Below are 69,146 nucleotides of genomic sequence, written 5' to 3' on the forward strand. Positions count from 1 at the left end.
TGCTAATGATATAATAAATAGCGCGAATGACAACACCCTGCCGTGTCCCCTGCACCTGTCTCCAAGGAGCTCAAAGCTCTCGTCAAATCCAAGTTCCCCTCCAGACGGAAGAGGGCTTTTCTCTCCTCCAGTGAGGATCTGAATATAAGAAAGGAGCTTGAGTTCCAGCCTGAGAGAGGCCAGGTAGATAGAAGGAAGAACTTCCCAACAAGGTCATTTTAGCTTGACGTGCTAGGCTGACCCTGCCAGGGGCGGTGAAGGCGTGGTGGGTGGCAAGTCCCCATCTCTGAGGGTCTCTATGGAAGCAGAGTCACCACCGCCCCAGGCTGCCTTTCCCCAGCCCCGCACTGCTCGGTCACTCCACAGCCTTCCCGGGGCCCTGGCCCGCGGAGCAGACGGTCGGGGCTGCCAGCCACCTTCCACAACATGTTTGCCTCTTTGCCTTCATTCTGTGGCTTGGCTCAGCCAGGCCTCAAAATTCCCCACACCTGGGGTGGGCCAAGCTGGGCCGCTCCGTTCCTGGCATAACTGTTTCCAGCCCCGAAGCCGGCTCTGTCCTCAGAGCAGCCTCATGGGAGGGCATGGCCGGCCCTGGGGCCCTGGCGTTGGCAAGGGGCAGCTTCCAGGGACCAGCTGGGGAGAGGGCATCAGGGTGCCCTGGGGTGGAGGGTCTGGTCTTGCTGCCCTGACCCCAGTCCCATCCCCTAGTGCCTCCTGAGAGAGGGCCCCAGGATGGCCTTCGGAGGCTTGGCTGGGGGTGGCTGAGTGAGCTCACTGCAGAGGTGACTGCATGGAGGGGCAGCATTTGTGCCCAGCGAGCGATGCCCCCAGCGTGCGGCCCTCGGCCCAGAACTCTCTTGGCTGAGCTCACTGTTGATCGACGCCAAGACCAGCATAAACACTGCAGAGGAAACACAGTGTCTCTTGGCAAGGACACCTCATGACAATGCTCTGGATCCCTCTACGATGCTGTTTCATGAGGCATAAAAAGTCCTTATCCTTTACTGTGTACCTTTGGGCAGACAGTCACCGCGGGTCTTGGTGTCCTCAGATTGTCCTGTCTGCATCTGTGCTGCCCGTCTGAGGCTGGGCTGGCGTTTAGAGTCTCCTCACTTGCTCCATGGAGCACTTTGAACAGACCCCCGAGCCCCTGTCCCCCTCCCTGGGCACTGACGAGGAGGAAGAACAAGGACAAAGCCAAGAGTGGCTCCTCTTTCCCATGCGGGGAGATGCCAGGCTGACCTGGGAGACACGGCCCCTCTGCCGGGGGCACGCTCAGGCCATTTGAAACGTGGACGTGGGAGTCCGGGGACAATCTAAGTCCCTCGTGTGCGAGTGAGGGGAGGAGGGGAGGGGTCTGCTGAGGTGGCCGCCGGCCCTGGAGGAGGGGCACTGTGCCAGGGCTCCAGGTGGGCTGGTGGCTCCACCCTCTGGAGAACCAAGCCTGGGCACGGGCAGGCGTGACAGCTGCGAAATGGCTGTGGTCTGTGTCCCTCTCCCTCGGCCTATGTCACCAGCCTCAGGAGGCAACAGGGCCCCAGGCGGTGGACGGGAATACGTGCCTTTCAAGGCAGGGACACTGCTGAGCCCATGCTGCGGCAGCGGCTCCGAGCCGGGAGGCTGGGGAGGGAGAAACGGCCGCGTGTTCTTGGTTTCTGTCTTTGCCTCTGGCTGCGTCCTTTCCTCCTGGGGGGGCCGGAGTCGGGAGGCTCACGGACCCAGATGGGAGCCACGGGTGGGCAGACACGTGGCGCGGCCCCTGAGCCCTGTGATTTGGCTCTGAACAAGGCCAGGACTGTGCGCGCGGGTTAGAAGGAGGGGCCGGAGGGGGCCAAGAGGGAGACCAGGCACCACTCCCCGCGCTGCAGGCCAACCAGCCATTTTTCCAGCCTGGGCCGCAGAGCGACACACGGGGAAACACAGACGGGAGGCTGGGGCTCGTGAGAGTGACGGGAGGAGGGCGCGAGGGCCAGGGACACCTGCTAGAAGAGGTGACAGTTCTGTTATTGCAGTGAAAGCCACAGGCCAGGCCTCGGGAGAACAGGGTCCAGCCCAGCTGGACACCAGGGTTAGGATAGGCAGGGAACAAGTCACACATGTTTATCGACACACACACACATACGTACACACACGCACTAGCTTGGAGCCTGCGATCCCCATTCATTCTGCAAGCATTTATCACCATCATGTCCACAGCTCGGACCCTGGAGCCAGGCTTCCTGGGTTCCAGTCCTTCCCTCGGCACTTACCGACCGCGTAATACCCTGTGCTGTAGTTTCCCCATCGGTACAACGGGGCTGTTGATAGTGGTACCAACTCCTGAGGTTGTTACGAGGATTACATGAGCCAGCGCCCTGTAAAATATATGCCTGGCACATAGTAAGTGCTCAGCAAGTGTTAGCTATTCTGATTGTTTGTTTTCCAGGAGCTGGGTTTCTGCCTTGGAGACCCTCCGATCACCCAGAGGAGGTAGACGTGGAAACAAGCAGTGAGTACACTGTGCGGTGAGTGCAGTCACAAAGCTGTGGCCCAGGGAAGTACGGTCAAGAGCAGGTTCATTCTGCCTGTGGGAACCTAGGAGAGCTTCACACAGGAGGGAACATTTGAGTTGGGCCTTGCAGGGTGTATAGGAGTTCCCCAAATGGAGAATAGGAGGAAAGAGGACATCTGAACCCAGATTGGGCAAAGGCCTAGAAACATGAAAACCCAGGGAACCATGATCCCATGAGTCTGGTTCTCAGGTTCTGCAGGAACCATGGAGGCAAATGAGAATAGCAGGAAAGCTGGATCAGACTGCAGGGGCCTCAGATGTCATGTTAAGGCATTTGGAATTTATTCTATAAACACCTGTGAGACAGTGCAGAATTTTAAGCAAGGGAATTACATGATCAGGTTTGTGTTTTGGGAAATAACACACTTGCTGGGTCATGGAAAATAGATTAAAAAGTAAGAAGGCTGTAGGGAAAAAAAAAACGAAACAAAACAGGAAGATTTTGCAATGACTCAGGCAAACATACAAGAGGATAAACTATTCTAGTGCTTCTAGGCTCGCTGCCCAGTTACCACTGGGGCCAGAGAGCAGGATACTGAGTGCTACGCACGGAGCCTGGGGCGCCAAAGGGGAATCAGGTTTGGCACCGGCCCAAGGGAGCTGGTGGGAGACTCAGACAGGAGAAGAGAGGAGGGCAGGGAAGTGGGACAGGTCTGGGACGGTCATTCACGAGGGGACTGCTGGAGCACACAGGTGGAGCCAGGGGTTAAGGAGGACAGTGCTGTTGGGGGAGCATCCTGGAAGATGGGGGAAGAAGGGCTTTCTAGACAAAAGGACAGTGAGCAAAGATGGAACTGTGAAATGGCTTAGAGGACTCTGGCTGCTGTAAGGCAGTCACGTGTTTGGAGCCCAGAGTTTGAGAAATAGGGCTGGAAAGGTAAGCAAGGTGACAGAGCATGGATCTCGAGCTATAACTCTCAGCCAAGGGTACAGATCAGAATCACTCATGGTGACAGCCTATAAACACGGATATTACGCGAACCAGCATCTCTAGGGCTGGGGCCTCAGGCGCTTTTAAAAATACTCCAGTGAGTGGCCTGGCACAGTGGTGCGTGCCTGTAGTCCCAGCTGAGGCTGAGGAGGGAGGGTTGCTTGAGCTCAGGAGTTCGGGACCAGCCTTGGCAACATAGTGAGACCCTCTCTCTAAAAAAGTAAAATAAAGAAATCAGCTGGGTGTGTGGGCATGAACCTGTAGTCTCAGTGACTAGGGAGGCTGAGGCAGGAGGATCACTTGTGCCCAGGAGTTTGAGGTTGCTGTGAGCTATGATGATGCCACTCTACTCCAGCCTGGGCAACAGAGCGAGACTGTCTCAAAAAAAAAAGAAAAAAAATTCAGGTGAATCCAGCATACGCTCTGGGCTAAGGACAATGGTCATGGGACACGGAGCCACTGTAAGGTGACCTGGTCAGATCCATGCCTTAGGAAGAACAAGGTGGAGGGTAGAGAGCAGGGAGACCCATCAGGAAACCACAGCGGTGCCCAGGGTCTGGAGGAAAACACTGCCCGGCGAGAGGGAGGGGCAGCTTTGAAATAGAACTGACAGGACTCGAGCGTCCACGCAGGAGTAAGAAAGCAAGAGAAGTTGAAAGGAACTCCCGCTTTTAAGCATGAGAAACTGAAACCTACATCAGCAGTTCTTCACACTTTCAAGTGGGAAGGTTTCTTTTCAACATTACTGAAAAAGCATGTGATGATAGTTGGACCTGCGTGAATACCTGACAACAGAAAGTTACATGAATTTAGAGGTGATTTTAAAGAATTTGCATTCATTCGTCACAACATAGATATACACAAACAAGAGCACCGCCGGTAGACAACCAGGGTTCAGATCCTACCTCTGCCACGACTGGGTGTGTGGCCTTGGGCATGTGAATGGTTTGTGCCTCAGTCTCTTACCTGTAAAATGGGTTTTATAACAGTACCTGCCTCATGGAGTTATGTGAGGACCAAAGCATTGGTGCACATAAAGCACTTAGAAGGGCTTTGCATATAGTAATTCTCAACAGGCTTCAGCTATTTTTGTTACTGTTATTCAGTGTAAAGATGTTGTTTGGTGCACATGTGGATGTAGGGACTGCCAAGGTCATGTGTGGTATCCTCAGCAGGGCTGCCTTGTTCCTGCCCTCCTAGAGCCTGTGACGTAGGTGTAAGTGACCATGCACATCCACAGACTGGTCATCACCACATGGCTGCAGAGAGACTGAGCCTGCACGGGCAGTGTCATTGCCCAATAGTCCAGCACCTGGAGCACATGTGTGGGAAGTTCACTCAGAATGACACCTGCAACCTGCATATTCGATCCAGGTGCTTGTGACTTGCTGTGACTTGAGACTTCTACAGCTCAAAATTAAGTTAGGCTGGAGTTTCAGGATGATGTGATTGGGGGCATCCCAGAACCTAGGAGGACCCCAACTTGGAAGGCAAAATGCCATCACCCCACATCTGAGCCTGGCTTCTTAAAGACCTGGGAAGCCCCGAAGCAGCGCTCACTGGGCACCCCGAGGCCAGTGCTGTCAGTCACACAGCCGGCGGCTGACGGTGCAGCCTGTGTGCTCGGCCGTGTTCGTAGAACTTATTTACAGCATGGTCATTTTTTCGAGGCGTCCAACCCAGCCCTCTCTCTGCGGGACTGCTCAGGTGGTCTGCAAGCTGACAACCCCTGAACACGGTGGTGGGCAATCGGCAGGAAGGGATTTGGGGTCCTCCTGTCCGCCTGTGCTCACCGTGTGACCAACAGAGAAGTCTCATTTCTCCCTTCCCTGCCTTTGCCCCCACCCCTCACCGGACGGCGGCCGGCTCATGGAGAGGCAGGAAACGAAGCAGCTGACAAGGGCTTTGGCTTCAATTTCCACAAGCCTAAGCTTTCGGGGGCTTCTGGTCATAGCTACAGTGTCTTGGCCAGAAGTAAGGGGAACAAGGACCTTCTTCCCCAGAGAAGAAAGGGCCCTGGGCTGGGGCCAGGTTGGGGGAGAATGAGGGGCCTGAGAGAGGAAACCAGGGGCCCCTTGGCAGTGCCAGGCAGCCGGCATGTCTCCAGAGAGGAAATGACAGCCCTGCACAAAGTTTCACCTACACGTGGCCTACAGAGTGTCAGAGGGCTGCGGGCCACAAGAGGCCTCAGAGGACGAAGGGCGTGGCCAGGAGCATCGGTCACCAGGAGTCGTACGCACGCCCTCTCCATGGGCATCTCTCACCCCACCGGCCCTGGCACCGCCTGAACCTTCTCAAGCTGCTGTACAAGCCCCGGGGGACAGGGCACACCAAGAAGGACTGAGATGGAGTTTTCCACCGTCCCAGTGAAATGAGCATCAGATCCAGACGTTATAGCAGAAGGTTAAACGACAGAATGAACTTGCATTTCTTTCACTACTGAGCTGATGGACCACAGTTAATATGTGGCACGCACGAGTGAGGAAACTGAGGCCCAGAGAAGGCGTATGAGCTGCCCAAGGCCGCCTGGTCAGCGTGCAGAGGTGGCAGAGCCAGGGCTGGAAGCAAGTTTGCGAGACTCCAAGTCCAGCCCCACCTACCTTAAAAATGAGGAGCTCAAATGTCCATCGAGAGAAGCAGGTCAAATAAACACGGTGGGGCAGAGAAAGAGAGAGTGTCTGCAGTCCGGCATGGTGACCTTCAGCATCGACCCGCACCACTAAGTGAAAATGAAAGCGCGTGGTTGTTTATCTATTGCTCGTATTTGCATTGAATACGTCTGGCAGACACGAGACCCTGGCCCACGGATCGATGGCTGGAGGAGACTGGGTGATGGGAGGCGGCAGGGCAGGAACAGTTTTCCCTGTGTAGCCTTCTATACCTTTTGGATGCCGATCAAGAGCATGTATTACCTATTCAAAAAATAATGACATGTTTCAGAAGGAGAGTGACACAGGATCTCTTGTTTCAACGCTCTTAAAGTCAATGAAACAGACCCCTACTGAGCACCCAGGGCGTGCCAAGCCCTCAGTGGGTGCTGTGGGTTGTACCATGATGCGCAGGATGCTGGCTCTGCCCGCCGGGAGCCCACTCACCCCGGGCAACCCAGGCCCCCCAGGCTGGGCGGCGGGGTGAGTGACCACAGGACTCCCACAGCGCCTCCCCTGTTACGCACTCGCCCAGACCCCAGCCACCCCGGACTGGGAGCCTCAACTGACGAGGGCTGAGGGTCCGTCCAGGACCCTGTGGAGCCTGATGACCACCAGGCAGCCAGACTCCTCAGGCCCCCACTGCTCCTTCCCGGCAGAGTCTCAGGACAGGGCACTGGGGGGCTGGGACGCCTGTGCCACCTCCCATTTCTATGGAAAGGGTATGACACAGTCGCGCCCTTTCTTCTCTTGCTGCAAGCACTCGCTGCTTGTAACTACGGCAGCCGTGACTGTGAGGGTCAGACACAGGGAGCCCCAGATGGGTTTCAGTCTGGGTGGGAAGTGCAGGCAGGTCCAGACTCTGCAAACGCAGCGGAAATCCACCGCGCTGGGGCACACCTCCCGCCCCTGGTGGCCCTCCCTGCATTTGCGCTCTGCCCTGATCACACCACCCGGCCACCTCCCAGCAGCAGCAGCAGCAGCAACGTGGACGTGTGGCCTCCCCACCGTTTGCCCCAGCACTCACGTCATGCGTCTGCGAGTGTCTTCTAGCCACACTAGGAAGCATAAATGCCTCCCCTGGGTGAAGCCACACCCCTGGTGTCCCCAGACCCTAGGACAGTGGAGGGGCTCTTTCTGGAGCAGCTACACAGTCTTAGTGTCTGGCTGTGTGAAGCCAGAGAGTCACAAAGTGCTCTCCCAGCCGCTGCTTCCGGTGATCCTCATGTTGTCTTGGGGGTACCCTGGCAGGGGTTCAGATGAGGAAACCGCGGCTCGGACATGTTGTGAGACCTGCTCACCAGGTAGCCAGAGAGGAGCAGAGCTGACATTTCGATCCAGTGTCCCGACTCCAAATCTCAGACTTTCTTCACAATGTTGTTGGAAGAGTGCTTACAGGTCACTTAGTACAACCTCATGTTTTACAAATGATAAACTGAGGCCAGAGAGGGAGAGGGGCGTCTCCAAGGTCACACAGCATGCAAGAAGCAAAGCCAGGTCTCAAGAACCCAGCCCTCTGTGTCCTGTCTAGAGGCTGTTTCATCCTCTGACAAGGGCTTGAGAAGGGCAGGTTGGCTGAGATGGCCTGACACCCTCTCCCTTCTAGTGTCCGCGATTTGTCCCAACTCTCTCCCGCAGCTGCCTCTAGACCAGTCGCTGTGAACTCCAGTGTCTTCAAGGACGGGCAGGAAATGAGCGGGGCGGCCTAGGCCTGCACTCCAGGGTCCGACAGTAGAGACGGGTGACGACCGTGATGAACTGCAAAGTGCTTTCCCCGCCTAAAGGTGCTCAAACCCAATTAGAAAAACAAACAAACAATGCTTCAAAATATACCAGTAGGTTTGGGAAGTGGGGAGGCACGGGAGAAACAAGATTGGCCACGAGTTGGTCGTTGTTGAAGCTAGGTCTTAGGTCATGGGGTTATTAATACTATCCTGTGTAAATGTGTATGTGCTTTAAATTTTCCATGATAAAATTTTTTTTAAAAAATTAATGTACTGTCAAAAAAAAATTAGGTCCTTATGCCATATAGGTCCACAGGCCACTGGTTAGAAAATCTACTCCGAACATTCCCAAATATCCTGCTGCTCATGTCTAGCCTTCTTTCCAGTTTCCTCTTCACAGCCTGGGATGGGGGAGAGAAAAGGGAGGAAGGAATCGTGCAGGTGTGGGGGGAGTGTGGAAGTTGGTCAACCACGCCCAAGAGCACAGACCCAGGATGGATCCCATACGGATGGATACAGGGGACAGCCCCTGCCAGCCATACCCCTTGCAGCCTGTCCGTCTCCCTGCACCTGGCTGTGCCTTGCTCACCTTCCTTGCACGGTCCCTAGCACCCCCCAACGCCAAGGGGAACGAGCACACACAGGGGCTGAGGTTCTCAGTGTGCAGAGTAGGCCACACTCATCTGGGTGACAACACTGTGCCCACGTGGCTGGCACACTCGCGGTCAATGTGAACTGGAGGGGACCTTGCTGACTTCCAGGGTGTGGGAGACATGTGATTTGGGGGGAAAGAAGTTGTGTGTTTTGTCTCTCCTCCTCTTTTTCTTAGGCTGATTACTATTCACCATAATCCCTTTCCCAAACCCTAATATCATCCCAGTTTACAAAGTGCTGTCCCATTTATGATATCATTTAATTTTCCCAACGCCGTGAGGTAGATATTATCCACATTTTATAAATGAGGAAACTGAGGCTCCCCATGATCGAGTGACTTGCCCAAGATCACAGAGCTTGTGAGTGGTGGAGCTGAAGGCTCAAAGTCTTCTCCTCTACCCCACTTTGGGGAGCAGTCAGGGGAGTCCCCTGTCATTGAGTCCTGCAGCTCTCACAGACCGACGACCCAGAAGCAAATTTCACTGAGTTTTCTAAGCAGTCAGCTAAGATGGCAGGAAGTTTTGATGGGCTGCTGCAAGGTTTCTTAACTGAGGCGCGTCGTTAGATGTAACGATGTTACTTGCATGGGTCTTCTGGGATGGTGACTGGCACAGGGGAAATCTGGACTTTCCATCACTTTGTGTAACGACCATACGGTCCCCAAATCTTACCTGAGTGTGACACGGAGGAGCTGAAAGAAAATACTACATTGTCTACATGAGCTAGAGACAGTGACTTTAGGTCTTACTTCAAATCTTGGTTCTGCCTTAACTTTGCTGTGCAACCCAGGCCAGATTTTTCCCTCTCTGGTCCTCAGAACAGCCCTCTGGTGGCCGAACCAAAGCTATCTCCCATGCCAGCTCAACGCACAGTGAAACTCCACTCCCTTGCTACACTCCACTCCTCCTGCAGAAGATGACTTAGGGAAGGGTTGTCACCGCTCGGAGAAGCATCCCCAACCCCTCACTGGCTTGGGAATTTAACACCAAAGGAGGGACAAGCATGAGAAGAAGGCGATTGCTGGGAGGAATTAAACAGGCTAGTGCTAGATCCCGCCACCCAGCCCCAGCCCGTACAGAGGTTGCTTTTCATGCCTTTTTCCTCTGTTAATTTGGCTTGTTTTCCAAACATGGGTCAAACAATCCATCTCCAGAAGCAGCAGAAGGAAATGTTATTAAAAATGAGTCCGTTAGTGGGCATGGTGTGTGGATGAAGTCTTTGGGAGTTTTGGCTGCCAAATAAAGACTTTATTGTTGTCATTTCTCCTTTCCCAAGCTCCCTCCCTCTCTCCTCTCCTCCCTCCCTCTCTGCTCTCTTTCCCTCTTCCCCTCCCTCCCTAGAATCTGCCCCTCCCTCCCCCTAACCTACCCTCCCCACCCCAATAGGATCTGGTGGAAGAAAACTCAGGCAAACACAAGCACGCACGCACCACTGGGAGATCAGAGCCTCTAGCTGGCTCTTTGCTGCTGCAGCTCCGAGGACGGGTGGGGGAGGAAGAGGAAGACTAAACCCAGAGCGCCGAGGAGAGGCAGGTGTGTGCAGGTAAGCCCAGTCGGGAGATGGGCAGGAGACTGGGAAAAATCCTTCCTCCAGCGAGAGTCCTGCTCTGTCCAGCCCAGCTTTTGGTCTAGTCTGTATCGTCTCACTCCTTCCTTCCTCCCACATTTTTCTCCTCTCAAATGAGCTCAAGTTTAGCCTTCCTCCTTTCTTTCCTTTATAGTCTCTCTCTTCCTTCTTTTTTCATCACTCTGTACCCCTACATCTGCCAGCTGCCAAAGTTAAACTTTTTTGCTGCAGATGTTTGTTGTAGCACAGAGAGCCATGTCACACACAGTACTTCTATAGACCAGGTTTCCATAGAAACTGGACTCTAGAACTCATTTCTTTGCGCCTTTCACATACTGTCACACGTTGTCAAAGACACACACACTCACACCCCCATCCATAGAGCCTGGACTTTCACGACCACCACCGCACACACACAAAATAAAGACACCCTGTCCCTTCACCTCCACTCTCCGCCTGCATCTGACACCCAGGCACAGTGATCAGATACCAGCACACACACACACACACACACACACACACCCTCTGCATTTTGTCTCTGGCCCTCTCACACGCCTCCCCAGCTGTAACAGCAAGGAGAAAGTGTGTCTTCCCACTGAGGTGGCAGAGCCAAAAGAAAATCCTGTGTCCCAAGTGAGGCCAAGCAGGGAGGAGATGAGCTAAGCAGGAGCTGGAAGGATTTCTTCGTTATTTAGAGCTTAATTGGGTGGGAGGGAGAAAAAAGTGGCCTTCCAGCCTGCACAGTATTTCAGCAGCTCTGAATTTCTGTCTCACTGGTCTAAACCACTTGGCTTTTAGAAAGAAAGAGAAGAAGGCGACCCAGTTTCCAATCCTTGAAGGTCCTAATTCCTAGTTCTGGGGGTAGTTCGTTTTTTTCCTGCAGGCAGGCAGCCAGAAAAATATTTTTCTTTGAAGCCATTCTGAAATTTTTCCAACCATTGGCAAGGGGTCCTTGTGGCAGAGAAGAAAAAAGACAGTAGTTTCTTAAGCAGTCAGGGAGGGGAACACGGAAGGGCAGCCCCTCTCAGCTCCCCAGCTCGTTCCTCTCCAACAACAGAGAGGGTCTGCCTCCAGGCGGGCAGGTGTGGGCTACATCGGCACAATCACCTGGGGGCAGGGGAAGGAGCAGTGTGCAGCACTTTCTAAAAGTACAGACGTCTTGACCCTCAGTGCAGACCTTTTGAATCAAGACCCAGGAATCTGCAGTTGTGTTAATACTTTAAGGGACCCTGGTGACACATCAGAGCTTGAGAACCTGAATCGGGGGCCTGAGAGAGACCTTTGCCATAACATACGAGCCCAGGACTCCTGGTGGCATCAGCTAGGCAGAAGGACTGTGTTCTTTCCTGGAAAAGGAGCTCTGGAGGGTCCCAAATAGGTCATCCCATTTGGGGGGAGTGGGCGTGAACACCTGAGGGGACAGGGAAGATCTCCCGTGGGCTGTCTGCCCCCTCCTCCTTGCAAGCACAGGCAGCCATATATATCACAGAGGAACATTCCCGAAGGAAAGTTCCCCCAAGATAGCTCCAAAGAGCTTCTGTCTCCTCTCACCTGCTAATCTGCCTGCCCCAGGACCCCAGGAGCATGGTGCTGGACCCCTCCCATGACCCTTCTAGATCCCCTGCCCTCCTGCCCTGCTGCTGTCTGTCGTGCGGCTTTTACAGTAGAGGAGCTGAACGGTAAGTTCACCTCCCTGGTCGGCGGCCTCAGTCACTGGGCATGTGGGCGAAGCATTTCAAGGCTGGAAGGGGCGAGAAAAGCCAGGTGCAGAAGGTTGGGAGGAGAAGTCACGGGTTACTCCACAGCCAGCCGAGCAAGGGAAGACTCGCACCTTCTCTGGCCAGCGTCCCCTCACCGCAGCAGGAAAGCACCGGACGGGTTGGTGACCTGGAGGGACAGAGTGAGTTTTCCCCATTGGCCGGGGGCCTCTAGGATCTCTCCAATTAGTAGATTCTGAGACCCAGGGGTGGTCTCTCCAGCCACAGAGGGGAGGAGCTTGCTCTGTGAGGAAGAGCCAGCACCCACCTGCAAGGATTCCTGCCTCAGAGCGGCAGGTGGGCCTACCCAGCCAGGCTGAAGGGAAAGAGACCCCATTACTTTAAAATAATTTCAATAATCCCTTAACATTCATTGAGCACTACTTTGCACACATTAACTCATTTAACCCTCAAAACAATCTGTTAAGAAGGTGTCAGGATGCCCATTTTACAGATGAGGAAACCGAGCCCTTGCCCACGGGTACCCAGCTAAGCAGCTGAAGAGTTGCAGGGTTCAGGCCTAGATCTATGACCACCCCAAGGCATCAGATTCTTCTAGGTTTTCTTCTGGGGTTGGAGATGCTGGGGGAGGGAGCCAGAGAAGGACGTGGTGGGCAGCAGGCTGTCGGGGGAGAAGAGCCATCTCAGCCTGGCTTCTTCCCCATCCCTCAGAATGGAAAACTTGCTCTTCTGGGCTAATGGCCTCAGGCCAGAAAATCTTCATTCTGTTTACGCTTTGCCTTGTGGTAGACACTGGGGAGACAGATGGTCTCTCCATAATGGTGTTATATTTATTTTTAGCTCTTTTGATCTGTAGTGCATTTTAAAGCTGTTTATCACACTTGCTTTTGACAACTGGGTAAAGAACATAGGGGTAGGGAAGATTTGGTTATTCCCATTTTATAGATAAGGAAACTGAGGCACAGAACAGGATCACATCACTAGGTATCGGAGGAGGGGCTGAGGATCCTGGTCTCTAACCAGCGTGCTCCAGGATGCTCTGTCCCCACCGCCCCAGGCAGGCTCACCTTCAAACCACTGCAGCCCCCACCCCAGGAAAGGGCGGCTGCCTCAGTGCTGTGGTGAACTCATCCTGCCCCTACTGCCCCTTTGCTGTCCCTAGACCACACCAGCCCTCATGGGGCAATTGAGAGGGTCTCAGGCAGCCTGCGTGGGCCTGGCTCGATCCTCTGTAACAAATGGGCAGAGACCACCTGATTCTCCCTGTTCCAACTTCCTTGCAGGCTACAGGGAGAGATAAAGGGAGTGGGGTGGCTTTCGAAGTCTGGGTTTAGAACAGAGAGAAGGGGAGGAGGAGAGAGGGGCATCCACAGGCAAGGAAGGCTCTTAGGCAGGGGCAGCCCGTTCTCCGCAGCAGGGCCGCTATCTGGGTCAAGCCATGGAGGCTGAGGGGTGACCAGCTAGACAGGAAATCTGACAAGAGGGAAGAACGCCAGGGCACAGTATGGAGTAACCCCAGTGCTAACCCTGCCTAGCGCTGGGAAACAAACTCAGCCTCACTCCCGGCCCAACCCCAGCCTCTCCGTACAGGGCCAGGTATCCTTAAATAATACCTGCTCCTAATGACCTGACAAACCCATCTGGACCTCAGCCCAGGCCCGCCCTGAGCATAAACATTCCCCCAGTCCTGGGTTCTAATCTTAAATGAATACGGTAAATAGGGAAAAGGGCTATCTCACTTTAAAAATCAAGGAGTCTCTCTAGAGAATCCACTCTTTTAAAAACAAAAAAATGAGTAAATAAAGTCTCTTCTACTTGTAGAGATTGTACACTCTATAACTGCCATTCCCAAGCCCTGGGCTGCAGAGCAGTGCTGGCTCTGTGGCCTGTTAGGAACCGGGCTGCACAGCAGGAGGCGAGAAGCAGGCCAGCGAATGAAGCTTCCTCTGTATTTCCAGCCGCTCCCCATCGCTCGCATCACCGCGGAAGCTCCGCCTCCTGTCAGATCGGCAGCGCATTAGATTCTCACAGGAGCACGAACCCTACATAAACCGCACATGTGAGGGATCTAGGTTGCTCACGCCTTATGGGAATCTAATGCCTGATGATCTGAGGTGGAGCTGAGGGGCTGATGCTAGCGCTGGGGAGCGGCTGCAAATACAGATTATCGTTAGCAGAGAGGTTTGACTGCACGATGAACATAATGCCCTTGAATCATCCCAAAACCATTCCCTGTGTCCCCTGTCCATGGAAAAACTGTCTTCCATGAAACCGGTCCCTGGTGCCAAAAAGGTTGGGGACCACTGCTCTGTAACATGCCTTCACATGCATGACCTCACTGGATCCTGACACAGAGGAGGAGTCTGGGGCAGAGAGTCAAAGCCAGGAGTCAAGCCCAGATCTGCGATAGTTGGAACTGGAATTTGAACTTAAAACTCTTAGGAAATGTTTTTAATAAGAAATGCAGGGAGTGAATTTGGGGTTGGGCAGAGCAACTGCCTCTCCCTTCCATGAAGCAGCAGCTTTTTGAGAGCCAGGCTGGAGAACAGGCTGCACGAAGCTGGTTGTTGTAGGTGGGCAACCAGCATTCACTGACAGAGCAGCGGCCAGAGCCAGGAGGAAGCTGGGCGTGGGAAGTGTGCTTGCAAACGCATAGACATTTTTGAAACACACACATAGGACCTGCCCTGAGACCTTATGATTGGACAGAAGGTTCTGGAAGGCAGGAGCATAGCAAGTGTGGCTTTGTGGCTTTGTGGCTTTGTGGGAGGGACTATGACTCCCCTTGGAGTCCAGGTATCTTCAGTCTGTCACACGGATTCTGGTTCGGAGACATAGGTCATCACGAAGCATTGCCAGAGAGAGGCTGCGCTGTCAGAGCCTCCTGCCCGCCCAGACAGCCAAGCTCCAGCAGGAAGGGGCGTTACCCCATGAGAAAAGCCTTAGAAATGAACGCTATTTCCTTGAGGGAAGGGCTGGTGCTCACAGAACGGTTCTGATCCACCCTGGGGCTGAGGGAAGGGGAGCAGAAGAGATCTGGTTTCCCCGCGGAGCACACACGCCCAGGGAGCATTTCCTGGGGAACCTCCCTTAGGCTCTGGGAGGAGCCTGGCTAGCCCTGAGGTTTGGAATGCAAAAGGGTCAGAAGGACTAGCGGGAAGATAAGATCTCAAATGGCCTGGCGGGGATCATGCGGATGAGGAAGGCCTGTGTGGACAGAACGGGCGGGCAGTCAGCCTGCCCAGTGGAGCCGTGACCGACCTGCCCACTGTCATCCCTGACAATGGAGACCAGGTCGTCCACGCACTGAGCCCCGCTGAGTAAACCCACCCCCTGCAGAGGCCAGAGTCACTGTGCCTCACCGAGCAGGCTTTTGCCCGAAGCTCCAGGGAAGCTTCGCTTGCTTAACTTGGTGCCCAGTACATGCTTTTGGTAACCAGTGCAATGAAGGGAAACAGGGAAACCCTGGCCGTGCTGGGAGCCTCCTTGGCGCAGGGCTTCTCACGGTATGAAACATTCATTGCTTATTTCCAGGCTTCTGGGTGATTAGAAAACAAAGAAATTTTTTAAAAATAAATAATCAAGGTCACAAAAAGTGTGGCTTTCAAAATGTTTGTTTTTAGGATACTAATGCTTTAACTACCCCTTAATTTACATGCAACATGACTGCTCTTTCTCCGAGAAAATTACAAGACTTATAAAATGTTAATTCATAGTTCAGCAAGTGGGGTCCCGCCAACAAGGGTCAAATTTAAAGTTTTACAATGAACGTCTTTTCTTTTTAATCCTTTCGGTGTATCCCCGAGACTCTTATATCCTCCACTGGAGATAAAGCCACGAATCTAACTGCAAGGCCCTTTGTGACAGGAGGCCGGGGTGGGGGGGGGGAGGTGGAAATGGCCTTGCAGACCCCCCGGGAGAGGCCTGCCTGGGAAGAAATCACCTTAGAGGGAGCCGGCCGAGGCTGCAGGGCGGTCTCTGCCCCTCCCACCTCCTCCCCATGCTCAGTGTACTGCAGGAGGGCTCTCACTCACACTCACACACACACACACACACACACACACACACACACACACACACACACACACACACACACACACACACACACACACACGGGACCGGGAGAGAACGCCGCGTGTGCGAGAGTGGGCACGCTGGGGGACAAGCGGGTGTGTGTGTAAAGGCTGTGCTGCGATGCCCTCCACCCATCCAGGCCTGAGTTCTGCCTCTTTCCTGTTTCCATTCACATTCAGCAACTCCTGAGCATCCGGCCCAGGACTCGGCAGCTGGTGAGGGGCTTCTGTTGTCGTTCTTCGGTCAAAGCTGAGCCTTATGTCAAACAAGGAGAGAGTCTAAGCTGATGTGGCTCAAAGAAGGGACAGAACAGGGGCCTGACGCAGAGGCAGGGATCACAGGGCTCAGATGGCAGCTGGGGACACACTCCAGCCTGCTCTATCTCGGAGAGCCCCAAGTGGCCTGCATCCCCAGTGTGTCCAGACCTGGGGCAGGGGGACAATGGTGAGGAAGAGGCAAGGAAGGCCAGATGAAGCAATGTGGGAACAGGAACCCTGGCTGGAGACCACAGGGCATGTCACAGGGATGATGTCCCTGGAGAGGGGAAGGTACAGGGCACCCCTCCCTCCACCCTTCCCAGCCCGGCCCAGGGGCGGAAGCCTGAGGAGCTGCCATTGGCCGTCTGCAGCCCTGGCCCCACTGATATTCCTCCACCTTCAGTCAACTCAGGCCACACGGCCCCATCTCAGGGGTCATCAGGGCCAATGGGAAGGGCAGCCCCAGAACATTCTTCAGCTCCTCATCACTGAAGTGAGCAGGAAGTTCTCCTTGATATCCCCCCTCAATAGCACCAACTCCAAAGGATAGGGGGAGCAGCAATACCAGGTCAAAAGAAACGAAAGTGTTTTTTCCACATCTTTCTGTTCCTCCCCCGTTTGTTTTCCTGGGAGCCTTCACATCTGGGGAGAAATTCTTGGCATATCTCCTGATGGCAAAGACCAGTGTTCCCTGAGCCAAGCGCAGGGGTGCGGGGAGGGGAGGCCCAGGGCATGTGTGGGCAGGAGTGGAGGCAAGGGAGTCTGCAGCACTTCACTTCCTTCCCCAGATGTCCACGAGCTCTACTCGGAAGGCAGGAGGCCTTGCTCCTCTCTCTGGGGTCTGCTGTTCAGTAGCTTCTTGGCCTTGACAGACCACGTCTTCCCTCCAGTCCTCGGTCTTGGTAAACAGCAGGGTCTGGACTTGATGGGTAGATTTCAAACCATTTTTAGCAATACAACATTTTTTCAAATAAATGCTTAGCTAAACCTCAATATATAAGATTTAAAAACAAAAAACAGAGCTGCTCAGTTTGGCCCAGGAGTGGGTTGAGGTTACACCAGGGCCATCTCCTCTGTCTCCCCACTATGGGGGGCTCCACAGAAATGAAGGCACCCCTTGGAAGGCACTGCGGTTTGGGATCTCTAAGGACCGATCCAGATTTAACACCCCAGGACTCCATGGCTCATGTATCCTAACATCCCTCTTACAAAGACAGAGGTGATATTCTCACGCTACGCATGGGAAGACTGAGGACCAGAGAGGTTAAGGGTCTTCTCCAACAAGCCCCAGGACTCCTGATTCACAGCCCAGTGTGCTTTCTACCAGGATGGCCCACCCTCATCAGAGCAGGCTTAGCACACTGAGTGGTTCAGCCTCTGGGCAGGGAATCCAGAGCCTCAAGCCCTTGTTACTCCCTCACTTGCTGGGTGCAGGCGAACAAGAAGATGCTTCTACAAGTTCCCGAGCTCCACCCGTCTCCCCTGGAGCTAGTCCTGGCAACTCTAGCTGCAAAGACATGACATCCAGTTCCTGAGGGTCAGAAGGCTAATGACCTCCGGTGTTTCCTCCCTGCAGGTGCATCACCTAGATCATGAGGTCATCCCTCTGCTGGCTCCTCCCACTTCTCATCTTGGCCTCAGAGGCCCAGGGCCAGGCCACAAGACGACCGAGACCCGGCACTGGGCCCAGGCGCAGGCCCAGGCCCAGGCCCACACCTGCCTTTCCTCAGCCCCATGAACCAGCAGAGCCCACAGACCTGCCTCCGCCACTCCCTCCGGGCCCTCCATCAGTCTTCCCTGACTGTCCTCGCGAATGCTTCTGCCCTCCTGATTTCCCGTCTGCCCTCTACTGTGACAGCCGCAACCTGCGCAAGGTCCCCGTCATCCCATCCCGCATCCATTACCTCTATCTCCAAAACAACTTCATCACCGAGCTCCCAATAGAGTCCTTCAGGAATGCCACGGGCTTGCGATGGATCAACCTGGACAACAACCGAATCCGCAAGATAGACCAGAGGGTGCTGGAGAAACTACCCAGCCTGGTGTTCCTCTACATGGAGAAGAACCAGCTCCAGGAGGTCCCCTCGGCCCTGCCCCGGAACCTGGAGCAGCTGAGGCTGAGCCAAAACCAGATATCCAGGATCCCCCCCGGCGTGTTCAGCAAGCTGGAGAACCTCGTGCTCCTGGACCTGCAGCACAACAAGCTGAGTGACGGTGTCTTCAAGCCCGACACCTTCCACGGCCTCAAGAACCTCATGCAGCTCAACCTGGCCCACAACATCCTGCGAAAGATGCCACCCAAGGTCCCCGCAGCCATTCACCAGCTCTACCTGGACAGCAACAAGATCGATACCATCCCTAATGGATACTTCAAGGGCTTCCCCAACCTTGCCTTCATTCGGCTCAACTACAACCAGCTGTCAGACAGGGGCATCCCCAAGAACTCCTTCAACATCTCCAACCTGCTCGTGCTCCACCTGTCACACAACAAGATCAGCAGTGTGCCTGCCATCAGCAACAACCTGGAGCACCTGTACCTCAACAACAACAGCATCGAGAGTGAGTGGGGTGGGCCTGGGGGAGGGGCGCCACGAGGGAGGTGGGAGGTCTCACTGCCCCACCCTTTTATAGAAGCCTGGACAAGGGGAGGTGCAAAACCATCCGCTTTGGCACCGGACTTCAAATCTTGGCGTTACTACTTGCTATCTGTGTGACCTCTTTGGAAAGTTTCCTCATCTGTAAAATGAAAATGGTAATAATATCTTCTACCACAAAGTTGGTATGAGGATGTAATAGTTTAATATGGATAAAGCGCCCAGAATACCACACTTGGAGGGTAATAGGTTTTCCTTCTCCGTCCCTTCTCATTAGCCCCAGCTTCTTTGGCCTCTGGATCCGTAGGTAGGGTAGACATAGAATATATTCCTGGACATTCTCCTAAAAGCAGAACAGAGACATTTAGATGTCCATCTTGAAATGCCCTGGGCCTGCCCACTGCAGAAGCCCACAGCTATGGGAGGACGCTTCTTCCCAAGCCTGAGCCTCGGTTTTGAAGAGTCTCTAAAAGCTGTAGCCAGAAAAACGGCTATAAACTCAGGGTAGACAACTGGTAAACATGTGGCAGCCAGGGGGAAAAAAAAACTGTCTGTATGCTAGTGCTTTCTGGATCTGCCTGGAAGGTTGCAATGGTTAGTTGCATTGAAGGGAGAATTTGCCTAAGTTACAGTTACAGGGTCCTGGGCTTGGAGTATCGATTGCTACCCAGGAAAGGAGGCTGGGAGTCGCAGTTTCACTCCAAACAAAAGTGTCAGCTCTGAGCAGGCCATCAGCAGAAAAGTTTAGAAATGAAATAATATTATCTGGTCCTTGGAAAAAAAATCAGGCTATATTCACACAAGGAATGCAGCAGCTGAAGGGATGAAAGGGATCCAGGGAAGAGAGAAGAATCCCTTAGAACGATATTAGAGGCTCGTTAGATTCCAAGCCAAAGAATGAGAAGAAAGATTGTTGAATTTTCTACGATTTTGAAACAAATGGATGAGAGAACAGGCCTGTTCACTCATCTGGGATAATTACAAGAAGTGGGGGAGAGATTTTTAAAATCTTGTAAGAAACAAATTCAGGAAAAGGGAAAAACTATCTAATTTTACCCCGCAGGTAGCACATTAAAATGGAACACATTACCGCCAGGAAGCTGTGTAGGCTGAAAATACAGACAGGAAATGTACCTCCATTGATAGATGGCTGACAGGTCTCTGCCAGGCTGTGGAAGCACAGATTGCTCAGGGGTCTCCCAGCCTTCTGAGGTTGAAGTCACAACAATCATGCCCTGCCCACATGTGTCCACCCCCCATCCAGCCTGTCTCCTGTGTCCTTGACACACAGAACAGGCTGAGTGGGACTGAGGTCAGTGTGATGATTAAGTTCTTAGCAATGACCATAATGCCGTCACCTGTACTGTCCTTTACATTTTGCAAAATGCCTTTCCCAACATTCTCTCATCTGACGCACAGGGCAGGCACCACTCTCACCATCTCACAGATTGGGAAACTGAGCGTTAGGGAGGTCAGTCGGCAGCTCAAAGTCACAAAGCCACAGGGGAAAATTCACCTATGTCAGTGATGGCAGAGGAGGAAGACAATAACAACAATGAAGATGACTCCTCCCCCCCTTCCTCCTCCTTCTCCAAAGATGATAAATGAGGCAAGGGATAGAGAGAATTAAAAAATCCATTTAGAAGCTGACAAGCCTGATGCCATCCAACAAGGGGTGAAAGAGAAAATAGAATCTCAGGCCCTGGATGCTTTAGAATCAATAGGCTCATCATGTCCCTGGGGCCCCTGAGTTCTCCCCGGGCCCCCTTTCCTCTTCCTGTCATCCCTGTTGCATTAACCACCTTCGTCCATCCTGACGCCCTCACATCCAGTTCCCAGGAACACCTGCAGAGTAATTCTCACGTCCACCTGCTGGCTTCAGAGCTCGCCTAACTCCAGTGCTTCCCCACACTGTAGCTGGATTCTTCTTCCACAGTACACACCTGATCATAGGGGTCTCTAAGGACCCTTCCAGATTTAACGCCCCAGGACGCTATGGTTCATATAATCTAACATCACCCTCACAAAGGCAGTGCTGCTCAATGCCATTCCTCAGACCGCAGATCGAAGCCCTGATGTTTAGCTAAATAGTATTTGAAAACCTACCACAATTTGGCCATAACTTACCTTCCAAGCTTACTCTTCTCCATACATTATATTGCACTATTACTATTCCCACATTCTGCCATGAGCAGAATTTTGGCCTCCACAACTTCATTTAAACCAGTCTATCAGAACACCATCCCCCAGGTTACCTGTGGTAACACTACCTAGTCTTAAAGCCCCAGCTCAAAGTTCACGTCTGAGTCTCCAGAGTAAATGTACAATAGCAATTGTTGATCGATTCCAACTTTTTTTTTTCTTTTTAAGTCGGGGGTCTCACTGTTGCTCAGGCTGGTCTCGAACTCCTGTGCTCAAGCGATCCTCCCACCTGGGCCTCCCAGAGTGCTAGGATTACAGGCGTGAGCCACTGCGCCCGGCCCAACTCCAACTTAATTCATGTTGCAAATAGGTAAACCAAGCCTGGAGGTCAGGGCAGCTCATCTACGGTCACACATTCCCAAAGTCAGCCAGTTCCAGAGAGGGGAAGTCTGCAGTCCTTACGCTTGGTTGTCCCCCCGCCCCGCCCCCGTTCTCCTTTCTCATCTTCGCCTCCAGCCGACTCCTCTCCTGTCTCCATAGAAATCAACGGGACCCAGATCTGCCCCAACAACTTAGTCGCCTTCCACGACTTCTCCTCGGAGCTGGAGAACGTGCCACACCTGCGCTACCTGCGGCTGGACGGGAACTACTTGAAGCCGCCCATCCCACTGGACCTCATGATGTGCTTCCGCCTGCTGCAGTCCGTGGTCATCTAGGCCGCCGTCTGCGCCTGGATCTCCTCCGACCGCACTTGAAGTTGGGGCCCGTGCCCGCCGTTCGTTTTCTCTGTCTCCTGTCCCTGCTCCCAGCTTTGCCTCTCTTATCCCACCTTTCTGAGGCAGGGAAAAGCCATATACTCCGTTGCAGCCTTTGGAGCGAGACTCCCCAGGGCTCGGTTTGGTCCCACCCGAGTCAAAGACACCCAGTGCACACCCAAACTCCTGGCTCCCTGTGGTCTCCCTTTGCTCCAGAAACACAGATGTGTGTCTAAAGACCCCCTGTCCCGGTCTCCCTCCTCCACCCGCCGCCCCTGGGTAAACCGGGCCACGCGCTGGCATCAGATCGTGGTCCTGGCCAACAACAGAAGACGGTCAGGGCCGCCCAGAAGCGGCTTGGCAAGTCCGGCTGGAGACTCCTCCATCCCGGGCAGCTCTGGCTCACCAGGCCGAGACACCCAGGTCTCCCCGGCCAAGGATCCCTCCTTCCAATGCTGCGGCTCCACCGCCCCGTCCCCGGCACCAGACGTCGCCCCGGCTCTCCAGGAAGGAAGCGCGGGGGTGGGGGCGGAGGTCAGGGCTCCCCGCAGAGGGCTGCATCATCTGGCGGCTCTTCACTGGGGTGAGCCGCCCCCGGCCCCGGGGGGACACGGCACATGCCCTCCTGGCTGGGCCTCGGCGAGAGCAGCCAAGGGGGACAAGAGTGGCGCAAGGACCCGGGAATCGGCGGGAGGGCCCAGAGTCCCGGGATGGGGACGGGTGGGTGGAGACGGGTCCCCGCCCCGGCCCAGCCTCGGCTGGGCCTGAGGCCACCGGGGAGGTCGCGAGGCGCCAGCCCCGCCCCTTGGCTGTCCCCCGGCCGCGCGGACGGCCTAGTCATCCCAGCCCGGGACGAGGCCCCTGGGGAACCGGGAGGGGGGCGGAGCACCCGGAAATCTCCCGGAGCCTCCTCCACGGCTGAACTCGGCCCCCGCCTCTCACACAGCCCCGTCAGCGACGCCTGGTGGCCGGTGGGGGTGACGGTCCAGTCTTACTCTCCCCCTGGGTTCCAACTGGGACAAGCGTCTCTCTCCTCCGGGTCTAAAGGGCAGAACGGCGCAGAGGCTGGGGCGCATCCCCGCGGGCGGGAGCACACGTGGGGCGGCCGTGGGAACCCAGGTGAGGGTCCGGTTTGTGCCCATTCCCTGTGTCCTTGCCGGGTCCCTTCTGCTCTCGGCCCCCACATCCGCTCACAAAGGGGGCGGTCGCGATGCTCCGCCGAGGTCCCTCCGGCGCTCCTGTTCTGAGTCTGCGGCCCCGCACTTGAAATCACACTCTAATGCAGGACAAGTCCTAAATGGCAGCCCCTTCCCTTGCAGTAATTTATTCCCTGTATGGACTGTCCCTGCTCCAGAGGCTTCCCCACCCTGGTGGCCTGGCCCAGGTGAGCGGTTTGGCGGGTCTCCAAACAGTGGCTGGCTGGGCAGTGATGCCTCGCTTTCACCTTCCCCCCAACTTCCTGCAAGGGATGCTGTTCCTCCTCAGCCCCCCGAATGTGTGGTTTGGTGGGAGGCGTAGCGGGGTGGATGTTCTAGAAATGAGTAAGATAGAGCGCAACCCCGAGTTGGGATGAGAAAAGTTCCAGGGGTGTTTGAGAAATTGGGTTAAGCTGGGTTCCTAACTCCAGGAAATTCCCATTATACTTTGTCTCACTTTTCTCTTTTGCTAATTATAGAAAGCAGGGCCCATTTCATTACAGCCTCCTTCCCCGGTGCTCCACTACAACCGCCTCATTCTTCCCAGCTGCCTGGGTTTCTCCAAGCCTCCTGCTTAAAGTCAGCCCGCTGTTTTGGCTGAGGGCAACCTGGTGCTAAGGCCTGGCTATGCTCCCCTTCGGCACCTTAGTCACACCTGGCAACCTCAGTCAGCCCCTGTAATGTGCCCCCCTCCCCCGGAACATGGCTTCTGCGGCTCTCCAGAGGGGAGGGGTCATTCCCCTGATCCTGCAAACCCAGCTGTTTTGTTTTCGGGGCAACACAATCACCACCATCCCATTGCCCCATCTAGAATATGTCTGCTCCCTCCACTGCTCTCTGCAGCTGTAAGCCAGAGGGGATTAGAGGTAAATTCGCTTCACAGGCACACCCCCCCACAACACACTCACAACGTGCCATTTTCCCTTGGGTTTAAGAAAGCCCCCTCCCCTACACAAGTTCATTCCCGCAGTGCTGTTGGCATCTGCATGCACAGGTGTGTGAGCAGGTATGCATGCGTACTCTGTACACGTATCTGTGCTCTCTTGAAGACCATGTTACCTTTGTGGAACAACTTCCACATTTCAACACGCTTCACAGCAGAGTAAATAAAGTAATATGAAAAACACCCTGCTTGAACTTGACATTGTGAACAGGTCAAGAATAACACCTTAAAGTCATCTTGCCACCCACCTCCGTGTCCCCCACCTCTCATTTGCTCTGAGAAGATGAGTGGAGAAAATACCCTATTCTTAACAAGTTCCTAGGAAAACTACAACAAAGCCTTTTCTTAGAGAATTTCTCCAAAAGTAACAACCCTCATGAGAAATTATTCCTAAAGTCAGACCAGAAATCAGACAGTTACATTTGAAGCCCAAAGTCCCAAGTTCTTTCAACCCACAGATACTAAATGGTCAAGGGGCTCCCAGATGCTCAGTACTGAGACACACATGGACCCAAAAGAGTTGTCTTTCCCAACCCAGCAAAGCTTGCAGACTAATTGGGGAGATGCAGTGTGCACACGAAACACTGGAAGAGCTGTATTGAGGGCAGAGAACAAAGGACCAAACCATCTGGAATGGCTCACAGGGCATGCAGAAGTTCACAGAAGGTCTAGAGCCGGGTAACCCAGAATCTCTCTTCAGAGGGAAGATTAGTTCTGTAAGTGGGTTCATGATCCTCCCAGCCTACGCCACCTTCTTTAGGATGAAAACTGCCAGGGGATGCCCTCACCCCTCCCACCTGCCTACCAAACACCTGCTCCGGTTGAACTCAGCAAGTGTTCGGTGGGCATTGACTGTATGCCCAGTTCCCAGCTAAGATTCAAGGTTTGGTTGTATACACCCCGTGCCCTTGAGGAATTCATAACTTGGCAAAGGGGGAAAAATACATGCATTGATACTTCAGCGTCTTAAGTGTTTGTAATAATGCTGTGTACAAACAGCATTGAGGAGAGGGCTTCTACCTCTGCCCCGGGGAAAACCAGGAAGGCTCCTGTCATGTGAGCTGTCACTTAAGGGATGAATCATATTTTGCCAGGTGGGAGAAGGAAAAAAACAAGCACGTAACCAGGAGGGGAAACTGCATGAACAAAAAGGTAGGAGGGTATGGAATCTACTCTGTAGAGGGGGGTGTGTCTGAAAAAGAGGAGAGGGTCGTGTTCCGGTCATGGAGTTATGTGGCTACAAACCCTCAGCAGGGACTATGCCCATGTCGTCCAAAAAGCAGAAGGGTTCCTGAACTTCCCTGCGCCTTTCTCCCCGCTCTTCATGAGAGGGGCAGCAACAGGGTGGGCTGGCCAGACTTCTGTCCACACTGCCTGCCACCTCCAATCCATCAACATGCCTTGTGCCTCTCCTAATGAGAGATTGGGATTAGGATGCCTCCCCCACCTGCTGCCTCCCTCGCCAGGTTCTGGGGAACTGAGCTGCCGGGAACAGCAGCCTGCGGGTGAGGCATTTTCCCGCAGGTCACACGTACACATCCATGGACGCTCCCTGAAACCCATGGGAACCAGACTGTGTGACCTGCGAGCTTGGGAAAGTGAGAGTGGAAATTGGGAGAGGGTCTAGGACAAGAGCCTGTGTCCTGGCAGGAGTGCGGGGAGCAGGCACAGGTATGTTGGGGAGGCCCATTGCAGGGTGGGGTGGGCACGGCAGCAGAGCAGGGGTGGCAGGACTGTGTGTGGCCCTGCGAGTGTGGGGATTGCATTTGTACTTGGCACAGTAATGAGTGCTGTGGGGTCAGAGAGGGGGATGCGCCCAGGCTGCTGTAGTGGGGGGAGCACAGCCTGCCAAACGGGCCGTCTGCCTCCCGGGCGCCCTCCAGGCTCCAGGGTTATCTCTCCTCCCACGCAGCAGACCCCCGATGCTGTCTCTCCCCAGAAGGGGGCTGCCAGAAGCGCAGGGCCATGTCTTGCTCCGGGAATCAGGCTTTTGGGCTGGGGAAGCCCCCGCACACACCAGCTGGCGCCCTGGAAGACCGCAGGCCAAGCGCTGCCATCTTCTGCCAGGCTATTAGATCTGCCCCCTCACCCAGCCTGCCCGGGCAGAGATGAGTCCTGCCAGGCCATCTGCTCTGGAGGCCGGGAGACACATGGACTCAGGACTCCCGGGGATGAGGCTGAAAGGGGGGAGGGGCATATGCACAAAAGAAAACCCTCTGGCCTGACAGCAGATCTGGGTGCTGGCCCTGGCTCTGAGTGACCTTGAGCAAGTCACCTCACCTCTCTGGGCCTCAGTCTCTTCACCTATTCAATCAGGGGTTTGGAGTAGCTGATCTTTGGGGGGCCTTGAGGCTGGGATTCAGTGTCTGGTCAGTGGGAAGGAGTGGGGAGCAACGAGCGTCACTGAAGAACCTGGGCAGATGTGGGGTGCAGGCTGGCAGAATCTGGGGAGACATCTTAGCCACCCTCCCCCTGCCTTCAGCAAGGACCTGCCCTGCTTCCTGCCCGAGGCACCAAGGAAGGGGGAGTCTCTCTGTTGGCCTCTGTCTCTGCGGGTTCCATATCCATGGATTCAACCAACCGCAGATAAAAAATATTCAGAAAAAAATTCTGCAAAGTTCCCAAAAGCAAAACTTGAATTTGCCGCACGCCAAGTATTGTGTTGAATCCACACGAGCAAAGTGAGGTGCAGGCATCGCGTCAGGCATTGTAAGTGATCTAGAGAGGATCTAAAGTATATAGGAGGATGTGGGGTAGGCCATATACAAATACTACGCCATTTTCTATAACAGACTCAGGCATCCACAGACTTGGGGGTCCAGGGGGTGACTGCACAGCTGAAGGTGAGAGAAGGGACATTCCCCAGCCCCCTGAGGACCCCACACTGTCTTCCAGTGTTTATGCTCAGGAAGTCCCTTTCCTTTCCTCCCCCCTTTATCCTCCTCGTTATCTCGTCTGTGAACTTGAAGTTGGCTTTGGAATCCTACCTCCTCCCCCATTCACCTTCCCCTTGAACCACCCAGGCCTTCAGACCCTCCCCGCCCCCCCGTGATTTTGCTCAATTATGGTCCCTGGGCTGGGGCTCTGGTTGGGAGGGGGGGGTCACTGGGGTGCCTGACCTCAGCCTCTTTTTATCTTTGGATTCCAGCTATGAAGCCCAAGCCTCATCGCTCTCTGGCTGGAGAATAGTGCTAGAAGGGCAAGCTCCGTCCCTCCACAAACCCCCCTGCAGGCTTCTCTGAGTGCTCAGAATCTGAGGGTGGGGTCCCTCCCTTGGGGTGGGCGCTGCCTGGCCTCAGAGATGTGGCCTTCTCTGGCGGGTGGGCCAGGAAAAGAAAGAAGCAGCTGACAGAGTAAGAGGAGAGCCCAGCAGGGAGGTGGGGGGCGCAGTGGGTGGAGGAAGAGAGCAGGAATGGGGTAGGGGACCTCCCCCCTGCCCCCCCCCGAGGGAGGAGGAGGGGAAACAGCAGCCTTCAGGAAGAATGAGCAGTCTGATTGGCCGCATGCCTCACCCTCCCCAGCACCCACTGCCTAACCCAGGCCCCAGTTCAGACCACGTTTCCACCGGAGTCCGAGCATCTCTGGAAGCTGCCGGGCTCCATTCAGGAACCAAAAGCCTTAAGGAGGTAAGGTCCACGGTTTGAGGCCTTGGGCCCATCGGGACGCAAATAAGGGGAAAGAGTTGAGGGCTGAGCAGGGAGAATGAAGAGAGCTTAGGCCTCTGGCCAGAGAAGCTGGAGGAGTCTTCTGGGTGGGCAGTAAACTCTGTGCTAGGGATTTTTTTAAGATTATGTCATTTTGGAGTGAGGCATGGGAGCGGGAGGCTAGGTGAACAGACACCTCACCTCTCACCACTGCTGGGGCTTGTCCCCCTGCCCAGCTGGAATTAAGAGAGGGGAAGAAGCTACTGGAAACTTGGGCTCTGGGGAGAGCTGCGTTCCCAGACAGACGCTGGGTGTGACGGGGCACACGCTTGTGCTCGGCCACCTCAACACGCACCACACACATTTCTTGATCCGTCTGTGCACATGTGGATGAACCACGTGAACATTTATACTCACGCACATCACATGTGTACACAGTTAGTTACCTGTGCACACACAGATGCACACAGACATCCATTGAAGCAAATTCTGGGTGTGTACACACCCCCACAACCACACACAAAGAACTCCCCTATCTGTGATCATCTGCTTCTAAAGAGCTGTGTTTATGAGCGTATTTTAGAAACTAACATTCGTTTTTACATGGTATGTCCATTTGTAAGTCCGTGTCTCCCAGGGGGGCTAGGTGTTCCTGGGAAGAGCTGAGCCTTATTCATTCTGTCCCCCCAGAGACAAGTCCAGTGCCTGGAACTTATAGATACCCCATAAATGTTGGTTTAGCAAATGCACGAATGAATGATCTTTTAAAACAAACCGACAAGACTCCTCGATGTTAAAGCTTCTCAAAATCGAGTTTAGTGGCTGGCGGTCATATTCTGAATGTGTGGCCGGGAGAGACCATCTGCGAATGCTCGAGTGAGAGACTGGTTCACAGGAAAGTGTGGAGACAAGGGCACCTTCACGTGTCTGTGCTGAGATGCGTGAGCTTCTGCCCGGTGTGTGCACGTGGCTGCGAGTGACATCAGCGTGTGGCTGAGCATGGAAACAGACTGCAGGGGGATGACGGTGGGGGGCGCTGGTAGGAGATGCCCCCTAGACCTAGTCCCAGCCTGTAGGGAGCTTGCACGTGTGCTGAGGGCACTGAGAGTGTGTGTGTGTGTGTGTGTGTGTGTGTGTGTGTGTGTGTGTGTGTGCGCGCGCGCGTGTGATCAGTGCATAGAGTCTGCCAGTGTGGGGTGGGGAGGGGGTAAGTGTGAGCCGTTCCCACAACACTCCAGAGAGCCTGCCCCCTTCCTCCTGCCACCCCCAGGACTCCATGAGACTCCCGGCTTTCCTGGGCCTGCTGGCCCTGCTGCTGGGGGAGGCGGGGACAGCTTCTCTCCCAAAGGAGGGGAGGAAGAGGAGAGAAGAGCAGACGCCCAGGGAAGGGGACTCTAACGCAGCTCTGCCCGTGGGGAACTATGTCCTGAACCCGGACAACTACGGCGACGTCATTGACCTGAGCAACTACGAGGAGCTCACTGACTACGGGGACCAGCTCCCGGAGGTGAGGGACACGCAGACCAGACGTGTTCCCTGGAAGAAACTGGGAGCCAGGGGCCCGCCCCTCTCCACCTGCCCCTAACGCAAAAGCCCCAAGCCCCATCTCTCTCTGTGAGGTGGAAATTCTTGTCCCTCCACAGGAACTTGTCGCTTAGATGACACTAAGAAAGGACAAAAACATGCGATTTCTTTGTCCGTTTGTGGCAACCTTGGTGGGACCCCACTCCCAGCCATCAAGCAGGCGCCTACACCAGGGCTCACTGGCGTGGGGGTCAGCAATGTCCTCTTATTCTCCCTGGAAAAGGAGATGCCACCCCGTCTCTGCTCCGAGACTGTCCCCCAGTCTGAGGCTCTACCCCAGCCCCTCCTGGGCCTCACAGGCCGGACCGGGGCAGCAGGGGGTGCAAGCCCGAAGCCCCTGCATGAGCTTGCTCAGCCTGGAGCCAGGGAAACCGGGCACTGGGTGCTAGCTCTGGCCTGGCCACCCACTGGCCCCTTGACCCTTGTCCTTCCCCTCTCTGGGCCTCAGCTTCTTCCTCCACATAACAAGATGCTGGGCCTGATGCTCTCTAAGGTCCCTTCCCTGCTCACTCTCCCCGCTGTCCCTCCCCCTCCTCCTCCACAGTGATTCTTTGCAAGCTTGAAATTGGTGAATTGAACCAGTTTGAAATTGGTTCCCAGAGTTCAAAGTTAAGTCCCTCTCAGGCAAAAGCTGCCCTACTGTGAACGGTGTGCTATGTCCTCCAGGTTAAGGTGACCAGCCTGGCTCCTCCACCCAGGGCCAGTCCCACCAAGAGCTCTATGCCTGCAAGGACATCCTCAGCAAACCCCATGATGACCAGGCCTACGACGCTGGGCCTACCCGGCCCCTCGGCCAACCACGGTAAGTGCAGTCACACGGTCACAGTTTCCATAGGTCACAGGCCAAGCAGCTGTGACCCAGCACCAGAGGGTGCCAAAGTGGAATGTGGCCAGGGCTACCCTCACCAGCAGGAGAGGAGGGGAAACAGCCACAGTAAGAACAGGGAAAAACATAATCAAAGGCAGAGGCTGCCCGTCCCTAATACTTTTGCCCGAATGCACAAATTGAGTAGGAAGCAAAGAAATGCAAGAACTCCCTATGCCCTAGCAAAGCCACCCTACCTTAATTAATAGCATCACTGGGGGAGCAGGTTGAGTGGTAATTAGATTAGAGACAATTAAAAGCCTGTAGAGAAGAATAAATAACTTTGTGGCTGTCACTTGGCATGGGAGCAAATGAAGCTGTCACACTGCTTTCAGCTTCAAATTCCTCCTCAGCAGCTCTCTTTCCTTCCCAACTTCCTGGAGCCTGGGAGCTGGCACCCTGGCAGTCAGGGCTTGGCACTCCACTGGGATGAGAAACTGGGGCAGAGGAGGGATGAAGTTCATTCAGCATTTGCTTGTCCTCAGCCTCCCTGTTCTCCTCTTGGGATGTTTGCCTTGGGTGGACCTCGGGTGTTGAGGCATCACAGAGAAACCAGGGTTCTTCCTTGAGTTGGGCTAATACTGGTGTCTCTGTAATCTCTGTGCCTTGTTGGTTGTAGGAGCCAATAAAGTCTTCCCAGTCTGGCGGAGGGCCTGGCCTGAGTCTCATGACCACCAGACACAGAGAAGGATGGGGTCATGGACTGAGAACGGGGTGGGGGGGGCTGTTTCGCAGTGGAAAATTGGAACGCTGATGCCATAAGAAGGGGAAAGCAGTGCTGGGCAGGTGTTGTCCACTCCCTCTTGGTTCTATTATGCTCCTTGGAGCCACACAGAGCTTACCTAAATTCTCTCTCCCAAGGCAGGCAGCAGAGCCAGCAACCACTGGCCATTCTACTTAATTCTGGCTCTAAACCAGAGAGGAGACCTATGGAAAAGAGACCAATGAATGTCCTAGAAACACCCACAGAGGCCCAGCAAAATGTGCACAGGGCCAGGGTCTGACAAAAGCACAGATAGGCTCGGACTGGTAGTGACTGAGGGTGGAGTGACAGACTGGGAATCGCTGACAGCACTGTCTGGGCACCTGGTGCCTGTCGGTTCTGGGCAGCAACGCATAGGCCATCAAGAGAACACTGGCGGCTGTGGCTCAGACAGTCCTTGGGGCAAGGACCATTGGCCCCAGAGGCTGAAGGGATCTCTCTCCCTTTGTTCTGTCTTCCACCTGGGCCAGGTCTGCCCACCTGTCTGGTCTGCGTGTGCCTTGGTTCCTCCGTGTACTGCGACGACATTGACCTAGAGGACATTCCACCTCTTCCCTGGATGACTGCCTACCTGTATGCCCGCTACAACCGAATCAGCCACATCAGGGCTGGAGACTTCGAAGGGCTGAGTATGTAAGGCCCTGAGAAAAGAGGAGAGGGGGCCAGGAAGAGGGGACCAGCAGGGTCCTTTCCTTTGCTGCCTGGCCAGGTGAACAGTCACCAGACACTGCGTCAGCCCCCACCTGTGTTACCCTTTCCCTGTTGGCTCTCCGTCTTTCTAGCTGTCAAAGGGAAATGGCCCCAGGCCTCTCTAATTCCTTTCCTGGAGGAGTTTAGAGGGTGAAAATGGCCTATTCTTATTTGTTCTCAAAAAAGATCTGGGAAGCTGGCCAGGGAAGGTATAATCAAGCCACCATTTTCAGAATGTCCCAGCAACTATAGCTCTGAGACCAGCTGGGCTCTGGACAAGACCACCCTAAGTCTACTCTCCGTGGCACCAATGCTGTTACCTGGCTGTTGGGTTTGCTTCTTTGTGCCCCTGCCCTGCTCGAGATGGGAGACCTGGCTCTAACCCAGCTTCTATCGCTAATTGCCCACAGCCTTTCCGGCCTGGGTGCCCTTTGTGTGAACTAATGGGTGGAGGTGGAGTGGATCCAGGGATTCCAGGGCCTGTTGGTTCTCGCTCTCAGGAGGCTTCTTCCCACCAACCCAGGGTGGGCCACCACCGGACAGAACTCCAGGGAAAGGCACCGAGAAATCCAAGGGCTTTTCCGAGGAGTCCTGATTTATAACGTTATTTCTTCTGGCTTGGACCTAGTGGGGGTGGGGAACTGGTTAGAATTCCCTGGTCTTGAGAGGAGCAGGGTGTGGAGGCAGATCCTACAGGGGACAAGGAAAGATGGTGCATTCCAGTTTCTCTCCTTGTTCTACCCCGACGTCCCTCAGCAAAACTGAAGCGGATTGACCTCTCCAGCAACTCCATCTCCTCCATCGACAACGATGCCTTCCGCGGGCTGCCTGCCCTTCAGCACCTGATCCTCGCAGGGAACCAGCTGGCAGCTCTGCCGGTGCTGCCCGGGGGCATCGAGTTCCTAGACGTCCGCCTGAACCGGCTGCGGAGCTGGGGGATACGGCCCGAAGCCTTCAGGGTGAGTCAGGGCCTGCGTCCATCATCTCCCCCACCCCCACCCACACACCGCGCCCCCACGGGGTATCCCTGTTCCAACCCTGTCATGGGGTATAAAAATCAAACCCCATTTTTCATCCGTTTGCATTTGTTGTTTATTAAGATTCTTTTGGTTGCAAGAATCTGATACCCAAGAAAAGGGTGTTTTACGGCCTGTCACCCCGAGAACCCAGAGGAACAGGAAACACAGCACTATCGGGCCTCGTGGGCCTGTTACCGACGAGCATTTCTTTTGAGCGTCATGTTGATGCGCAAAAAGTTTCAGGTTTCAGAGCATTTAGGATTTCAGACTTTTGGATTTGGGATGTTCAACCTGTACTGGGAAGGGGGGGATCAGAAACCAAGGTCAAGATCTCTTTCTCTCCCTCTCTGGGGCACATGGTCTCTTGTCTCGGCTTCTTTCTGTGCACCTGCTCCGTTCTCTCTGCGCGGCCGCGTCCTCTGAGCACTCACAGGTTCTGCTCCCCGCAAACTCTGGCTGAGGTGTGACTTTGGCTTGCAATAGAGCTGACTCCAGCCCTAACTCTACATATCCTTTTATTTCCCAAACCTACCCTTAAGTGACAAATCATTGTCTTTCTATGATCAAATTCTCAAGAGATACAATCTGATCATTGGTTGGCCAGTTCTGATGGCAAAGGCTCAGTTATATGACACAAATATGGCCCCCTGGGGCTGCCCACCCAACAGGGCTGGCAGAGCCGTGGGTGCAGTGCCAGGGAGGAGGTGGAGCGTGGACAAGCGTGCCGCCCGAATGACGAGAGTGGCTTTAAGACCAATTGCTCCCTCTTTCAGTCTTAGCTCCTTCATTTGGACTTTCAAGTGCTCTCTCTCTCTCAAGTAGTAGAATCTTTTTCACAAACTAATTCATATTTAGAAGCATCAAATAAATCAAATTACAGCTGCCTTTTTGAAAGGGGTGAGGGCACAGAGGCATGCCTGCTTGCTCCCTCCCCACCCCAGAATATCTTCCACCCTCTCAGTCTTCTCCTGTCTGCAGTGGTCCTCGAGGGGGGGTTATGGAACACGGTGTCAATACCACTGTCGTGGTGGGAAGAGCACTGGACCGGGAGTCAGAAGCCTGTCGCTAGACCCTGGGCCTCAGTGCTTCCGTCTCTCAGTGCAGAACTGGGGTTGCAGGATCTCTGAAGCCGCTCGCTGCTCCGGCCTGAGAAACATCCTCACCGTCTCCATAGCAGGAGGCGCTTCTTTGCCTGGACTTGGGGCTGTTTCTCAGCCTGGGATGAGGTGTGGGCTTTGGAGCCAGAGACCCGGGTTTGTGGGAGAATCGCCTAACCTCTCTGATCTTGTTTTCTCATCTGCAAAATAAAGGTAATAGTACCTAGTTGACACCGTTGCTGGAAGATGAAATGAGATAGCACTTATGAAGAGCACAGGAGGATTAAATACACATAGCAGCTGCTCCATCAGTGGTAGCTACTATTCCTCACTGCTCCCAGAGCCCCCGAAGGCTTATCTCTTCCCAAGCCCTCTCTGATTAAGCCGCCTGACTCTGGGAGCCCTAAGAGTCGCGCACCCGCTCTGCCCCTGTGTGCCCTGCGCTGCTCGCTCCGCCAGGCCGGGTGTGTCCCGAGTGTGCTCTGCACCTCCGCTCCAGGTTTAGCGTTTGGAGACTTTTCCTTGGGGAAAGTCCCTTCTGACACAGCAGAGAACCTGAGGCCGAACTGAAATGTGCCCTGGTCCTCCCTTCGTCCCTGTCCCTGCCCCACCCGCACCTCCCAGGGGTCATTAACGGCTGACTGGCTCCTTTCCGCTCCAGCTGCAGCACCTGAGTGGCAGCGGCTCTCCTTGTGCGTCCAGCTGCAGCTGGTGTCTGTAACTGCTTAGAGACCTGCACATCCCCTGCAGCACCCAGCACCTGCCTGGCGCACAGCTGAGGCTAAACAAGCCCTGAGTGAATGAATGGGGACACCTGGCTCTGGCCTCACCCACAAGGCACCTCCTCACTGCTTGGGCCCGCCAAGACCCGCCAGTCTCCCACCCTCTTTGCGTTCTCCACAGGCGTTGAAGAAGCTGCGGTTCCTCTTCCTGGCCGACAACCTGCTGGAGTCCGTCCCAGGCCCTTTCCCCCTGAGCCTGCGCTCGCTGCACCTGCAGGTGAGGAGTGTCACCCAGAGCCAGGGCAGCGCACAGAGGACAAGTGAGATAACAGGGCGGGGCATGCAGCGGGCAGAGCAAGGCTTGGGCAGCGGTGGGTCGTTTGCTGGAGGGTTTAGTGGAGACAGGATTGGTAGGTCTCGTCTAGATAATTGTCCATGGCCCCAGTTTGATTTTCTCCATTTCTTCTTTTTAAAACACTTCTATGTCTTTATTTTGTCTTGTCCAACTACTTTTCCTTCTGCCTACCCTCTGTCTCTCTTCTTCCTCCTTCCCTTCAGTCCTTGCCGCCTCCTTCTCTCCTCCTCTTCCCTCCATTCCTCCTAATCTCTGCCCTCTCCCTCCATCCACCTCCCGTGGGCCTCCTCCTCTCACCCCTGTTGTGTGGTCTTGGCCCTGTGGGCCTCAGTTTCTCCAGTTGCACAAGGGAGAGCCTTCAGTGCTGCCTACGGGCAGATCCTCTAGGAGGGGCTCAGCCACCCTGTGTGCTTTCCAGAATAACAAGATAGAGACCATGCAGAGAGACAGCTTCTGCGACCCTGAGGAGCACAAACACACTCGCAGGCAGCTGGAAGACATCCGCCTGGATGGCAACCCCATCAACCTCAGCCTCTTCCCCAGCGCCTACTTCTGCCTGCCCCGGCTCCCCGTAGGCCGCTTCACCTAGCTCTGACTCCGCCACCCCTCCCTGGCCAGAGCCCTCCATGGACCACCGAGGGCACAGGCCATAGAGCCCAGTCCCCTATGAGTGTGTGCTCTTTAGTGCAGGCATTAATCAGCCTCGAGATCCAGTTGCAAAAATTACACACTCACCCCAACACACACACACACACACACACACACACACACACTCACACACACACACACATTCATACCGAAATGTCCTTCCATAGCCGAATTTGCATTTCCCCATCCTCTTTTCCTTAACACCTATGGCCCTGGCTCAGAGAATAGCAATGTCTGTAGTAAAGGTCCTTTCCATATTCCCCGTCCCTCCTGCCCACACAGAATGTCAGGAAGGCCACGGAAGAGGAAGAGGAGGAGGAGGAGGAGGAGAGAGAAAAGGAAGATGGAGGAGAGAAGTGGGGGCGGGAAGGGGAAGAGGAGGGAAGCAATGCTATACTGAGCCAGCGCTTACTACTGGGCTTGCAGAAACCAGTTATTTAAATTTCCAGATTTTTGCAAGTCAGCTGTTAAACACGGCCATTATGAAAAAGTAAACTACATAAACTTGTGATTAAATACATTATGTTGAAAACAAATGTAATAAATACTCAAAACGCATCACTTCCCCGATATTTCCCTGTATTTTACCACTGACCGTGCTCCTGGAGTTATGTGTGTCCGTGGCATTATATGGTGGGAATTCCTTACAGTGCTGTGTCTCCCCAGCTCCTCACTCAGTGACGTCACACTGGCAGTTTAAAACTGTCCATGGTGGGGGGCCGAAGTCAATAAATGCGATAAATCAGGATTTTTTGGGAGAGCTGACTGTTAAATGTTTGCCAGCACCACTGAGGAGAAAGAAGAGCTATTTAAGCCAGCGCCCCCCACCCCACTCCACCCTGCTGGGGGTGAGGCAGGGTTTCTAGGGGGCACCCCCTTATTTCCTGCTCTTCCTAGGTGAGGGCCTCCTGTTAGATCGGGAGGGAGCCATTCATAAGGATGGAGAGCTGACATGAATCTTCACCTGGAGGTGCTTCCCCTAATCCTAACCCTAAACCGAACTCCAACCCGAACCCTAACCCCAGCTTGCCTATTCCCTGGCTCAGCAAGGCTCAGCCCCCTGGATCCTGGCAACGGGGTTTCCATCCTTCCCATTCGCTCCTGCATGTTCAACCACAAGAGGGCAGCCTTGTGCAAAGCTAAATATTTAGTGACGACGCTATGACTCACCTGCAGGCTTTTGGATCCTGGGCGGGGCTGCCGTGCTGGGAGCATGGGAAGAAGGGCACCTATGATGTAGCTGACGACTTGTTCCTTGAATTGGAAGGGAGGGAAGGTGCCACCCTAACCTGCCTCTCCTAAGGAGGCGTCGGGCAATGGGGACGCAGTGGACGGGTGCTTGGTGTCAGGTGTGGACTCAGGAGCCGAGGCAGGCAGTTCACCACCCACCTGCTCTGTGCTGGTGATCGGACCATGTGCAACAGGAACGTATTCCTCTTCCTCACGGAGCTTAGAGCCTAGTGTGGGAGACAGGTGTTCAACGCATCATCACACAGAGCCACGCTATTCCACTCACGGTCCGTGCTGTGAAACGAATGTGCACAGAGCCGTGAGAGCTTGCGAGAGGCGGGCCGAGCCTCAGGGTCCAGAAGACCTTGCAGAACTGAAGTTTAAGCCGAAACCCCAAGAAGGAGTAGGAGTTAGCCAGGCAGTGGGTTGCCAAGGCAACTACTCAAGGTTCCAGGTGGGTGGTCCCCGAGTCTGGAGGGACAGGTGTTCCTTGTGGTCCATGGGAACCCACTTATCTGCCTCCCCCTACCTCTGTCTAGCACCTCGCTGAGCACTCGGGATCCTCTGACAGTCCTGTGAGCAGACAGTTAGGAATTGTTATTCACGTTCTTCAGATGGAAAACTCGAGAACCCGAGATCAGCCACTCACTCGAGCTCCCAGGGCTGACGGGGGCTTGGGCTGAGACGCATCCCGCGGGCTGCGCACGGCGGTGGGCTGTCTTGACGGCACTGGGAGGTGCCCTCCTGCCACTGCTGCGGTGTCTGCCGTCCCTCCCGGCGATCTCAGGGTCCCGGCACACCTGGCCCCAGGGGAGGACGAGGAAAGCAGTGAGCCGAGAGCCCCTTGCCTTTCAGAGCCGTAGAGCCCTCACCGGCCCGTCCTTTGGCCTCTCCCTGCCTCTCAGGGAGTTTGTTACAACATCTCTGTCTCCCTCCCTCTGCCCCACCAACCCCACTGTACCCACCAACGCTGTCCCCTGCCATGTCCCATCCCACATCCATGTCCTGCAGAATGGCAAGACGGCGAGAGTGGCACAGAGGGCAGAGGCAAGCCAGCCCCGAGAGGACAAACAGGAGTGGGGTGCGGAGGGGGGGCTGGCGGGGTCCGGCCAGGCAGGCCAGCCGGCAGTCTAGGTTTGCTTAAGAGCCACCTCCTCCAAGAGCCCGACTGTCCCAACTCAGTCAGCCAGATCCTTAGTGGCCTGTCAGCACCTGCGTTTGACCTTGGCAAGGGCGCTCGCTCTAGGAGGCACCCTGGTGGCTCTCTCGCCAGCCCGGTGGAAGAGGAGCACCTCTCCTCTGGGGCACCCGGGCTTCAGGGGGGCTCCACTCGAACCTGCTCTGTGAGTGTTCGCGGGAGGAGGCGGAGAGGCAGAGCCAGGGCAAGGACGAGTTTGCAACGACCACCCCCCATACCAGCCCCATCCTCAACTCCATGGTCCCCAGTTTCCCCGAAGGTCACTCTGCAAGGCCCAGGGCCAGAGGAGGCCGTGGGAATCCAGGGTGGCAAAGCTGGAGCTCAGTCCCTTTCAGGAGCCGGGTCATCTCCCCCTCCCGACCTGACCCGCTCTCCTTCCCGCTTCCTTTTCCCTTTTGTCTCCTCCCTGGGAACAGGAATATTTAAGGTTATGCTATAAATTTGCACTTTTAATGTGATAGTCCCAACAAGTCTGTGAGGAAGGAATTATTAGCCCTACTTCTAGATAGAAAACAGGAGGCTAAGTGCTTTGTCCAAGAGAAAGATGACGTCACATAAACAACACATAACAAACAAAAACAAGAGCCGGTGGGGTGGGGGGTTGCAGCGAAAGCAGTTTCTCGGGAATCCTGCAGGAGAAATGGGAAATCCCACCTCCCGCGCCGGGGGCAGTGGATTCGTGCCCCCACCCGCAAAGTGCTGTGAAAAGCCAGCTCTGGGAAGGGCGTCTCCCGGAGCCTGCGCCCAGGGCCTGCGCCAGCAGGATCAGGGCCTGTATCCTTGGGAGGCACATGAGGTAATGAAGGATCTCGGTGCAGGAAACCTCAGGGCTCAAGGACACACAGCCCCCCACCTCCACGTGCTGGTCTGCATCCCTCTTGCTTCTGGCCGGGAGGGAAGCAGACAGAGGAGGTGGCCACAGCTCGGCCCCACCCCCTGCCCGCTAGATCTCTCTCCCAGCTTTCTCCTTCTTCCTCACCTGCCCCTCCCTCTCCCCCACACGAGACATCAGCTCAATTTTGCCTCTCCTCTCTCTCAAGGTCATCTCTGCCCGGCCGGAGTCACGTTCTCCAGCAGCCGCCATCACCGTCTGCAGGCCTCCCTCCCGTGGTCACCCGCAGCGTGCATGACAGTCTCCGCACGGAGGGAGGATGCCTGCTTTTGTCCCCAGGGCTCCCCTGTCTCCCTTCTCCCCCTGGGGTGACAGAGAAGCCAAGGCCTCACTCCCTCCTGCTTCGTTGCAGTAAAATTCCCTGTACTGAGGCCTCCTGATCTTCAGCCCAGCCCGTCCAGCCCCTCCAGACATGGCCAAACCCGCGGCCTAGACACGCGTGTGCACACCCTCCCAAATCACACAAGCAGGATGCCTGCCCTCCCCCTCCTCCCCCTGCTCTCCGTCTGCCTCCTTGCCCCATGCTCCCCTCCCTCGCCCGGGCACCAGAGCAGACAGCGAGTAGCCTCCTCTGGCACGGTCATGGCACCTGCAAAGGAACTGTGGTGCAAGGGAATGAGCACTGGAAGGGGAGTCTGAAGACCTGCGTTTGACCACCCTGTGTCCAACGTCCTGTGTAACCTCCAGCAAATCACACCAGCACCTTACCCTGTCCTGGCCCCTGGGTGCTCTCTCGGGCCGATTCTGTTGCTCAAAGGATACCCGAGCCCATTGCATTTCTAGTCTAAGCACGTAGGCCAAACCCTCGACCACTGTTCCCAGTGGTGCAGACCACAGCCACATAGAGGAATCGAATGGCAAAGGAAAGCAAAAGGCTGGAAGTACAGAAAACAGACAGCAGAACGAGTCTGGTCTCCCAGCCTGAGGTTTCTGGTCCCAAATCAACTGCACCCTGGCCCGAAGCTGGCTTAGCTGCCGCCCTCCCTGGCCCTCCTCTGGTCCATGCAGAACAGAAGACGATCAGCCTGGCCCATCTGGACACCAAAGGTAACAGCTCTGGACTTGAGCATTGCCCGTGAGCCACACCCCTCCCCAAGGATCACCAACGTGCACTCCCTCCGGCAGAGGGGTCCCCTGCATCCCAGGACAGGCTCCTGTGAGAGCAGTAGCACCTCTCTTAGGGGTCTGGGAGACAGGCAAGATGGCAGGTTTCAACCTTAGGGATGAGCAATGAGAGATGAGCCTCTGCCCTTGGGGGAGTGCTGGGGGTGGGCATGGGGGCGTGGGGAATGGGGTGGGCAGAGAAGGGCAAGACCACTCACAGTGCACTAGGTCCTTGGCTCTGGAAAACCCTGAAAAAGACTAGCCCAGAAAGGTGCAGACAACCCCCACGCTGGGAATGTTCTGCAAAATAGGAAGGTGTTAAGCAGTTACCCAGATGTTTCAAGCTAAAGCAGCCTGCAGAGGAGGAGAAACAATGTAGTCTTTTAGGACTCAAGTCTTCCCAATCAGCTGAATACTTGAGTCCCAATAACCTTGTCAACGTAGACGCTGCCCCTTTGCAGAAGTCGGTCTGAAAATGAGGCGCTTCTTAAAGCCAATAGGTCAGGACCTCGTCCCTGCAGAGATTATGGGAACTAGAGAAAGTAGGAAGCTGTCAGAAAGTCAATATTCCGAAGGACCTAAGAGTCCTCAGAGTCCTTCGGCCCATGCCCCTGCGTCCAGGCTGGCCTTGCCCTGGTGCAGATGGTGATGTCCTCTGCTTTCAGCCAGGGCCAGAGGTCTGGGCTGCAGCCAGCTACCTGGCCACCATTTGCAGGACCCTGTGCCAGGCCGTGTGCTAGCTCTTTGCAGAGCATGCATCATCTCGTGGAATCCCCATAATAGCTTGATGAGGTGGGCCCCGCCCCAAGTGCACAGACGAACTCAGAGGGGTTAAGTTCTGGTCCAAGGTCCCACAGTGAGTGAGAGGCAGAACAGACACCCAGACTCAGGCTCACTGCAAAGCCCTCCAGGGGCTGGACTGGAGCTGAGTGTCGGACACACCTGCCAGATCTCATCTCCTCACACTTCCCATGGGAGCCTTGCTCAGAACACACCCCACAAACACAGCTCCAGCTCCACGCACGGTGGGCGGCAGACCTGCTGCAGAGATCTGACCGCAAATGGCCCCTTTTCTACCCCTCTCTCTCCTAACGTCCCCAAATGCCCCCCACCCCCTGCACACCTGGATTCCTCCTCCAAGCCTCCCAGGGTGCAGCTCCCTTCCCACGCCCCCTCCCTTCCTACCTATTGTCTCCCAGCCCATTTCTTGGCTCCTGGATTTCTTTCCGCTTCTGTAACCCTGAGTACAATAGCCTTCTTCCTGCTTGTTGGTAAACAGAACCACAACGAGCCCAAGTGGGGCTTGTTCCAGGCCAGGTTTGAGCTCCTCTCTCTTGCTCCGGTCTCTTCCTAATGGGGACATGAACTCCTGGAGAGGTGGCCCCGCCCTGCCTCTGTGCTGCCCCTCATTCTTGTGCATTGCGGTTCTGAGGGGCAAGTGAGGACAGGGCCAGACTTACTGCCTCTTTCCTGCCATGGAGTCCAGGATCTGCCCGCTTATCTCCCTCCCGCAAAACTGGAAGAGGAGCAGGAAGGGGAAGTGTGTGTTTGTTTGTCACCATCACCAGGCAAGTTCCCACCACTCCATTCCCAGGATGAGGTCTGGTGGGTGGGTGCGTGGGTGGTGTTTTCCAAGTAACTTCTACGACAGCCTGCACGGAAGCGGCGGGAAGCAAGGCGGGCGTGGACACCTGAGAAGCAAGAGCACAGCCCCACCCGGACAGCAGGCAGCCACGCTCGCACATCCCAGGGGTTGGTGGGGATCTCCCGGCGTGGCCGAGGAGATCCAGGTCTCCCGGGGATCCTCAGCCTCAGTTTTCTGAGCAGGGTGGAGAAGGCCCCGAGTCCCTGTCTACAAAGACATTTGCACAGATCCAGGCCCTGCCTCAGTCTTAACCATCTCTAGCGTCCTCCATCGATTCTCTGAATGACTCTTTATGAAGTGCTAAGCATCAGGGACATCCTAATAATGAAGACAGACAGGGCCGGTTCTCGGTGGGGGAGACAGGCAGTAACAGAGTAATAAATAAACAATAACATAAACAACACGATTCAGACAGGGACAGACGCTAGAGGACAGCAAAGGAAGGCCAGGTGCCCAGACTAGTAGTGGAGGCTAGTGACAAGACAGGTCGTCAAAGAAGGCCTCTCCGGGTGTCGGGTGTCGAGGGCTGAGCTGAGACCTCCCTGATGAGAGGGTGGCAGGTGGCACAGCGTGAGGGGAAGGGGTGCTGTCCCAGGGAGCAGAAACAAGCTCCGCCAGTTTGAGCAGAGAAGATCCCACCCCAGCAGCCAGAGTGGGGTTGCGGTTCAAGCCCGAGCATGAGGCCTGGTGGGATTTCATTGTCAGCACAATGGATCCTTTCTGAGGAACGCAAACGCCCTCCCCCCTCTCTGCCTGTTAGTCATGCTAAAAACACAAGGCAGGAGGGAAAGGAGCGTGATTCACAAGCTGGAGGGTGACAGTGACCAGAGCAAGTATAACCTTTTAAGGAGGAAGGAGCCGTTGCTTGGCTACCAGGCCGGGTGGGGCAACTGGTGGAAGTGGGGAAGGAGGAAGGAGAGAGCCGAGGGGCTGGGGAGGGGAGCAGGAGCCCACCTGGGCTGGGGCTCCAAGAGGGAGGGACAAAGTGACCATTTCCAGGAGGTCTGGGGCTTTGAGGAGAGGGGCAAAGAGTGTTTTAAGGAAGTCTGGTTGGGTTTAGTGACAGTCACCCTCTCAACAAGACTCAGTCAAGAGCTGCACTGTGTGTCAAAGCTTTGGGAGTCAGATGTGGGCTCCCCTGGGCTGTGCCTGGCGGGAGGGGCAGAAGAGCCTCGTTTTATTTGGATGACAGGGGAGGCAGGGCCCTGCTGTGACTGGAGGAAGGAGTCGCTGCCCCCAGACCTGCTGTGTGGCCTCAGGCAAGACTCTTCCTCTGTCTCCCTCCCTGGCCAGGAGAGGATTAGATTCAGCGGTCTCCAAGGTACAGGCTGCAGCTCCATGCGTGCAGGTGCTCTTCTGTGTTCTGAACAGAAAGGACACCAGAGGATGACACGATGGGGCGTAGGGACCCGCTACTGATCTTCAGAGCAAGTCCCCCCACAGGAGCCCCCAGGGACGAGCGTGAGCTGCCTGCCCCCTGTGCAGACCACTCTGCTCCTCTCAGGGGTGAGGGAGGAAAGTTATAGGGGACGCCCACTGGTCCCCCGACATCCACTCACTGCTCAGACCCACCCACCCCAAAGGAACCGCCCCCACATCGGGGACAGGAGGTCCCCGAAGCCTCTGTGGGCTGCGATCTTTCAGGGCCAGGACTGGGCGGGGTGCACCCCCGAGGAAGGTGGAGTGGGCCCAGTGACCGTGCACGTCCCTCCCCAGGGTCGGAGTCTGAGACCTCGGTGGGTGAAACAGCCCCCTGGAAAGCAGCATTGCCCCGTCCTTGTCTGAGAGGCCCTGGATGACTTTGGCCCTGACGGTGCCGCTGTGGCTCAGGGCGGAGCGGAGCCTTCACACCCTTGCCCGGCCCTGCGTTTCCCTCTCCCTCCCTGAGCTTGGCTGCGGGGCCTGTGGGTAGCTTTGTAAACACGCTGCCTGCTCCCTCTTGCACAGCAAACGCTTCCCTGCAGAACCCGCTGCGCCTTTCCCCGCATTAGCAACCAGCGCACAGATCAAGCCTCTCCCGCTCCGCCCCCGCCTCCCGCTCCCCTCCTCCCCCTCCTCCCTACCTGCTCCCGCCTCCTCCCCCTCCTCCCTACCTGCTCCCGCCTCCTCCCCCTCCTCCCTACCTGCTCCCGCCTCCTCCCCCTCCTCCCTACCTGCTCCCGCCTCCTCCCCCTCCTCCCTACCTGCTCCCGCCTCCTCCCCCTCCTCCCTACCTGCTCCCGCCTCCTCCCCCTCCTCCCTACCTGCTCCCGCCTCCTCCCCACCTATCAGAGTCCCCGCCGCCTCCTGGAAAGCTGAGAGGTTTATCATCAAATCAGGCTTTGTCATAAGGAAAACAGATTTATTTTCCTCACTTTGAGAAGGTGCTGAGGGAGCAGCTAGGGGAAGGGTGTTTTGTGTATTCAGAGCTTCCCCCCTGCGGCTGACTGACCCTGGCCCTGTTCTCATCTACCTCCACGCTGCTCCTCGACACCCTCCTAATCCTCACCTGCGGCCTCGACCCCCCAGGCCTCACTCCCAGTATTCCTTCATTCATCTTATTTCCCTCATTCAGCGATTTAATGGCATTCCTTTTATGAGCGGGGACTCCAGGTGCTGGGGATGTGAGACACGGTGGGGTGAGCGTGGGGGTTGCACAGACACATGAATAAACCATTAAAATACGAAGCTGTCACCATGCGACAGAGGTGTGTGCACAGCCTCATGGTGGCACCGAGGCGGAGCAGCTGATGTGCTCGGGGGCAGAGATCAAGGAAGGTGCCCTGGACACAGGGATGTAGGGCCAGGACACCAGGGCTGGTGGGGGCTCAGGAGGCACAGGGGGGACTGAGGAAGGCACTGCAGGGGACCTCAGCAGGAGGAGCACAGTGCCGGGCATGGCTGGGGCATGGGGTGCCAGCAGAGTCGGGGTGTATAGAGGCAGCCCCAGAGGGCAGAGCATGCAAGGAGCTCCTGCCGGGCTTGGGGGGCAGTGTCAGAAGGGTCAGGTGGGTGTTCAGGAAGTTCTGTGAGAGGTGGCTTTGGAGGAGACGAGCCTGGAGTCTGAGTCATTGCTTAGGAGACTGATGCCACGTGAATTAGAAGAACAATGTGCGTTCTGGGTGAGAACAGAGGTAGCAGACTGGATGGGTGAAGGGGTAGGAAGCGCTAAAGAGTCTGAAACAGTTTCACTGGTGTGGGACTCTTTGGCTGAGGGGACAGAGGAATCCCGGGGAGGGCAGGGACAGAGGTGGAGAAGGGAGACTGCCCAGGGACAGGCCTGGGATGCCACAGGCGAGGCAAGCAGAGGAGAGACCAGAGAGGCCAGAGCAGCAGAGGAAGAGGAGCAGAGACCCAGCAGGAAGGAAGGGGTGGAGGGAGAGGAGGAAGGAGCTGGGGCAACCCTCACTGGAGCAGAGTATTGCAAACTGCCATTTGATGTGGGAAGGACATCGCTCCTGGTGACTGCTGTGTGTGCAGTCTGGGCTCTCTGCTGTCCCCACAGATTGAGGACAACCTCCCCTGGTCCTCTGCTGGGGCTGCTGGAGACAAGGGTGCTTCATTCTGCCACCCCATCGTCAGGCACAGTGACTGCTCAGTGCCAAGCTCCCACTGGCTGTGGCTGGCTGCGCAGCCCTCGGGCCGGGCTCCAGCCATGGAGGGGGCACAGCCTCCTGCCAGAGGGTCCCAACCTACTGGGGCGGTCTGCACAAAATCCCCACCCATTACAAAAAGCAGCCAACAAATAATGCCAACACAGGAACGCACCTAACGTGACACGAGCACATGCTGAAGGGACAGCAGACGGAAGAAGCCCACTCAGGGAAGGGAGGCAGGGACACCCTCTCCGGCTGGGGACTGACTGGGATGCGACGTCCATAATTCATAGCAATCAATCCTGGCGCCCTGACCCCTTTGGAAACGGCTCTCTTGTCTGACAGCTGAGCCCGTCTCCTTGGAGGCCCGGGGCAGAGAGGTTTCCCTGTGAGGTGGACCCTGGGTCCCGCAGCCAGGATGGATGAGGAGGCAGGAGCAGCTGAGGCCAGCGGGGCTGAGCGCAGAGAAATACGACACGATGCAACCCTGAAAGGAGGGAGACTCGCAGGGGCTGCCTGGCAGTGGGGGAGCCGGATCCCCTTGCTCAGCCATCTCACCTGCCTCTCTCCAACTAGGCCCGCCGTGCTGTGACACAAATGACACAGAGAGGTTGGGGACAGCAGAGAAGGGAAGGGGAAAGACCAAGTCTCTGGGATCGTCTCTCTTCTCTCTTCAGGGCCATGGACTTGGAAAGCTCTTGGGGTGCGCGGAGAAGCAGCTCAGCGGGCAGCCAAGGCCTGTTCCCTGCCCCAGTGCCCCAGTGCCCCAGAAACGGGCCCAGCCCCGGACTCCCTGGCACAGATACAGGCTCCCATCTGACCTCGCTCCTGCAGGCACGGGAGACACTGGGGCCAGCAGCTAGCAGAGGGTAAGCGACAGCTCCTGGGATTCCATCCAATCAGGACTCCATCCCAGGGACCAAGGTAGGAAAGAACCGCAGCAGGTCTCTCCGGGAGCTGAGCCCTGCGGTTTAACTGCCTGGCAAGCTCGGCAGTCTGTCGGCGTGACGGGTCGGGCCCAGCCTACCCCTCCCCGGCCCTCGGACTCCCTTCGCCCAGGCCTCCGGGCTGCACGGCACCTGCCATGTGCACACGCAGCAGCAGGGAAGCCCACAGGCTACCACTGTCCTCCCACTCCCCATCAGCTGCTCAGTGTTGGGGACAAAGAAACAGAAAGTCACAGGAGCCTCCCCCCTTTGCTAAGCAGCTGATGTGATAACACGCTGGGCACGGGGGAGGGGGCGGGGCCGGGGGGGCAGCTGGTATCATTGTTCTCACCTGCCCGACAGACAGCAGAGGACTGCGTGTTGGCTGAGTAACTGAGCTGTCTCTCTCTCTGGCGGTGAGCATGGGGCAGCTGGGATTACAGAGGATCTCCGAGCCGAGGACTCCACTCCCTGTGGTTCCCTCACTCCTAGGTATGGGGGTTACAGTGACGAATCACACACATGCCCCGTCCTGCAGAGCTCATGCTCTGGGGCGGTAGCTGTAGGCAGTCATGCTAACAGGTGGGAGATGCCAAGCTCAGGACGGGGAGGGAGGCTTGGCTGGGGTGGGCTGGAAGGGGCCCCAGGGAGGAGCATCATGTGAGCTGGATTTGCCCTCCTCCCTGGCTGAGAGAGCCGGCTCTCAGGGCCCAGGAACCCCGCGGAGAGCACACCCACGCCGATGGCTGCCCGAGTGCTCGCCTCTGCTTGGCAGGGAGCGGCCTTGCACACAGCCAGCGCTGTGCAAACTTGCAGGAAGCATAAAAGGCTGTTGGCAGTGAGTGTGTTTCTGAAGGTGAGAAGCAGGAGGTGGGCAGCCTTGGCCACCTTCTCCCTTCTGCCCTCCTTCCTCCAGAGGTGGCTTCTTCTCCCTCCCTCCTCCTGTCTCCACCTCACTCCCCCAGTGACCCTCAGGTAGGCCCCTATTTTAAGTCTGGGACATCCTCGGGGTCCCTGAGGGGAAGAACAGGAGTCCTCCCCTGGGGCTCTTGCACCCAGAACGTCCAGCGATGGCGAGAGCAGCCAGGATGCAGTGGGCTGGGTGCAGGCAGAATAGCACCTTCTGCTTTCCCAGCCCACCCCCCACTGGGCCAGTGCATTACTGCCAGCCACGTCTGTCCCCCAGAAAGCTCCGGAGGCCCCTGCACGGAATCGTCTCGCTTGCCCCTGCATCCCCCTCCCACGCTCCTGCTCCGCCCCACGCTGGGCCCTTGACCTGGAGGATCAGCTGCTAAGTCTGCACCAGCCGGGCCAGCGGGGGCCAGCGATGGAGACCTGGCCGTGGGGAAAGCCTGCAGAGGCGTCTGCTCTCCCTCACCCCCTCAACGCGCCCTCCAAGCCCGGGCTGTGCTGTGCTGCTCTTCCGCCAAGGCACAGCGCTTGGGGGGCCCTCATCCAAGGGTGGCTCTCTCCAGGTCCCAGAGAGACCTTCTCCACCCGCCTCCGGGGTGTTCCACCCTCCCTCGTCAGTTCCCTCAGTCCCACCTGGCCGTGTTGGCCACCTCTCGCGCTGGCCCCTGACTGACACACACCTTGCGCCTAGGTGTGAGGGTGCCGCAGACTGCAGGGCCGCTCAGCGCAAGGCCCGGTCTGGCTAACCCGTGGACGTGAACCTGGCTTCGAATCTCAGTTCCATCACAGGTGAGTTACTGTGTTTCACTTTGTACGTCTATAAAATGCGAATAATACCCCCTCTCAGGGCTGTTATGAGGATCGAATTAAATAATGTGTGCGCATGTAGAGCTCAACACCTGGAAGCTACTGTCATGCTATAAGAGAAGTATGATGTACCCTAAGTTCTCAGTCTTTGAGCCCCTTTTGGGGCCAGCCGGCACTCACGGTGACCAAGGTTTGGAGCTGCTCTGGGCCTCTGAGCAACTGCAAGGCAGTGCCTGAGCGTGGGTCCTAGGCCCTCCCCGCAGAGCTGCCCCTCCGCCCACGAAGGTTACCTTCCCGGGAAACCTCACTCCCCCTCGCTGCCATGAGCTGCAGGCGTGGAGCTGGGGGAAGGTGGCATTTGACAAAGACCCTTTGTGTTGGCATCCTGTTGGCGAGGGCAGGGACCAAGGCAGCTCGCCGCGCTGACGCTTTTCCAGGTTTCACGGGAGAAACTCATCCTGCTCATTATCACCGAGATTGCAACGCTGGTTCCCTTCATTGCTGCGGTATCAGCTTGCTGGGACTCACTCAGCAAGTCTCGGGGCGTATCGGGAGCCACTGGGGTTATGTGGACCCAGAGTTGTCACTCCCTGGGAGTGGGTGGCAGGTGACACAGGTGAGGCCAAGGTGACCCAGCAGCAACACCACAGCCCCAGCCAGCATCAGGCCTCCCAGCTGCTGACCGACTCCCAGGTCTGTCACATTCCCTGCCTCAGCCAGACGCTGCAGCTAGGACATGAGTTAGGGGAAGCAGGAGGGGGCAGCAGGGAACCAGGGCCTGGGGAATGCAGGTTAGCACTGCCTCAGTCCACCCAACCTGCCAGCAGGTGCCATCTCCATTTCACAGATGAGAAAAAGCTAAGGCTCAAGAGGGTGGTATGCTCTTCTGGGTGCCACTCGGCTCATCAGGGGGCATCCAGCCCTCCCCCCTCCCGAGCTGCCTGCGCCTAGAATGCAGCTTCCCCACCGTGGGCAGGGGTGGGTGTCGGCACCCAGGGGTGCAGGCATGGGGACGAGAGAGGGCGGTGGGCAAAAGCAGGATGAGACGTGGCCAGGCCGGCCAGGCTGCTGGTGGCTGGGCCTGCAGGGCAGAGGCTGGGAGCAGCACACAGGTGGGGTGGGGGCCAGAGAGGCCTGGGCTGGGACGTCGGCCCCAGAGGCTGCTTAAGTGGGGAGCTGGGCGCGTCAATTGCCTCCTGAAAGATCCCAGAGGAGCTAGTGCCCTGGGGAGTGGCAGGGGAGGTGGAGGGGACAGAGAAAAAGGCACAAACCAATTTTTAAAAAGAGGGAACTGGCTGTAATGCCAGAGACCCAGCCTTGGGGAAGACAGGACCAAGACTGTGGCTGGCCATGCCCGCAGGAGCAAGAGGGGGCGCGGGCAACTCTGTTGGAGGCCCAGGAGCCAGTCTGCCGGTATGATCTCGGAGATGACGTCATTGCCCGCCATCACCCTGGGCCCTGAGGCAGCTCAGAGGAGATGGGGGAGGAGGAAGGAGACGGGAGCAGAGTAGCAGATCCCTCGGCACGCACTGAGGAGGTGCTGCTGCCTCTGCCACCCTGTCTTTCCTCTGAAAGCAGAGGAGCCCAGGTGTCAAAGAGCATTAGCACTCCAGTGACAGGATTTACAAGACATTTTCTAAGACATTCAGCAACAACATGCCTGGGACGTGGCCTGTCCAGTCCCCTCTGGACTGGCAGGTGTGTCCCCATCTGGACTCAGAATTCACCAGTGTCACCACCAAGGCCTGAGTCATTCTTAACCACCACCACCTAATCCAGTTCATATTTTCAATAGAACTAAAACTGCTCACATTACACATGCATTTGTTTGCGGGCGTATGAAATCCATTCTTTATAATATTTAATATCTTTGATTTATTGAATTTTCACTTGGCTTTTATTGGCCACTCTCCCCTCCCTGCACTTGCCGCAAGGGCTTCGTGTGCCGTGACTTGCACAGACTCAGCCAGGGGACAGGACGGCGTGCTGGGCAGGGGGACAGCACAGGGGCCAGCCAGGACCCCAGGACCAAGAGTGGCCTCTGCGCAGTAGCGAACAAAGGCTTCAGCCAACCAAGGTGGCCGCGCCTCAGCGAGCCAGTGGAAGAGGCACTGGGAGCCGGAGCGGGGCCACAGGATCCCCCCAGTCCGGGCCATCACCGGACTCCAGCCCCTGCAGGTGGCTCAGTTCTCTCGCAGTCACGTGTTGGGGGGATCCAGGTCCATCCAGGGGCCTCAGAGCCTGCGTAGAACAGGGTTGGGCTGTGCAGGACTAACTTCCTCATAGGTCTGGAAGATTCTGCTGCCAGTGATCTGTGAAACGGGGTTTTTCTTACCTATAAAAGTATAAGACCTGGGTCCAATCCCAGCTCTGCCCCGTCCTGGCTGAGTGACCCTGGGCAAGTCCCTTCGATTCCCTGCGTTTCCGCTGCCCTTGTGACACGGGCTGAGCGCGGTGCTGCAGGGAAGGCTGGTGTGGGGAGCGAGGGAGGCCACGTGGGCAAAGCTCCTGACAACGCCTGGCACCTGACAGGGTTTGACAGACATTCATTCACTCCCACCCGCACCCCAAAACCTGGAAAAACGGTCGGGGTGTTGTGGCCACAGCCCAGCTAGGCTATTCGCACCTCACCCCATCACTGGCCCGCGCCAGCGGGCAGAGGTGTGTGGTGAGGATGCCAGGTGACCGGGGTGGGGACCAGGGAAGAAAATCCTCCCCGTGAGGACAGGCAGATTGCTGGTGTTCCCAGCAGAGCCAGCCCCAGCCGTGCCCCAGCCGGGAAAGAACTGCCAGTCGGCCTCTGTGGAGGGAGCCCCAGGGTGGCGCCATTTCTCCTCCCCGCCCCCACTTCCCGGCCTCCAGACAGAGGCACACTGTGTCTGTGTCGGGGTGAGTGCTCTGTAGGACTCTGAACCCCAGGGACCGCGCCTGCCTGGCTGAAAATGTCCCGATGCCCTGCACCTGTCCTGGGGCCCTCGGAGGCTCGTGTTGCTAACAGTAGCTTCCAACCCCTGATTAAAATGCTGCAGCAGGGAGAATCAATACCATTGGCAGCTGAGCCTCTAATAAGTATAATAATCGCCATTAAGGGCAAGAGTGGGGGAGGGGGTTGGTAATGTAGTGATCACATTAATCCGTCTCCAGCCCAGTCTGTATCTGCCCACTCTTGGCGCCCTCAGCTGCAGCCTGGCAGGAGGTGCGGGGCACCACCCAGGGGGGCACCAGCCAAGGGGGGCAGCCTGATGTCGCCCCACTCCCTGCCCCTGGGGGCTCCGCAGCCCCTGCCCACTTCTTTTACTGACCTGAGTAAAAGTTCCTTGCCTGATGGGAAGAAGCAGAGGGAATCTCAGAGGGGAGGACAGAGCAAGGGGGCGACATGGAGAGCTTCATGCTTGGTGACAAGAGGACAACTGACAAGCCTGAGTCTGGGGGTTGGTGGTGTTCGGGCTTCAAGAGTTTCTCACTTCATGAGCAACAAGAGGCCAATCATTTATTGAATCTCATTGAATGGAAACTCACATCGTGCTTGCCACGTGCCAGGCATTGATTTATGCATTTTGCAGCTATAAATTCATTTAATCCTCATAATAGCCCACGAGGTAGAGGTTACCATCCTCACATCATTGCAGATGAGGAAACTGAGTCATAGAGCTGGTTAAATAACTTACCCAAGGTGACAAAGCCTTAAGTGGCAGATCCAGGACTGGAAGCAGGTGGCCCAACTTCACTATCTGTGCACTTAACCCTTTCTATGCAGCTTCTGTAACACCCATGCCTGGCACACAGCAGACACTCAATGAACAGTGCTGGCTCTCTGCTCCCAGTCCCTCTCAATTATGACATTTAGTGCCAACCCCCTTCTTATACTTAACCCCCAACCTCCATCCTAGAGTTCGAAGATGTTTTAAAGCGTTTTTCTGGCAAACATGAAACAGGCCCCGGCCTGTGGCACAGCACCTCTTGTCCCTTCTCCCCCGTTTGGCCAGGTCTTGAACATGGACCATGCCTTCCTCATGGCTGTGGGGACATGACGGCAACCCAAGCCCCCCAGAGTGCTTCTCTGGTGACGTACTTGCCTGGCCATGCCATGTGTCCCATGTGCCCTTAAACGCCTGAAAGTGCGTGAGCTGTTTGCTCAGCCTCCACCTTCCAGAGCAGTTTTCCTGGGGGTGGGGACAACACTGAGTGTTCCTTAGAAATGACTGTGCCCGCTCGTGCACTTGGGACTGAGTCCCCTCTCCATCGAGGAGCCGAGGCCCAGCATGCACAATCTAGGGCATCAGTTGACAGTCCCTCGGACAGTTGAACAGGTTCCCCTCGAAATACAAATCCCCCGACTCAGACCAACACTGAGGAGAAGAAAGGGTCAGCATGCAGGTCTGTCTGGCTGTGTCATTGCGTGTCCTGTACCCAGCACAGCGCCTGGTGCGCGGATATATGTTTCGTGACACGAATGAATGAACAAACGTTCTCATTGGTCTCATTCACTATCTCATATTCCAGACTCTAGACAAGTTCTATTTAAATGAATCGGGTTTTAGAAAAGAGAATGTTTAATGTTTTCTAGTCTTTTCCAATGTGTATTTTTTTAATTGTGTGATACACACATAACATAAAATTTCACTTTTTGTTTTTTTGAGACTGAGTCTTGCCCTGTTGCCAGGGCTAGAGTGCAGTGGTGTCGTCATAGCTCACAGCAACCTCAAACTCCTGGGTTCAAGCAATCCTCCTGCCTCAGCCTCCTGAGTAGCTGGGACTACAGGTACGTGTCACCATGCCCAGCTAATTTTTCTGTTTTTTGTAGAGATAGGGTCTCACTTTTGCTCAGGTTGGTCTTGAACTCCTGGCCTCAAGTGATCCTCCCACCTCGGCCTCCCAAAGTGCTAGGATTACAGGTGTGAGCTGCTGCACCTAGCCAAAATGTAGCACTTTAACTATTTTTAAAGGTACAGTCATTGGCATTAAGTACATTCACATTGTGCAACAATCGCCACTATCCAGCTCCAGAACTTTTTTATCTTGGAAAACTGATACTCTGTACCCACTAAACAGCAGCTCCCCACTTCCCCCTCCCCTCTGCCCTGGCAACCACCGTTCTAGTTTCTGTCTCTGACTTGCACTACTCTAGGAACCTCTTAAGTTCGGGGAGGTGGCTCATGATTTCATTAACTATTCTCTTAGGATGGGTTATACAGATTATTTCCAATATTTCCTTGTTGTCAGTAATGCAGCAACAAATATATTTGCACAATAATTTTTTATGCATTTAGAATTATTCTCTTGGGATTGATAGTCAAAATCAAGAATTACTAGGGGAATAAACAATTGTACCCCCGTAATATGCTGAAATTAAAAAAAAAAAGAATTACTGGGAGAAAAATAACTTGAACATTTTTAGGGTTTGTTGTTGTTGTTGTTGTTGTTACATATTGTCAGTTAGCTATCCTAAAGGATTTGGGCAGCTGAAATATTGCATCTACAGCATTATACTAGCAATCTATAAACATGCCCATTTCTCTCTCTTCTTACCATCACTGGATATTTTTAATGTACTGCTAATTTGCCAGGCAAAAATCTATATAAACTAAAAATATGTTGTGGCAACTGGAGTTTAGTGGAAAGAGTGCTGAACTTGGAGTCAGATCTATTTTTAGAAGGTGAGTATAAAGCAAAATGTCCCCTGAACTGAAAGGAAAACAAATAGCTGCTACTCTTTTTGAGCATTTAGGCCCTAAGTGGGGCCGGAAGAATGAAGAAGAAAGGAAGGAAAAAAGACCCACTTTTGTGTTCTGGGCGCTGCTTTAGGAGCCAGGGAGTCAAAGTCAGTGAGACCGCCCCTCAGTCTGCTCACAACTGGACAGACTTAAAAAAAAAAAAAACGACAACTTATTTTAAAGATGAGAAAACTGAGGATGAAAGCTGTTAAACAACTTTTGCAAGGTCATACAACTCATCAGTAATAATACCAACTAAAATATATAGACTGCTAACTGCAGGCTAGACATGTGCTGAGCACTTTATATAGATCATCTCATTTACTCATATCCGTTCCAAGTCCCCGTGAAGCTGGTCTCACTTGGTCCCATTGTATGTTCTTCCCACGATCACGGCCCCAGATGCACACTGGGGCAGCCCACCTCTGCAGTGTGAGCCCTAGGCTACCTGCACGTCCCACCCCCTCCTGCAGCACTTGGGACCCCACTGCGGACAACACGGGCCCCCAAACGTCTGCCTCCCTTTGCTCGTTGCTGTTCCCTTTTCTGGGAGCACCCTTCCCTACCCCCAACCCTTTTTTGGCTTGGCTAACCCCTGCGTAAGAATCAGCGCAGAATCAGTCCCGGCCCCCCTGCATCCCCACCCCACCAGGCATGTAGCTGGTGTACCGGGGAGGCCTATCCTGGCGCTTGTCACACTATGTTGTCACTGTGGATGTGTCTGTGTCCTCAGGGAGGCGTCTTTCAGCTCACAGGCTGTGTTTTTGTCCCGGTATTTCTTCACCTTAGCTCTCGGGGCACAGGCTAGGCCTCAGCAAGTGCTGAATGAACGACCATCTCTGCTATTCCTTGAGGCCTATTCCAGAGGCCGAGGCTGAGTGTCCCACCTGGGTGACTGAAGCCAAGAGGGTGCAGCCCCAGGTTTCTCCTCCTGGGGACCACCCTGGACTCTCTTGGGCCAGCCTGAGGTTTTCCATTCCCCACACCTTCACCTTGAGACCCGCAGACCTTCTCACGCAGGACTCGGGGTGCTCAGGAGGGAGGCTCTATGGCAACACAGACCCGTCAGCCTGGCGGGAAGGCAGTAATTAAATTTCTCTGCTAACAAGCTCATCCGGGAACAGCCTCGCCTGCCCAGGCTGGCCCTCTGGGACAAGAGACCCGGCTGTTTTCTTTTTCTGCTGCCGGAGCCAGTCGCTGACTGAAAGTGCGGGAGGCCCAGGAAGCCGCTGGCAGACAGGAGAGGGGCTGTCACCATGCTGGGCAGAGCCTGTGACTGGCAGGTTCTCCAGGGAGGCCACGGGAGCCCCGGGGGATGAAGGCCCCCAGCCCCCCCCCAACCCCTGCGCTGTAAGCACTTACAGGAACCCCAGCAAGGCGGCACAGCAAAAACTGTCAAAGTGACTTACTGCGGGTATTGCAGTGATCATCATGGGAAAACCAGAACTCTTTTGCTGTGCCTTATTCTTAATTTATCTCATGTTTAGTTTGATGGTATATGGGGATACAAGGGCAGTGAGGAATGTGCCACAATCCTTTTAGAGCGCAGACCCTCGTAAATACCTTCCCCCAGCCCGGCAAGCTAGGAGCAGATGCTGAGGCTGGGAGCCCTTGGCTGGCATCTCTTACTTGGCCTGGGACGGTGTCTCACCCTCCCTCTGGGACTAGATGTCCAAGCCAAGGGGCATCTGGGGGTGGGGCGGCTGCCCTTTGCCCAGCCAAGTGGGCCGATGGCAGACAGGCGTATTTATGAGCCATTTCTCCCACTTGTCGGCATTTCATCTTCGGAGAGGAAAGTTACCAGAGTGGGGAGGGAGGAGGGGAGGGGAGGACCCTGCTCTGCCTTGCAGGATTCCTCTTTCCGCAACGGAGTGTTCAAGGATCAGGATGAAAAATAAAAAAGCAAAAAACAAAACCAGCAAGCTAATTACTCTACAGAAACTTCCCTGAAAGGAAAGGGGAGAAATCAATATTTAATTCAGAAGTCATTGATTTGCAATTTGGGTGCCTACCACACTCGGCACTCAATTTGGTCCAGGTTTCCCAGCGAGAGCTATGGGATCCTTGGCACGGGTACTAAGTGCCCGGGGGAAGGGCAGTGACGGCAGAGACATCGGGAACTTTGTGTTGAGTCAACTTTCCCCAGCTGGGCACCTCCCCTCCCTGAGGTCTCCGAGAGTTCTGGGTTGTTCCCTGAGTAGAGCAGCTTCCAGATTCTCTCCCCTAAAGGGCCTTCTGTGCTTCTCTCTCTCTCTCTCTCTCTCTCTCTCTCTCTCTCTCTCTCTCTCTCACACACACACACACTCACACACACGCTCACACACCACACACACCCCCCACACATCTTCATCAAAAATGCCCTAATTTTTCAGAGATGCACACTAAAGTATCTAAGGAAAAAAATCGTAATATCTGGAATCTACTCTAAAATAATTCAGAAGAAAAAAGACCAAAAAACCTTAGAGGAGCAACCTCAAAACTTCACACGGTCCTTCTTCGTTTCATGCTTCAGTCCTTCTAGCTAATTCAATCTCTCTACAGTCTAGCCTGAGTCCACGTCGCTGCAGAAGCCTGGCCCGTTCTGGTCCAGCGCTGGACGGCGTGGAGGTCGGCTGCCCACCGCCTCCGCGCCCCAGCCAAGTCCCCGAACCAGGCGGAAGGCAGCGACTCTATGACCGAAGGAAAAGTAGGTGTCACCACAAACATGCTGCCAGGCCACCAGTCAGACGCTCAGCAGGTGCCGGGACACGGCTGCCCTGGTGACTGCCGGTGCAAGGTGGGACGGTCACGGGAGAAATATGGAGAAGTGGCATCTCAGCACCGCAGCCTTCTCTGCCAGTGCACGGTCTAGATGGGGACATAAACCCAAGACCAGAAAGCTCATCAGCAATAGATGGCCTGCTGGGTCAGACAGTGATTTAAAAAATGAATTAAAATACTGCGCAAAATTCCCTCAGTTGGTTCTTGTTGAGAATGCTATGAAATGGTTAGAGTTGGAATTATTTGTTCCCATTTTACAGATGAAGACACTGAGGCCTGAGAAATTGTGTATGTGAGTAGCATCGCATATTTGGTGGCAGTGCTGGGACCAGGACCCAGGCCACCCCACACTGCTGCTCTTTCTGAGGACTTGCTGTTTGAGAGGGCTTCTGTAAGCAACACAGCAAGCTCAATTTTTCAAACTGGACAACCTCTAGGCTACCTCCCCCAGCTTTCCTCCTCTCTCAGCCCAGCTGCCAATGTCCAGCTAGTCTACCCTTGTCAGACCTTCTCTGAGAGCCCCTGGAGGTCTTCGGCCTCTGAGTCCCTCCCTCACACAGGGACTGTGCAGGTGCATGTATGGGAATGCGTGGAGTGGGGACAAGAGTCTGGATTCCGGAGGCCAAGCTTCCCAATCTGGCTCCACATGGGAACATCCACATGGCTGTTCTACCGTGAAGCCCCAGGACCCCCTTTTTGGCCCCAGCGGGTCCTGTGTTCTTCTCACCTCTCCTTTCCAGTCTCTGGAATGTGCCAGAAACTCAGTCTGCCTGCTTGTTCCCTGAAAATCTGCCACCACCCACACATCCCTTGGGGTTCTCCTCTTTCTGCACAGTAGGATGCTGTCTCCCCAGTTCCTGCTTCCTTGCTCCCCCAAAACATGCAGACAGATGATTTTCCTTATTAGGAGTTTACTGCTCAACCCTCAGAGGAATGGATGGGAGATGAAATTGTCAAGCAAGGGGAAATGACAAAAGTGCCAAACTGTGTAACATTTATCTAGTCTTGACCTCTCTTGTCTAGAGCTCTTTTCCAAGAAACACAGGGGGCCCCATGTGCTTTTATCCTCTGGTTATATGACCCCAGGTGGGCTCCGCGACCTCCACCACCTTCTGACCACGCTGTGCTAGCAAAGCCACAGTGGTTCCTTCCCTCTGCTGTTCCTTCTCAGCGCTCGGGCCTGAAAATGCAGTTAAGGCAGAACAGGTCCCGCCCTTCGAGGTGATACTGGTTCATTAGCGCTCTGTCCTGTCTAAGAACTATTCTTTCTCAGCATTTCCACGCTAGCTGTATGGCCTTGGCCAAGGCTTCTCCCCTCTCTAAGCCCCAGGTTCCTAACCCAGTGAAACGAGGCCAAAAATACCTCCTTCCCAGTGTCGAGATAATGGATTTGAAAGTGCCTTATACATAACAAAGGGCAATTCTATGGTGAACTATTTATTATAGCTAAACAATTTTACAGAAAGATCAATGCCTCTCATTAATAGCTATAATTTATCGAGTGCCAGCTAGGTGCTGGGTACTATATTTAGTGCTTTAAATATATTATTTCTAATACTCACAAAAACAGTAAGGAAGGCATTGACCTCATTTTATAAATAAGTTGTCTAAAGCATTCGACTAAGTGGTAGGGCTGGAACCTGATCCCAGGTGTGTCTGATTGCAGTTCATATTTTTTCCCTGCCCCAATCTGTCTTATAAACAAGCCCCTGTGTCAGGCACATGCTTTTATTGCTGTATTTATCACACTGTACTTGTACTTGGCTTGTTTACAGGTTTCTCTCCTAGGAGACCCTGAACTTGGGAAGGACCGAGACTGTACATTTTGGTCATTTCTGTAGCATCAGCCCCTATCTCTGTGGCTACCAAATAACAGGCATTCACTGAGTGTTTACTGAAGGATTACATGAAAATGGCTATTTACCCAATCTTACTCCTCCCTACCCTCTTCAGAGGCCCAGTTCAGGGGTGGAGGGAGTCGGGGCTGATGAACAGAACTTGCAAGTCCTTTGCGGTTCCCAGCCTAGGGGGCTCTCAATCCAGAAGCTGTACCCAGAAGCCTTCCTCTTTTCAAAGTTCTAAGAGCCCATACATACTCATAATGGCAGAAAACGCTGAGAAGAGATATTTATTGTGTTTATTAAACTGGCGTCTCAGCCAAATTTCTAGCAGAAAATGAATAAGTCTGTTTCCTCCTGTGCTTTCATAGTCTGAGAATTGAATTGATGGTGCCTCTTAGACTGGCAGGGGAAGGGAACAGCAAGCTCTGGGCCACCATCCGTCCAGAGCCAGCCTGGGGAGGCGGGGGCGCGTGCGGGTTCACAGGCAGCTCTGACAGGGAAGACGACGCCCACTGGGGCTTGGGACACTCAGTAAATAACACTCTTCTATTCTCTACCCAAGTGCGGGGGAAAAAGGAGAGAGAGACCTGGGAATTACAAACACAGAGATAGAAAAAAACTATTTCAGCAAAATGTTGGCCGCTGAAGTGGCTCATTCCTATAATCCTAGCACTCTGGGAGGCCAACATGGGAGGATCGCTTGAGGTCAGGAGTTGCAGACCAGCCTGAGCAAGAGCCAGACCCCAGCTCTACTAAAAATAGGAAAATTAGCCAGCCATGGTGGCGCGCACCTGTGGTCCCAGCTACTCGGGAGGCTGAGGCAGGAGGATCGCTTAAGCCCAGGAGTTTGAGATTGCTGTGAGCTAGGCTGACGCCACGGTACTCTACCAAGGGCAATAGAGTGCGATTCTGTCTTAAAAAAAAAAAAAAAAGTTTAGATATGCTTGCTGACGTTTCTTCCCCCAGTACTGAATCTACTTGGAAATAATGCAAAAAGATGACTGCTTGTCCTCTCAGTGTTGTACTGTGACATGTCTAATGGGCCCATCAAGATTGATTTCATCCAGTAGGAGAAATGGTCTTTGGTTGCCTTCATATTGACTATACATTAGGGCCTAGATTCATTAACATTCATTAACATTCCATGTTAAGTAGCAGATTTTTGTCTGATAGAGATGCAAATTATTTGTTTGGCAGAAAGATAATTGCAAAGGCTACAGTTTTATTGCACTGTAGGATATTAACTTGTCTTGCATCCAATTTAATAAACTTACTTCTGCATTCCTTTCCCGACTAACTGTAATATGTAAATCTCTGTTCATCAAATGCTCTTAAGAACCAGCTTTAACATACTGCTGCTTCCTTTGCTCATGAGTTAAACTCTGACGCATATGCATTCTACATTTGTATAGAAGTCATCTTTCTAACTTCTTTGAAAAGCATACTCTGACCTACCTCTCCCCGCCTGGTTTCAAAGAACCAGAACATGCCCTGCTCAGCGCACCACATGGTAGAGGCCGCGGTTCAGAGTGTAGATTGCAAGACAGAATCCAGGAGGGGCTCGCCACTTATTTCCTATATTCAGCTCCTTCTTTAAAAAATTTTTTTAAAAATTTAAATGTGGACCCAGAAGCTCTATCAATTTCCATTACGGTTTCTGTTGGGGTTGACTTTGCCTCTCTTCTTGAAAGGTTCTGGTAAGAGCTCGCTGCAGTCACGAGATAATTAATAGCCAGGAGCAGGTGAAGCTAAGGTGGCCGTTGGAGAAACCAGAGACCAGGCTGGGGCGCCTGCTTGGCAGCCGTGAGGCCTTGGGTGCTGACTCCCTGCTCTCTCTGCTCTTGGCTGCCTGACGGGTCCACACCCGACATCAAGCCCGTTCTTGGCCACTCACTCTATCCCCTCAGCCCACTGGGTGTTACCACTCCCCAGCCAGAGCCCGAGAATCCTGGTCTAGCCGTGGAGACGCTGTGTGGACAAGAACAGCCTATCTTTTTCTCTCTCCCCCAACCCCAATCCAAGAGGCAGAGTCAGGGAGGATGAGCAGAGGGAAGAGGTTAGCACAGAAAGAGAAGAAGCCCATCACCCGGCCCCCTGCCCCAGAAAGCCCACCCGTGGCAGGCCCAGCCAGGTGAGCGGCTCCATCTTAAGTTAGCAGCTTCGGTCATTACATGCGGCTCAACATTTTACTTTCTAAATTGGGACAGAGTTTGACAACTTAACATGATCCAAAGGACTTATTACCTAAGAGTGATCAGAAAGTCATAAGACTGTGGATTTTTTGGGTAGGAGCAGAGGAGGAAATTTTCCTAGCTGAATACATTTTAAAGGGAAACAGGAAACAAAATAAAGTCACTTCGTGGTGACAGCCCCGAGTCCTGCGTGTACGATGTCCAAGTCTCACTTCACAGAAGCTGAGTGTGACCCGTGTTCTGCCTCGGGCCTTTGCCCTGACTGTTCCCTGCAGAGACTGCGCCGGCCACCCCCCCACCGCCTTTCCCTGTCAGGGTTCCATCCTAACGTCGGAGACAGCCTTCTCCTTAGCCGCGGAAGTTTGGCAACCAGGGGCGGGGTCCTTTTCGTCTCAGCCCCCAAGCCCACAGCACGGTCCCAGATGCAGAATAATCCTGTGATAGGCTGAGCCGTGTCGCCCGAAATTCACATGTTGACGTCTTAACCCTCAGTGCCTCAGAACGTGACCATGTTTGGAGAGACGGCCTTTAAGGAGGCAGTTAAGTTAAAATGCAATCATGAAGGTGGACCTTAGCCCAGTACAACTCGCGTTCTTACAAGAAGAGGAGATTAGGACACAGACACAAAGGGAAGACCGTGAAAGACATAGGGAAGAGACGGTCACCTACAAGCCAGGGAGAGAGGCCTCAGAAGAACCAACCCTGCCAACACCTTGGTCTTGGGCTTCCGGCCTCCAGAACTGTGAGAAAGTAAATTTCTGTGGCTTCAGCCACCAGTCTATGGTACTGTGTTCTGGAAGCCTGAGCAGACTAATACAGTGCCCCCCATTAATGTTTACTGAATTGTTTTTGAATAATATAAATCATTTTTTTTTTGAGACAAGGTTTCTCTCTGTTGCCTGGGCTAGAGTGCAGTGTTGTCATCAGAGCTCCCTGCAGCCTCACACTCCTGGGCTCCAGCGATCCTCCTGCCTCAGCCTCCCGAGTAGCTGGGACTACGGGTGTGTGCCATCATGCGCAGCCTAAATGAATCTTAAGTATCATTTTAATGTCTCCCTAATACTTCATTATATGGATGTTTCATGTTCTATTTAACTAGCTCCTACTGCTTAACTTTAGATTGCTTCCAAATTTTCTCTACAATAAAGAATGCCTCTATGCACATTATTGTTCTTAGCACTGTTGGCGTTCTATTGAATGACTTCCTTAGCACACATTTCCATGAGCAGGAGTACTCGGCAAGGGCACGAACATGTTTATGGTCTCTAGGACTATACCAATCTGGAACATTATCAGCATTGAATGTGTTCACCCATTTCCTGAAAGCCTTATCAAACTGGAATTTATCAACTTTAAATCACTGAATTCTGAGCCCCGAAGGCTGCTGTTTTTCCCCTGAGCCAGGGGTCCTTCCACGCCCACTGCCAACACAAAATGCCTGCCAGATTTCCCATTCATGTCCAAATCCTGACAGAAAGTCTCCTTCTCCAGGAAACCCACCCCGGTTTACCCTGCATGGCTCTGTTCCTTTCTGTACGCTGCCTTTTCTTGCACACTAACCTCTTTGGATCAAGCAAACCCCCAGGTCGTGGGCAGTTGTGTGCCACATAGAGGAGGGCGATGAGAGGCCTTAAGAGCAAGATTCTGTAATTCCTGCTGATAAGGGCACCTCAGGCTCAAATGTTTAAATGAGGCAAGTAAAAGAGACGTGATCGGATTGGACCTCAACTGGTCAAAGCGGGTCATGGTGGCAGCAGAGGCTGGCTGGGCATGCTGGGGTAGGGGCTGCGGCTGGGGACGGGAGGAGGTGGTTCCAAATGACCAGTGTCCAGGGCACCGGTGAGGAGTGAGCACGACTGGAACCCTGCGGGCAGGGGCCAGATAGCAAAGGGCTTTGTACCATGCTAATGAGTTCAGATGTTCACCAGAGAGAGGGACCATTGAAGGGATTGAAGCAGGTGAGTGATCTGATCGGATCTGGAGTTTTGTATATCTAGAAGCCATGAGCGGAATGTACTAGCGAGGGGAGATGCTGTAACAGAGGCAAGGAGGTCTGTTGGGAGGTTGTTTGTATTAATATTTCTCCAATGGAGATACACCCAGGGACTAAACTAGGATCCTCGGTTGTTTTATGTATGTTTGTGTTGTCTCAAGGAGTCTGGCAGTCAGGACTCCTGGGGGGTGGGACTGTTTTCTCCTCCTTATGTCTCTCAAATGATGGTAGTGATGTGCTTGTCACACAGCGCTGTGCACCTGAGTGACTGAACGTGCAGAGCCCTTTCCCAGGCGCTGGGCTGGGGAGTAGCCAGGGGTGAAGGAGCCACAGTTCCTGTAGCTTCAGGAAGCTTCCAATCTGACGTAAGAGACTAGACACCATGGAGTGTCATCATGCGGAATGATCTTAGACATCACCTAGTCAAACTCCCTCATTTTACAAATGGGAAAATTGAGGCTCAGAAAAAGAAAGTGACACAAGACTGGAATCCAGATCTCCTGGCTCCTGGTCAAGGACAGGAGCCACCTCGTAGCATTTTTCGTAAAGGATTCATGGTCCCTGCTCCTGGGAAGCTTCCAGCCAGCAGGGAAGGCCTGGTGTTCAGCCAGGTGTCAGGGCGGACGCACACACAGGTGCAGACGCGGACGTCAGCTCGCAGGTGTAGACGGCAGCACAGGCTGTGCAGGGCGTATGGGTGGGGGTGACAGTGACAGAGCACTTACTGCAAGCCAGGCGCTGCCGGCGCGGCTCTCACCACATGTGCACACACCCTTCACCGCTCTCGAGGGAGCTGATGTGGTTCTCTTCTGTGTGAGAGGTGACAACACTGCAGCCCAGCCAACGGGAGCCAAGGCCCTGACTGCAACCAGGACAGGCCACCTCCAAAGGGAGCCTGTCACCAGGGCACCGAGTTGCCTCCCCTAAAGCAGCACAGAGTTATGGGGTGACTGGAGTTGATGTGGTGGCAGAAGAAGTTCGCATGGTGGGGCAGAAGGGACAGAAAACTAGGAGGTATGAGACCCAGGTTTAAATGTCATCTCTATCCCTGCCAAATAGCAGCCACAGGACTTCAGGAGCTGACTTAACCCCTCTCAGCTTCGATTTTCTGCACGATGAGGTTAAATCCACCCTGCTTACCTTCCAGGGTGGCTTAGGGGCTCAGACAAGGCAACATGTGAACAATCTGTGGACTGTAGGGAAAGTCTTGCATCAATGAGAGGAAGCCTGAGCCCTGGAGCGTTTCCCAAGGGCTGGTAGCTGCCAAGCTGCAGGGGTGGAGACACCAGTTGCACAGAGGGGGAGCCCCCAGCGTGGGCTCTGAGCAGGATGGACACAGAGCCAGGGCCTGTGCTCCTTGACTGTATTTGCACACAGTCAAATATCCCTATAAACCAAAGCATTAGCCAAATGAGCAACTTTCCTGGGCGCATTTGTTATCCATTGTTTGTAACAAGCCTCTGGAAGCCGGACCTGACTTTCCCGTCAGAGAGATCAGGGCCTGGTCGAGCTCAGCACTCCCAGAGCTCCCAAGAAGAGGAAAAGCCACCGCAGGGGAACAGTCGAGAGGTGGGGGTCTGTGGGTAAATTCCAGCTCTGCCACTTGCTAGTCGTGCGATTTGGGAAAGTCACCTCACCTTCTGGAACCCCGGTTTCCTCATTTGTAAAATGGTAGAGTAGTGGACGTTCTCTCATCCAGTGGGATTGGGACCGGTGGTAAGTAGATTATCTTAAAAAGGCAGCTACAGCAAGACATCATTAAAAATGATACATATTTCCTTTAAACATTTAGTTTCAACTTAAAATAGCTAAATGTACATATATAAGTCAATCTTTTGAGGTAAGGCAAGGCCTTTTAGGTTTGCTCATTAGATTCCAAGATAATTTCCTTGCATGAACCAGGCTAGCAATGCATAGCCAATGATTTCTTCAAAATGGAGCAAGAGCTTAAGGACTCTTAACAAGAAATAGGACTATAAAATTCTTTTAGATGTTTATAACTTTTCCCCCATTGTTTCCCGCATACCTAATTGAATGGTGAATTTTGAGGGACTCACTTTTACAAGTATTTTCAACCCAGTTGTGTTTGTTAAGGAAACACTATTTGCTCTAATATTCAAATGCAAAAGCATATAATGATCCAAGAACAATAGAAGTTATTTATCTGTTCACATAAGGCCCCAAAAGTGCTGCTAAGTGCTGAGTGGCTCTCCTCCAGGTGTCGGGCTGTCGTCTTCCACCTGTGGCTTCCAAGGTTACTGCTTTTGGATGCATCAAGTGAGAAAAGGGGGAAAGAGGGAGGAGGAGGACGATGAAGGCACTCCCGCTCTTAGCTACGTCAGCCTGGAAGTTAAGAAGCGGAATCGTACCCCTTCTGCTGACATCACACTGGTGGGAAGCAGGGACATGTCCCCGTTCTCTGCAAAGGGTTCTGGGAAATACAGTCCACCTGTGCCCAGGAATTAGCGGAGGCAGTTTTGTGAGGACACAGCCAGTCTCTGCCACATCAGCTGTCATGGAAACAACTCCCTTTATTTGAACTCAGATTTCATTGATTTATGTCAGTGCCAAGACTGAGAAACTCTGATTCATGTGATATGTGGCTAAATTACATAATTATAATAATAAGAAAATTACAAGGTCCAGTAACAAAAGCAGCTTGGCGAGTACGGCCCTGTTGATGGAACGGAAGTGCACGAGCATCCTAAAGAGTGGCCAGCTCATTTGGTGTGCTGTGGACATCACTCTGTGAGTTTTGGGGAGAAACCAGAAAACATCAGCTAACTGGGTGTGTGAGTTGATTTAGTGAAAGTCTATTAGGAGACTTCCTATTGTTCCTACCTCACAAAGTTGTTGTGACAATTAATGAAATAATCCACACAAGGTGCTTTATGTCACCTTGTATCGTTGGGACGGTTGATGCTCTGGGCTGGATGATGCTTTGGTGGGGGGGGGGGAGGCCGTCTTGTGCATTGTAGGATACTTAGCAGCATCCTTGGCCTCTACCCACTAGATGCAAGGAACAGCCTCCTAGCTGTGACAACCAAAAATGGCCCCAAATGTGACCAAATGTTTCCTGGGGAGGAAAATAGCCCCCCGTGTGATCTGCTGCTTGCTATGGTGACCGGCACTTACTAGAAACTCCTGCTCAGTTCCCTTCTCCTCTGCATCCCCACCGCCAGCCCTCCAGCCAGGATTCCTCTGCCCCAGCAATTCCACCGCTAGGCAGTGACAGCAGCAGCCCTTTCAGCTCAAAAGTGGGAGGGTTAATAACATGTCAAATTCATGGGGCATTTTACCAATTTTCCACTTGCTCACACTTGGGTGCTAGAAAATAAGATTGCCCTCTGAGAGCTAAAACAGGAAAACCACCCACAGTGAATGTGGGAATAAACTGAGACGTTTTCTGGAACATGTGACTGAAGAGTTTCACAACGTCCTAGACCCCAATCACAGGAAATTGAGTGTAATTTCTAAAAGATAGAATTGTAATTTGTTACATGTAAACTTAATTAATTGTGCCCTGTTCAAAGAAAGACTGTGTAACAGAAATAAGGAATGACCTAGTTTTGCTTTGGAGTTTTTCTGTTCTTACAAACTGCCGAAGGAAATATCCTTGCACCCAACATTTCTTATGATTGTACATGTATAAATTTTTCTATAGGATAAATTCCTAGAAATGGAATTAAAATATAATAGATACTACACATTGCCTTCCAAAAAGTATGTGTGCCCTTTTCCCAAAAGCTTTGATGACATATTATTTTGCATTTTAATTTTAGTCACTGTGATGGGTAGAAAATAGTAAATCAGTCTTGTTTTATTTTGCTATAGGATATATGTCTAAGTTGTTTGTATTCTGTTATAAATTACCTTTTAAAGTAATTAGATTATTTTTCTTATTACTTTGTAGAAACTGCTAGTAACCTACTCTCTTTATGTTCCAAATATTTTATTCCAGTCTGCTGCTTGTCTTTTCATTTTATGGTATCTCTCTTCAAAAAGAAGTTTAACATTTCCATACTGTCAAATCTGATCATCTTTTCTTTTATGGTTTCTGGTATTTATGGCTTACTTAAAAAAACTTTCCCTGTTACAGTGTTATTTTTTTATACTACCTTTATATTTGGGGGAATACACTTGTGCAGGTAAGATCGCTGTAAGAGGCTGGGGACATTAGCACATGCTCTCTAATCCCAGCTACTCAGGAGGCTGAGGTGGGAAGATCACTTGAGGCCAGGAGTTTGAGACCAGCCTGGGCAACATAGTGAGACCCCATCTCTAAAAAAAAAAAAAAAAAAAAAAAAAAAGCCGGTGAGGAAGCAATTCTGCAAATGTCAACTGTTCTGTCCACCTTTGGTGCTATCAAAATTACCATTCAGAGAAAGGCTTTCCTCACCATTGTTACAAAAATCAGCATGCAAATATGATGAGCAGGGAAGAAACAAAGCCAGGGAAATAAAGAAATGTGATAAGAGGACAGAGAAAACAGAGCAAATATAGGAAAGAATCTAAGTCTCCAGAACTTTAGAGCCAAAAAGGGCCTGGGGACTAGCTGACAAGCCCATTATCAACAGAACCTCCCCAGCAGCCTTTTTTCCTACAGCTCTTTACATTTTGCCAAAGATAATATCCACTCTGATGTTGCAAAGCCTTAGTTTGCTTTTTGTGTTTCTTCTCTCCATAATTGAATGTTAGGCCATCCTTTTGTATTGGCAAATTGGTCTGACAAAAAGAGCATTATAAGTTGTGAAAATACAAACAAATTCTCCCAGCTCTGAAATTCTCCTCCGACTCAAATGGTTGGCACAAATAATTTAGGGATGATGGCATTCCTCGAGTGCAGAGGGGGACAGAATTTCATTCTTCTGCCGGCAGAGAGAACTGTCTCCCTGCACAGTTTGGGACACTGGGTAACCGCCGTCTAGGGACACTGCGGTACTTGCTGGTCCCTCTCCTTCCAGACAGGTTGGCACTCAGCTGAAAGCTGATTCCTCTTTCCTGAAAGTCTGGGGGCAGGGATGAGGGGGCAGTGTTGTACTTCCAGGTGGCCCACCTCTGGTGTAACCTGAGACTTGACCTTTCTGCAACTTTATCCCAGGCTTTTGAGAGTCCTGAGCCAGGGTGATGGGACTGGAAGGGACAAAGGCCAGGCAGGACATGCACTAACAGCATGGATGCCTGGGTCTTGAGTTCCACTGATCTTGACAGCGCCACCCTGGGCATGCCTTGCAGGGACCCTTCCCTGTGCTTCCCTGATGCCATCCAGGAGCTGTCCTGGGCATGGACAAGAAGAGCCAGGGCCATCTTCCCTTTAGAAGGATCCAACTGGATCCTCTTCCATTCGCATCTGTCTAGAGAGGACTCAACACAATTTCAGAGAGCAACGAGGCTACCTTTTGAAGCCAGGCTGTTTCAACCACCATGATCCTTGTCATGAAGGCTTCATTACTTTCCTTCCTGGGCAAACGCACACAACCCACCCACACCCTTGCCCACTGTTCAGGCCAGCGGTGGGGTGGGAGATCTTCTAAGTTCAGGGGTTTCCAATGAACTGATGAAAAAGATTCTTGGCATTTGGTGAGTTTCTGTCAAGAAATCGAATCAGCTGAATGTGCATCACACGGCTGATCTCCAAGCCCAAGGAGTCATTTATTAACGTACTAAAAACATGACTGAGCTTCTACTCTATGCCAGATGCTAGGTTCGATGCAGAGGCGGCCGAGATGAGTAAGACGCTGCTCCTACACACATCTTGGGAAGACAGAAATTTAACAGCTTACTCTAATACAATGAAATAAAGGTTGCAACTTGCATTAATTTGGTTTCAACCCTCGGGCAAAAAAGAACTTAATAGTTCATGAATCTAAAAAAGCATAAATAATCAGAACATGGCAAAGGCAAGAGGCCTCAAGAACATCTGGAATGTGGGATTTGGTCATTGCCAGAATTTCCTCCTTCTTGCTTTCTGCTTCTGCCTGCTCATCTAACTCATTCTCTCTCAGTAAACACTGGTCCTGTTCATGTGTTGGACATCAAGGCTGCCATCAGTCCCTCAGTTTAGTGTCCTGAGCTCCAACACCTGAGAACACTAAGTTCTTTCTTCCTGTTTGAAAAAATCCTAGGGAGCCTCTTGGTTGGTCCATTTTGTGTCAGGTACCTATGCTTGGTCCAATTGTCTAGTAAGTAATATGCCCACTTGTAAAGAAGCCGTTTACTTCTAGGGGTAGAGGGATAGTAGAATGAGATAAAGAGGGTGAGTACCTTTGGGTCAACCCTAAGAGATGGGGCATCGTTTTCTTCCCTGGGTAGGCTTGTCAGATACAATACAGGATGGCCAAATATTGCATGGGACATACTTGTACTAAAAAGTTAGTCATTTGTGTTAATCTAAAATTCAAGTGTAGTTGGGTATCTTGGATTTTTACTGACTGAATCTAGTAACTTTTCCTGGGGCACTTTAAGGAAAGGGGAAATAGGTCTGGTTCCTGGGGTTTGAGAGCAGTCCTGCTCAATGGTGGCAGAACGGCTACATTTTTCAGCTTAGGGTTCTACAACGTGGGTCATGTTGTCACCCTCGGAAACTGACTTGGGCTAACTTAAGCAGCAACAGGGAAATTATTGGAAGGCTGCTTGTTTGCACAACTCCAAGGACAACATGAAAATGGTGCCCCCAGTGTTGTGCAGTATGGCTGCTCTGATTACTGCGGAGCTTCCAGAATGCAGGGGAGATTTGGGCAACCATGCCAGGTAAGCACAGGAGCCCAGGACATGCCTATCATGCAGGTGACATACAATTTCCCGCTTGTTAGCTGTAATATAATCCTGCTCTCACCTTTTCAAGAATGTAGATTGAAGTGCAAGAGAGTGAGACAGCATTTTAGGGCTAACTTTGAACTCGTCCTAAGTTGTTAATTATGTAAACCCTGCTCAAAATTCAGAGTAAGAACTCATAGGTCAAAGCAACTCAGTCCTAACTACTACCCATCTTGTTTCCTGGGCCACAGCATTGAGTTTCCAGGAGGGACACTGGAGTCTGGTTTGAGCTGCCTGCCTAATCTTTGGTGACGGCAGACATGAGTCACATGGAACAGGCAGTAGGCACTTCCCCGAAGGGAACTGGAGATGCTGTGAGCAGAAAAATCCAGAAGGGATGCTTAGGGAGGCAAACCCAGCAGACATCCATTCCAATGACGTCTGTGAGTCCTGTCTGCATG

At 53.9% G+C, this 69,146-nt stretch overlaps 2 protein-coding genes and 3 long non-coding RNA genes across 7 annotated transcripts in view; 3 read left to right on the forward strand and 2 right to left on the reverse strand.

Moving 5' to 3' along the window:
• The window catches only part of LOC123626982, a 3,582-nt gene extending 1,105 nt beyond the window's left edge, over positions 1 to 2,477 (forward strand). The window contains exons 2-3 of the long non-coding RNA XR_006731088.1: positions 1 to 183; positions 2,426 to 2,477. The exon at positions 1 to 183 is cut by the window's left edge and continues 72 nt beyond it. This is a non-coding gene — a long non-coding RNA (uncharacterized LOC123626982). The remainder of the gene's footprint in view (positions 184 to 2,425) is intronic.
• A 7,403-nt stretch (positions 2,478 to 9,880) lies between these two features.
• Positions 9,881 to 21,853, forward strand: LOC123626983 (proline and arginine rich end leucine rich repeat protein). Of its 2 annotated transcripts, none has more exons than XM_045536290.1 (3): positions 9,881 to 10,040; positions 17,700 to 18,682; positions 21,400 to 21,853. In XM_045536290.1, the coding sequence occupies exons 2-3, from the start codon at positions 17,716 to 17,718 to the stop codon at positions 21,573 to 21,575; spliced, it is 1,143 nt and encodes a 380-aa protein (XP_045392246.1). In that variant the 5' UTR covers positions 9,881 to 10,040; positions 17,700 to 17,715; the 3' UTR covers positions 21,576 to 21,853. The 2 variants fall into 2 exon arrangements, with proteins under 2 accessions (XP_045392246.1, XP_045392245.1); XM_045536289.1 differs by having other exon boundaries at positions 9,882 to 10,050.
• Positions 21,854 to 27,305: 5,452 nt separating this feature from the next.
• Positions 27,306 to 35,220, forward strand: OPTC (opticin). The gene is made up of 7 exons (XM_045536291.1): positions 27,306 to 27,379; positions 28,668 to 28,904; positions 29,648 to 29,783; positions 31,080 to 31,238; positions 32,056 to 32,258; positions 34,319 to 34,414; positions 34,911 to 35,220. The coding sequence occupies exons 2-7, from the start codon at positions 28,674 to 28,676 to the stop codon at positions 35,079 to 35,081; spliced, it is 996 nt and encodes a 331-aa protein (XP_045392247.1). The 5' UTR covers positions 27,306 to 27,379; positions 28,668 to 28,673; the 3' UTR covers positions 35,082 to 35,220.
• On the reverse strand, positions 32,380 to 35,921 carry LOC123626986. Its single transcript, XR_006731089.1, has 4 exons — positions 35,729 to 35,921; positions 34,790 to 34,953; positions 34,299 to 34,408; positions 32,380 to 33,615 (listed from the first exon to the last, which is right to left on the reverse strand). It is a non-coding gene; the product is annotated as an uncharacterized LOC123626986 (long non-coding RNA).
• Positions 35,922 to 37,033: 1,112 nt separating this feature from the next.
• LOC123626987 lies at positions 37,034 to 41,034 on the reverse strand. 2 transcript variants are annotated; one of them, XR_006731091.1, is made up of 4 exons: positions 41,025 to 41,034; positions 40,750 to 40,914; positions 39,895 to 40,097; positions 37,034 to 37,170 (listed from the first exon to the last, which is right to left on the reverse strand). It is a non-coding gene; the product is annotated as an uncharacterized LOC123626987 (long non-coding RNA). The 2 variants fall into 2 exon arrangements; XR_006731090.1 differs by lacking the exon at positions 37,034 to 37,170 and having other exon boundaries at positions 39,771 to 40,097.
• Positions 41,035 to 69,146: the final 28,112 nt, after the last annotated feature.

The sequence above is a fragment of the Lemur catta genome, chromosome 23 (genome assembly GCF_020740605.2).
Source record: "Lemur catta isolate mLemCat1 chromosome 23, mLemCat1.pri, whole genome shotgun sequence".
In the NCBI taxonomy this organism is placed as follows: Eukaryota; Metazoa; Chordata; class Mammalia; order Primates; family Lemuridae; genus Lemur; species Lemur catta.

Coding starts and splice junctions, on each gene's coding strand:
- OPTC (XM_045536291.1), top strand. CDS start 28,674: ATGAGACTCCCGGCTTTCCTGGGCCTGCTGGCCCTGCTGCTGGGGGAG. Junction 32,259..34,318: donor TACGGCCCGAAGCCTTCAGG/GTGAGTCAGGGC, acceptor CGTTCTCCACAG/GCGTTGAAGAAGCTGCGGTT. Junction 34,415..34,910: donor TGCGCTCGCTGCACCTGCAG/GTGAGGAGTGTC, acceptor TGTGCTTTCCAG/AATAACAAGATAGAGACCAT.
- LOC123626983 (XM_045536290.1), top strand. CDS start 17,716: ATGAGGTCATCCCTCTGCTGGCTCCTCCCACTTCTCATCTTGGCCTCA. Junction 18,683..21,399: donor CAACAACAACAGCATCGAGA/GTGAGTGGGGTG, acceptor CTGTCTCCATAG/AAATCAACGGGACCCAGATC.